Source organism: Physella acuta, unplaced genomic scaffold, assembly GCF_028476545.2.
Source record: "Physella acuta isolate Inbredline_101_S28 unplaced genomic scaffold, ASM2847654v3 ptg000258l, whole genome shotgun sequence".
Taxonomy (NCBI): Eukaryota; Metazoa; Mollusca; class Gastropoda; family Physidae; genus Physella; species Physella acuta.
In genome coordinates, this window is record NW_026731777.1 from 736,581 (window position 1) to 796,368 (window position 59,788).

The 59,788-nt window shown below is 37.0% G+C and overlaps 3 protein-coding genes across 3 annotated transcripts; all 3 read left to right on the forward strand.

The window, feature by feature from the left end:
* Positions 1–1,869: 1,869 nt before the first annotated feature.
* Positions 1,870–11,062, forward strand: LOC131938880 (F-box only protein 39-like). The gene is made up of 8 exons (XM_059297102.1): positions 1,870–2,016; positions 3,441–3,693; positions 4,026–4,301; positions 5,523–5,678; positions 7,916–8,115; positions 8,711–8,845; positions 8,980–9,053; positions 9,797–11,062. Exons 1-8 carry the CDS (start codon positions 1,951–1,953, stop codon positions 9,981–9,983), a joined length of 1,347 nt encoding a protein of 448 aa, XP_059153085.1. The 5' UTR covers positions 1,870–1,950; the 3' UTR covers positions 9,984–11,062.
* A 14,261-nt stretch (positions 11,063–25,323) lies between these two features.
* LOC131938857 (F-box only protein 39-like) lies at positions 25,324–31,976 on the forward strand. The gene is made up of 8 exons (XM_059297080.1): positions 25,324–25,551; positions 25,692–25,944; positions 26,202–26,474; positions 27,330–27,485; positions 28,073–28,269; positions 28,770–28,904; positions 29,037–29,110; positions 30,814–31,976. Exons 1-8 carry the CDS (start codon positions 25,324–25,326, stop codon positions 30,998–31,000), a joined length of 1,503 nt encoding a protein of 500 aa, XP_059153063.1. The 3' UTR covers positions 31,001–31,976.
* Positions 31,977–46,851: 14,875 nt separating this feature from the next.
* LOC131938881 (F-box only protein 39-like) lies at positions 46,852–55,343 on the forward strand. Its single transcript, XM_059297103.1, has 8 exons — positions 46,852–46,995; positions 49,646–49,898; positions 50,156–50,428; positions 51,283–51,438; positions 52,026–52,222; positions 52,722–52,856; positions 52,989–53,062; positions 54,765–55,343. Exons 1-8 carry the CDS (start codon positions 46,930–46,932, stop codon positions 54,949–54,951), a joined length of 1,341 nt encoding a protein of 446 aa, XP_059153086.1. The 5' UTR covers positions 46,852–46,929; the 3' UTR covers positions 54,952–55,343.
* Positions 55,344–59,788: the final 4,445 nt, after the last annotated feature.

Here is a 59,788-nt window from a genome sequence, read left to right on the forward strand (position 1 = left end):
CTTGATATCACGACACATTAGGTTATATTGCCGTCATCCAAGGCTTGATCTCACGACACATTAGGTTATATTCCCGTCTTGATCTCACGACACATTATGTTATATTGCCGTCGTGCAAGTCTTGATCTCACGACACATTAGGTTATATTGCCGTCTTAAAGTCTTGATCTCACGACACATTAGGTTATACTGCCGTCTTAAAAGTCTTGATTTCACGACACATTAGGTTATACTGCCGTCGTGCAAGTCTTGATATCACGACACATTAGGTTATATTGCCGTCATCCAAGGCTTGATCTCACGACACATTAGGTTATACTGCCGTCGTGCAAGTCTTGATATCACGACACATTAGGTTATATTGCCGTCATCCAAGGCTTGATCTCACGACACATTAGGTTATATTCCCGTCTTGATCTCACGACACATTAGGTTATATTGCCGTCTTGCTAGTCTTGATCTCACGACACAATAGGTTATACTGCCGTCTTGATCTCACGACACATTAGGTTATACTGCCTTTGTGCAAGTCAAAATTCCCCTACATAGATCTCCCAGAGGTCACATGACATGGAAAGACCGGTAATAATTAAAGGAAAACAGAATATAAAAACTTGCGGACCCACATCACGTGCAACCAAATTAGATCCTGATAAATGCACGTTAGCAGGTAACACTAGTATTGGTTACAAAATTCAATAATTAAAGATTTCTACTAGACTAGAACTGCATGAATAAAGATAGTCACACAAACGCACAGTTATTCGTTTTTGTTTTAATACTAATGATAGCGCGATAAACATCATTACTTCAAAAGGAAATATTATTTTAATCTATAACAATTAATTAATTAATCCTGTTCAAACACATTTAATTTGCATTGTCAACAAGTCTTGACCCGCTGATTGAATGCAATCGTTCTGGTAGAAGTGGTCAAAATATCGCTCGTCAACTCCGACCCAAAGAAATAAACAGATTAAAGAAGTTAATTATATTGTGAAGGAAATAAATGCAGGAATCATTATCAAACACCTAAAAATTTCGTAAAAATGTAATAAAATAGACAGATGTATTTATCCTAATCTATATACCTCCAAAATCATTAGAGAATTCAAATGGGGGGGGGGGGGGGGGACTGAGTTGTCGAAAAACCTTCCATCATATTGTTGACATGGAATAAAAACGAGCTTTTTTTAAGATTTTGTAATCAAAGCGACCATAAAAATAATAAAACATAAAAACTTAAGCCTAAAAATTATTCAGATAGTTAAAGGCTTTAGAATCAATGTTATAAAAGTTGTAAATCCAGAGAACTTGAAAGTAATTGTCTGAGTTTAAGGCTACATTTCTAATTATTTTCACTTTCGTAAGACTCCGTGATTGATTTCTGACAGCCTCAAATCAGTTTTTTTTTTAATTTCCTAAACTTTGCAGATACAGTTTTTAATTAACGATGCAAATTTAAACCATATGACTTAGGTCTCGTTTTTTCGCTTACAATTTGCATAATAAAATGTATGCTAGCCTATCGAATAGCAGGATGCCGTTGTTTATGTCGCCATTACACGTGAAAACCAAATTGTCTTTAATTTTCTTTTACTTTTTATTTAGTTACAGAAAATATTTTTAAAAAAAATACATCCAATCTTTAGTAAAGTCCGAAAAAACAGACATGATTTTAAAACCATTTTAGTTCTAACTAAACCGGGCATGATTTTAAAAATATTAAATGGGCCTCTCGAATACCTTTGAGACTTTTCTCGCTCGGGTCCATTGAAGTTTGAGATGTCAAAGTGCTTTCATTGAAATCATTCAATAAACGTCATCAAAACTTGTGTAGCGCAACAATTTCAACATCCTGTAAACAAAATGGCGCGACTGTAAATATTTATAAAAATTCACCTTCAATTAAACCAGATAAAAAAAACTGCACCAACCCTCTAGGTTACCATGGCATTTTATTTAAGCAGTCTCAAACAGGCAGCTGTAGATTTTGTCATGGGTGGAACTACACAGGTAAAGTCACGGGTAAAACATTAGTGTAGCGTCGTGAATTCGGCCAAAACAAGTAGTGTGGGGGAGAGTGAATTAATGAATGTGTCTATATGAGTATATTTTCGTATATTTTAATAAAATGTTATAGATAATTAATAATAGATCATCATTGATGAGAGATAGTAACTTTGCTATAAAAAACAGCAGCCATCTCGAGAAAATATCATTTAGAGTAGCTTCCCTTCCATTTCTATTCGTATGGAAATGTATTTAAATATGATTGTCTTGTATTTGTATAAGCCTACAAAGCATTTTTAAAAAATTCTTTTATTTAAAAACTGAAATTACTAACAAACAACACCATCAATTCTAGAACATGGATTTCAACATGGATTTCAACATGATTTCAACATGATTTCAACATGATTTCAAAATGATTTCAACATGATTTCAACATGATTTCAACACGATTTTAACATGATTTCAACATGATTTCAACACGATTTCAACACGATTTCAACATGATTTCAACATGATTTCAACATGATTTCAACATAATTTTAACATGATTTCAACGCGATTTCAACATGATTTCAACATGATTTCAACATGATTTCAACATAATTTTAACATGATTTCAACATGATTTCAACATAATTTTAACATGATTTCAGCATGATTTCAACATGATTTCAACATGATTTCAACATGATTTCAACATGATTTCAACATAATTTCAACATGATTTTAACATGATTTCAACATGACCAGAACAAAGTACTGGAAAAGCAACCACACTGTTGTGGCATAGCTGAAGACAAGGGGCTTACTATCAGTTAGCTATTATGGTGCTACACAAAACACATATAAGCAAACACAATATGCTTTTTTGTTTCCAACAAGTACCAATTAGGAAGTATTTGCGCATAATGGGAAATGTATGAATATTTTAGATAACTGGAATCTGCCAATCTTCTGTTTTATTTTAATACAGGAATTTATCCGCCCAACTGTTGAATAAAAATTCTATAAAATAAAGTTTTAACAATTTAAAAAAAAAAATACATCTGAACTTTATATACTAGATTTATTTCAAAAACATGGTAGGACTACATAATTTTAAAGTTTTAATATAATAGGAGAGAGGGTGGGTTAGTCGTCCGAGGTGCCGACTTTAGGGGGTGCCGACCTTAGGGGGCGACAAACTTAGGGGGCGCCGACTTTGGTGGGCGCCGAACAGGGGGAAAATTAAATGCGTTTTCAGCTGTGTTTCTAAGTAATAAAAATTATTTCAAACTCTTTTCTGCATCAATTCAGTGAAACCAATATACAAACCGTGAATAAGTGACTTGTAAAAACGCTCTAGGCCTTTCTACCTAAGCTAATAGATCTCCCGGGTCGCTACCAGGTGTCTACCTGGCAACTATTGTTTAATACAATTTCAGCCTGACTGGAGCCAGCTGCCGAACGAGATTTTGCTGCACGTCTTCAGTTACCTTAGCAACAGCGACAAGTACCACGCCGCCCTCACCTGCAAGTCCTGGCTCCGTCCACTCTCAGTGCCGACTCTGTGGCAGTCCGGAGATTTTGTTTTTGACGACAAGAGCGACGAGAAGGCCATTAGGTTTGTTGAAATCGCCGGCAAAACATTACGTCATATTAAGGCAGAATGTAAAAAACTTGAAAATCTTCAATTGGGTAAGTCACACAACAGAGTATAGTAAAAATGTATGTGTATGTGTCAGCCTGTCTGAAACTTAATTACATGAGTAAATTACATGTGTACTTTTTAAGAGTATATTACATGTGTAATTTCATGCGTAAATTACATGTGTACTTTTTAAGAGTATATTACATGTGTAATTTCATGCGTAAATTACATGTGTACTTTAATGCGTAAATTAATTGTGTAATTTCATTAGTAAATTACATATCTAATTTCATGAGTAAATTACTTGTATAGATTCATGAGTAAATTACTAGTGCAGTTTCATGAGTAAATCACATGTAAATTTTCTTGCTTTGAATAGTATTGGAATACCGCCCTTCTTCTTCGGAGAAGATGTATCTGTTTTTAGCCAGCCTTTTGAATTCAGAGAATCACCAGCTGTTGACCTTCAGACTGAAAAATATGAACAGTTTGGAAACGTATTGCGGTGGGGCGGAAAGAATGCCGTTGTCTGAGGTCACTAAACTCCTGAAGAGATTCTTGAAAGCCCAGCGACAGCTTCGTGTCCTTGACCTTAGCAATAGCGAAAAGTCTGTGAGGTTCTGTTTCGAGGATGATTCTATTACCGTGAGGCAAGGTTAGTTAAGACAGTCTAACATCGGGCCTGTAGTGGTGGGCTTACAGAGAAGTATGGTCCGTTTATGTTGGGCTTAGAGAGATGTGTCAATAGAAACAACACGAGGGGCGGGATAGACGGCGAGACGTTGGGTGTCTACAAGACAGTTCAATTACGTAAATGCAGAGGCGTAGCAAAATATATAGAGAAAAACTTGAGGGAGGGGGTGCAAATTGAAAGTTGGAGGGGGGGGTGCAAATCGAAAATATGAGGGGGGGGGGGGGTGACACCATTAAGTGCCGCACCGGGTGACACCCGACCTCGCTACGCCACTGCATAAATGTAACAAGGTTTGTCTTAAAGTTGACCTAATTGTGGCTCAGTGGGGTAGATTATTTTTGGACATTTTATACTGCTAATGTATCAGATAATCTAAACAAAAACATGCTCATGTATCAGATAATCTAAACAAAAACATGCTCATGTATCAGATAATCTAAACAAAAACATGCTCATGTATCAGATAATCAAAACAAGTACATGCTAATGTATCAGATAATCTAAACAAATACATGCTCATGTATCAGATAATCTAAACAAAAACATGCTCATGTATCAGATAATCTAAACAAAAACATGCTCATGTATCAGATAATCAAAACAAGTACATGCTAATGTATCAGATAATCAAAACAAATACATGCTCATGTATCAGATAATCTAAACAAAAACATGCTCATGTATCAGATAATCAAAACAAAAACATGCTAATGTATCAGATAATCTAAACAAAAACATGCTAATGTATCAGATAATCTAAACAAAAACATGCTCATGTATCAGATAATCAAAACAAATACATGCTCATGTATCAGATAATCAAAACAAAAGCATGCTCATGTATCAAATAATCAAAACAAATACATGTTCATGTATCAGATAATCAAAACAAATACATGCTCATGTATCAGATAATCAAAACAAAAACATGCTCATGTATCAGATAATCAAAACAAATACATGCTCATGTATCAGATAATCAAAACAAAAACATGCTCATGTATCAGATAATTAAAACAAATACATGCTCATGTATCAGATAATCAAAACAAAAACATGCTCATGTATCAGATAATCAAAACAAAAACATGCTCATGTATCAGATAATCTAAACAAAAACATGCTCATGTATCGCCTAACATAATTAAACAATAAGTAGAAAGTTTATTTATATATCCCAAGGCATGAAATTGCTGATAGCAGCTGGCAAACACTGCGCCACCACGCTACATACCCTTGCTATCGCCAGGCTCGTTAGCTTGAAAAGTAGTTTCCATAATAGCATGAGTTATCTTCCGCAATTTCGAAACGCCATCTCTGGTTTCAGCAAGTTATCAGGTGGGATGAATTACGTCATTTTTATAGTTACATGAATTAATATTTTTTTCTAGTCTTGCACATTTTAAGTAAATAACTATTATTATTAATGTAATGAATAATCAATCATTTATTTGCCTATGTAGAAGTGTGATGGCTTATGATGGTGCTTATAAATGTACATGGAAGTAAACTCTGATTATCTCTCGTGTTCATTAATTGCTATTTAGTCTGGAGAGTAGACAAACACTTCTCAATGTAGCAGTTCATTCCGTTTTAAAAGTACCTTGACCATCCAACTCTAACAATACCACCCAATGCTGATAAGATCTTGACTCACTAACTCAGACCAGACTCTTACAACGCAACTCTAACAAGACCTTAACAACACACATCTTAACTCTGAACAGATTTTAACCACTAAGCTCTGATTCGATCTTGACCATCTATATCTTGCAAGACCTTGACCACCTAACTCTAACAAGACATTGACCACTTAACTCTAACAAGACCTTGACCACCTAACTCTAACAAGATTTTGACCACCTAACTCTAGCAAGACCTTGACCACCTAACTCTAGCAAGACCTTGACCACCTACCTCTAGCAAGACCTTGACCACCTAACTCTAACAAGACCTTGACCACCTAACTCTAGCAAGACCTTGACCACCTAACTCTAACAAGAACTTGACCACCTAACTCTAACAAGACCTTGACCACCTAACTCTAGCAAGACCTTGACCACCTAACTCTTACAAGACCTTGACCACCTAACTCTTACAAGACCTTGACCACCTAACTCTTACAAGACCTTGACCACCTAACTCTAACAAGACCTTGACCACCTAACTCTTACAAGACCTTGACCACCTAACTCTAACAAGACCTTGACCACGTAACTCTAGCAAGACCTTGACCACCTAACTCTAACAAGACCTTGTACACCCAACTCTAACAAGACCTTGACCACCTAACTCTAGCAAGACCTTGACCACCTAACTCTTACAAGACCTTGACCACCTAACTCTTAAAAGACCTTGACCACCTAACTCTAACAAGACCTTGACCTCACAACTCTAACAAGACCTTGACCACCTAACTCTTACAAGACCTTGACCACCTAACTCTAGCAAGACCTTGACCACCTAACTCTAACAAGACCTTGACCACCTAACTCTAACAAGACCTTGACCACCTAACTCTAACAAAACCTTGACCACCTAACTCTAGCAAGACCTTGACCACCTAACTCTAGCAAGACCTTGACCACCTAACTCTAACAAGACCTTGACCACCTAACTCTAACAAGACCTTGACCACCTAACTCTAACAAGACCTTGACCACCTAACTCTAACAAGACCTTGACCACCTAACTCTTACAAGACCTTGACCACCTAACTCTTACAAGACCTTGACCACCTAACTCTAACAAGACCTTGACCACCTAACTCTTACAAGACCTTGACCACCTAACGCTAACAAGACCTTGACCACCTAACTCTAACAAGACCTTGACCACCTAACTCTAGCAAGACCTTGACCACCTAACTCTAACAAGACCTTGACCACCTAACTCTAACAAGACCTTGACCACCTAACTCTAGCAAGACCTTGACCACCTAACTCTTACAAGACCTTGACCACCTAACTCTAACAAGACCTTGACCACCTAACTCTAACAAAACCTTGACCACCTAACTCTAGCAAGACCTTGACCACCTAACTCTAGCAAGACCTTGACCACCTAACTCTAACAAGACCTTGACCACCTAACTCTAACAAGACCTTGACCACCTAACTCTAACAAGACCTTGACCACCTAACTCTAACAAGACCTTGACCACCTAACTCTTACAAGACCTTGACCACCTAACTCTTACAAGACCTTGACCACCTAACTCTAACAAGACCTTGACCACCTAACTCTTACAAGACCTTGACCACCTAACGCTAACAAGACCTTGACCACCTAACTCTAACAAGACCTTGACCACCTAACTCTAGCAAGACCTTGACCACCTAACTCTAACAAGACCTTGACCACCTAACTCTAACAAGACCTTGACCACCTAACTCTAGCAAGACCTTGACCACCTAACTCTTACAAGACCTTGACCACCTAACTCTAACAAGACCTTGACCACACAGCGCCCAATTCTCAAAAGACTGACGCTATATATCCGTAATATTTAGTTTCGTATGTTCTTCTCGTGTGTTTACCATATTCCACATAACGAGAGGCCTTGTGACTTTCAGAACTTGACCTCAGCTATGGTTATCTGGAAGATGACCTGCTGCTCAGCTTGGCAGCCAATACAAATACCAGCCTCAAGGTGATCACAGTTCGTGCTGACGAAATCCCAAAGTTAGAAAGTCGAATAACCCCTCTAGCATGGGAGAAGCTTACAGCGGCCTGTCCTGAGCTAAAAGCGATTTTTCACATCAAGCACAAATATGTGAGCCGATGTTTTAAAAATGCATAAAAACCTTCAGTATAAAAAGATTTTACAAACCTTCAGTATAACAATTTTTAATAAACACCAAAAAAAAAAGAAAGGCAGGAAATATTAACATCAGTTTACTTTTGATATTAACCTAAAAGTTGTGTCTGTCTGCTAACAGTTTTAACACACATACAGAGGCGTAGCGACCCTTCCCGGCGGCCGGGGACAAACTTTCGATTTGCACCCCCCCCCCTCAAACTTTCGATCCGCACCCCTCAAAATTCCGATTTGCACCCCCTCCCCCATCAAACTTTCCATTTGCACCCCCCTCAAACTTTTGATTTACACCCCCCCCCCTAACGTTTGATTTACCAACACCCCCTCAAACTTTTCAATTTGTTTTTCCAACCCAACACATATGTCTCCCCGCTCCCCCCAGCTACGCCTCTGCACACATCCGCTTTTACTGCAGTAGCTCAACAAACTGCTCACGTTGAATTTATTATTTTATTTATTTATTACACTGAGTAACATTGTATTATTTCCAAGAGGATCAGACATAATTCTATACAGAATTGCAAAGTAATTTGAACCTTATTCCATGCAGGAGTCGTACTCCCAAGACCCAACATTGATACTCACACCATCCATGCCGCTCTATCAAGTCAAGTGGAAAGCTGGTGACGCCATCGCTATAGAGAACTTAGAGAAGTTCTTTCAACATGTGGCACAGAACTTTCAGGTGAGGGGGATCAGAGGGACCCAGTAGTATGCAAAAAGTAGATACATAACTTTCAGGTGGGCTAATTGACGCTTATGAATCTTGAATATAAAAACTCTCAGGATTATAATCATATAATTGGTCTGTGTTTACAGAATACCTTACACCACCTTCATGTAAAATCGGGTGTCCGCCCTGACACAGAACGCTTTGAGCTTGTGTTCAAAAGGTAGGTGAACTCTGATTTGCTCTTCTGTGTTTTGAGGCTTTTTAAATAGGTATTTTGTCTAAACCACATTAGTTGTTTGAGTTGTAAGCAGTGCCGGCGCCAGGTTATTAAGCGCCATAGGGAAAACTTATTATAAGCGCACCCCCCCTCCCCCTCAATTTTTTTCGTGTCCCCGGTGACAAACTTTCGATTTGCACCCCACCCCCCCTAAACTTTCGACTTGCACCCCCCCCTTCAAACTTTCAATTAGTTTTTCCAACCCATTTTGGCGCCCTCTTACGGCCAGCGCCCAAGGCGACCGCCTAGTTCGCCTTATAGGTAGTGCCGGCCTTGTTTGTAAATAGTTAAACACATCGCCTAAGCTGTAGCAAGATGTTATGCCTACATTATAATCATTATATATCTTTTTGGATATTTGATGTTTTCTAAATCAATAAAACCAATTTTCTATTTCTATATTTTTTTTCCACTGATCAGTGGCGGGAGAGTTGGTATGTTGTAACTCACAGATAAAGTTGTAAAGTTCTCCTTCTAGATCTAACGAACTATAGGGTCGATGAACTACAGTTTGTATGTTTCTTGAGCCCGTCGAAATGGTGTAGTCAGCACAATGCTCAAATGTTAGATAAGGTGTGCGTTTGTGATGTGTATCACCAATGGATATAATGCTGTTATTTCTACCCTACCTGTGTATAATCAATGGATGTAATGCTGATATTCCTACCCTACCTGTGTGTCCATAGTTTGCAGGCGTGCAAAAATCTGGAAACCTTGTCCCTGTGTTTGAAAAGCTGCAAGAGTGGTGACGTAGAGATGTACATGCTGGCAATAAAAGATGTCATGACGCGATGTCCAGTGTCATGTGACGTCACACTGAACGGTCAAGTTGTGAAGGTGGGGTCAGGAGAGTTCACCGGGTTGACCAGTTGACGAATGTTTTTTTTTAGATCGGTGGTAAAACAAGGTAGTACACATTAGCATCTGTGTTTTTCATTTATCCTTTAAAAAATGGGTCCATTTAACTATTTGTTTTAAGTTTTGACTTGCAATCAATTTATCAATGTCAAGATGAGCTAGATGAAGAGACAACTATTGAAAGCTGATTAGCGATGGTTTGTTGAGATCTTAGACATAGGGTTAGCGCAGGAGCCATAGTATGGAGGTAAACAGTTCTAGAACAATAACATGGAGGCCAGCAGTTCTAGAACAATAACAATGATGAAAACAATACTAAAAAGCTGATAATTGCACCCCTCCTACTCGGTGATTTTAAGTTACCAACCGGAGAAAAATGTCAGAAAAACTCTTGATTTGTATAATAATATTTACTGATAATAACATAAAAAGTAGTTCCAAATGCATTTAGAGTTAATTATTTCCCATATTTGATTGTATACTTGATCAAGGGAATCAATTGCAATGAAATCTCTGTATTAAAACAATTTAGAAATCATTGTAGATAGGGAAAAAAACCCAGTAATGATATTTTATTTAAACGTCAATTAGACCACTGCATAACAATTTATAGTTAGAGATTTCAAACATTAAAAACTTGTATACTTTTTTCAGCTACTTAGGTTAACAACGTTTATCGTTTTGCGTCTGTAATTTTTTAAAACTGTAAACACTTTATTTAATACAGGCTGTACTATTTAAGTTTCTTTCTTTACCTTTAGATCCCATTTCAAAGAAGGGTCTATATTAAAATAAATTCACTGTGCAGGTTACATTTTAATATGATCAACACAAAAATGATCAACTAGCTGTCCTTCACAGAAAATCAATATTTTATCATAGGTTCGTGTGTTGCATGGTACCCAGAATTTAACCATTCGATTAACCGCATTCAATGATGATATTGATCTAACGTATCATGCAGTAGACAGAAGTTAAGCATGTAAAGAAAATACTATGCAATTGATTAGAGCATATTAGCTTCATGCATCGAATAGGTGCTAAAACATATTTAGCAGAAGACGAATTATGTAGCTATTGCTAGTTTATCTACAGAAAATGCATGTTAATTTTAAAAAAAAAATTAAGTAGTACAGTTAGTGTATTTTCTATAACATTTACATTCGTATTCGAAATTATTTTATTGTAATTAATATATATATATATATATATATATATATATATATATATATATATATATATATATATATATATATACATTTTTCAGTTGTTTATATACCATTCAATTTAAAAAAAACAGTTATTTTTTTTTTAAATCTCTGTTCAACACAATAGCCTGAAAAATGAAATACGTACTCTTTAAACAATTATATAGTCTACATTCTCGTCGCCATTTGTTTATATAAATAATAAGATGTAAAAAAAAAGAAATAAATCTATCTAATACTACTAAAACTCAACTTTGTTTACATGTTTGAATATTTATTTGTTTGTCTGATTTCTTACTGTAAGGAAACTGCTTTATATGGGGGGCTGTAAAATAGTATGTAGGTAGAGAATAATTTTTTATTGCAGACAGACACATTTATTTAAAGACGTTAATTAATTTATTGATTTATTCATACGTAGATTAACCACATTTGTTTTAAAGTTTTAGAACAATAGCTTAACTTTGACTGAATAGTGATGTTTGATAACTCATTTTTTGTTTGTTTGTTTTTCTGATTTGTTAAATGGTATTTTGAGTGGTAAATATTGTTCCTTCTTAAACACACTGTTAATTACAAACTAATTTAAAGCCGTTAATTAATTTTTAGATATATTCATGGGTAGATTAACCACAATTTATATAAAAGTTTAGAACTATGACTTTAGTATTAGTTAAATAATATATTTTCTTTATACAACGTTTTCAATTATTTTTCCTAAGGCCTACATGTGAATGACAAGGTTCACTATCAGCACCTCGCGGGGCACAGGGCAGGTGAAGTAGAGTGCACCTGTTTGTTTGTCCTAAGCATATGAAGGGATAGTGTGGTCAGAGACATGCTCGGCTGGAATGGTTTTTTTAAACGATAAAAACATGTTGTCTGAGACTTGGTGGGACACTGGGCAGGTGAAGTAGGGTTGAGTAAGTCACCTGTGACGTCAGCATATGAAGGGATAGTCCGAAATCGTTGTTTTCGGTGTTTTTATATGATAAAAAACATGTTTGAATGTGGGGTCTGTTTTTTTGTGACGATAAGTGACACTGCAGTAGCGTAGCGAGGGGGGTGGGGGCGAAGGGTACATATGTCCCCGGGCACCGACCTTAGGGGGCGCCAAAATGGGTTGGAAAAATAAATTGAAATGTTGAGGGGGGGTGCAAATCGAAAGTTTGAGGGGGGGGGGGGTGCAAATCGAAACCTTGAGGGGGTGGGGGGGGGTGCACATCGAAAGTTTGAGGGGGGTGCATATCGAAATCTTGCCGGGGAGGGGGCGGGGGGCGGGGGGTTCAAATCGAAAATTTTGTCCCCGGGCGCAGAAAAGGGTCGCTACGCCTTTGAGTGACAGACGTGATGTCATTTATGGATGACCTCCCCCCCCCCCCGAAACCCACAGTTATCTAACTACATAACGGGTAGTCTAGTATACTACTACAACTCAAGTTTGTTTACTAGTTTGTATATTTATTTTTTTGTTTGTCTATTTGGTTACATGAGAGAATCTGCACTATGAAGAGAGCAGTAAAATACGTATTTAGGTAGAAAATGATGTTCTTTTTTACCAAGCTGTTAATCACAAATTCATTTAAAGACGTTAATTAATGTATCGATATATTCATTGGTAGAAATACCACTTGAATTATAGAATTTAAAACAAGCAGATTTTTTCTCAAAAACTTTAACTTTCACCGGCTTTGTGACGTCATTTGATGTTAAGGCCAAACCAAAAATAGTTTTACAGAAAAATACAGGGACTTAATAGTAGTCCCTTAAAACGTACAGGAATAATCGCAACTTATACCGAAAAACGAATTTTAAGGCCAAAACAAAAAATAATCAGCTAAAAAGAAAAACATACAACAATAAGCAATACACAACAAAAATACAATCCATATTGAACCTCTTTATTGAACTATTTTAGTCCGTAACTCAAGTTTCTTACGCGGACTCTCTAAGTAAACTACCCAACTAATTTTACACGTAATCGAAAGCACCCAGATAGCTGAGTTGATAGTGTAATAGTTACCATGCCGGTGGTATGGGTTTGAGAGACAGCATGTCAATGTTACATTTTTTTCAGTATTTTTTTAAATATATAAATGATAAAGATTCCTATCCCAACTTGGGCAGGTAAAGTAGAGTTTACCACTTTCTGTATTATCAGCATGTAAAAAGTAGGGTGTTTAGACCCATGCTTAGCCGAAACAGGTATTTTTAAAAAACAATAACATGTTACCTGAGGTGTGGCCACTTTTTGAATGTGGGGTCTGACTTTTTGTTAAGATAAGTGACAGTGGGAAGGGAAAGATAAAAATCGTCAAATAAACATGACGTCATTTATTGATGACCCTCGAAACACACTGTTATTCAAGAATAACGTGTAGTCTAGTACAGGGGCGTAGCGAGGGGGGGGGGGGGCGGGGGTGCGGAATGCACCGGGTGACACCATTTAGGGGGGTGACACCAAGGCAAAAAATAGCAAAATATATAGAGAAAAACTTGAGGGGGGGGGGCGCAAATGGAAAGTTTGAGGGGGGGTGCAAATCGAAAACTTGAGGGGGTAGGGGTGCAAATCGAAAGTTTGACGGGGGTGCAAATCGAAAACTTGAAAGTTTGTCCCCAGGAAGGATCGCTACGCCTCTGGGGGGGGGGGTGACACCATTAAGTGCCGCACTGGGTGACACCCGATCTCGCGACGCCACTGGTCTAGTAATATCAAACATATAAAATAAGTGTTACATTTGTTCACAAAAGTAGTTGTAAAATCATGATTGCAAATAGTTTAAATCTACAATAATTTACTGATTACCTGTGCTATGTTAACATTATGTGCAAGTGGCTATTTACATAGAATTTTGATATCACTTATCAACAGAGTACATCCAATTAAAAATGTGAGATTAGTTATGAGATAATTAATTAAAACGTGAGCCACTTATCCAGAAGAAGATGTCTGATAAAACGCAGCTACCCAGGCTTGTTTAGAAAATCTTGCCAATGATGTCTTCATAAAACTTGTTGATCTTCTTATCCTGAAATGGAGAGCTAAAATTTAAAAATAGCCATTATGATTCGGTAAACAGAAAAGAGTATAATAAAAAAAATTAAAATATTTTTGTCAGTTTCTAGTTTTGTTTCGATTAATTTTAATGACCGATACACTGTTCGTTTTTAAAGAACTGACTAAAAAACTACTAAACTAACCATTGGATTAAAGAACATTTACCTTAACATGTGAAATAAACCAAGTGACTGACAACTTAACATGGGATAAAATTGAATAACTGACAACTTACCCTGGGATAAATAATTTTAGGATAATCTCTTCCATCAGCTCTCAATTTAAACATATATTGAAATGTATTATGATTCTAAAATCGTTGGACTAATACACGGAAAACGTTGGTTGCATACTATAGATTATTAATTTTTAATATAATCATTGACAATTTTCTAAATATGCATAATATAAAGCTGTTAAAGCATTAAAGTGCATATATACGATGCTCGTATCAATAGTCACATGGAACGAATGGCACAGCGATTGACTGACAATAAGTAAGTCTCGAGTTCGTATCCTGGGCTCAAGTAGGTAGGATGTCCCAGAGTCTACTCAGCTCTGATGGGTACTTGGCTGACGTTGGGGAAGGTAACTGCTGATATGCATCGTACTGACCGCACATCCCTTCAGGTGAACTCTACTTTAACTGGACCATGGACAGTATGAATTAGTGCTCTGTAAGTACCAGTATAAAACGGTTGCGGTGTCATATAATGGTACAATGTGACAAGAAAAGTGTATCAATATACACATGTGTCACCACAGTGTATCAATATACCCATGTGTCACCACAGTGTATCAATATACCCACTATTGAGTCATTACAAAATATCAATATAACCACTCATGTGTCACAACCTACTGTATCACTATACCCACCAATATGTCACCACACTGCTTTAATATACCCGCCAAAATATCACAGACCACTCTATCGAAATACCTACTAAAGTGTCACCACATTGTATCAAATAGATCTAGTATCAAACCAATTGAAATGCCGATTCTGGATAAATATCCGTTTTCAATGACATTGTTCGTTTCCGGTAAAATTTAAAGTTGAGGTGGTGATTTGGTTTTGGTTTCGATTTAGAAACAAAGACAACACTATCAAGAGTAAGGTACCCATTAGAGCTGGGTGGACTAGAGTCAGGTACCATCATAGCTGGGTGGACTAGAGTCAGGTACCATCATAGCTGGGTGGACTAGAGTCAGGTACCCATCAGAGAGCTGGATGGACTAGAGTCAGGTACCATCAGAGCTGGGTGGACAAGAGTCAGGTACCCGTCAGGTACCCATCAGAGCTGGGTGGACAAGAGTCAGGTACCATCATCGTTGCATGGGTTGGAGTTAGGTTAATTTGAGTCAGGTACCCATCAGACTTGGGTGGACTAGAGTCAGGTACCCATGAGACTTGGGTGGACTAGAGTCAGGTACCCATTAGAGCTGGGTGGAGTAGAGTCAGGTACCCATGAGACTTGGGTGGACTAGAGTCAGGTACCCATTAGAGCTGGGTGGAGTAGAGTCAAGTACCCATCAGATCTGGGTGGACTAGAGTCAGGTACCCATTAGAGCTGGGTGGAGTAGAGTCAAGTACCCATTAGAGCTGGGTGGACTAGAGTCAGGTACCCATTAGAGCTGGGTGGAGTAGAGTCAGGTACCATTGCGTGGGTTGGAGTCAGGTACCTTTGAGTCAGGTACCTTTGAGTCAGGTACCTTTGAGTCAGGTACCCATCAGTGCGGGGTGGGCTCAGCGACATCCTAGAGTCCCTACTCTGGACACAAGTACAATTTGTGTGCTACAGCATGCTTGGCATTTGAGCTGCTTCTGTATATTTAATACTTAGGATGGCTAAGTTACTGACCCAAAGGGCATATCTACAACTTGTTTCATAACATCATCATAATCGAGAGACTTGGGGCGTCAAACTGTATAATACTTCCGATGCGGCTGAAGGACACCACTTATTTTCTTTAGCTATTGATTATAGTAGCCCTCCGTATCCCTAGGGCATGGCGCTCATTAAAACAAGCGTATGTGCCGTAGTGCTTACGGGGGGTTGGGAGAGCCCGGTGCGCTGGCTGATGCACCTCTCCAGTTTGACCGTTGAATTAAGCAGTAAACCTGGCTCCAATTAACTGACCCGGGTGCTAAGAAAGCCGCTGGAAAACTCTGGGTGGCAAACTGAACCGCCTTACTGTCAAGGGGCCACTCCTCGAACGAAAAAAAATAAATAAATTTACTGGCAGAAAACTTTACAGGAGTTTCTTTCTGGTTTATATTCGAGGGAGAAGGCACTGCTCCTCATGTGTGGAGTTGTGGTAGGAAATTTCACGGTCAGTTGAGGTTTGTCTGAATTATTCTAAACGACTTCCCAGTGTTTCTTGGGGAATGGATCATTTTTGTATTAATGCATAAAGGACACGGAGACAGACAAACAAAAATCTTTAAGTATCGGAATATTGATTAGAGATAAATTAGATCAACAAACACATTGTGATTAAGGTTAAAACTAGGAAAACATTGACACTTTTTCCACTTAGCTTGTTGTGAAAACACTGTCCACGGCCATTATTAACAAAGAAATGGCTCAGTTGTAATCATGGATTGAAGGAATTTCGGTGCGGAAAGAGAGTTGAGAGGGTAGGGGTGCAGGTTTGTGGCGGTGGGGTAGAGTGTTTTTAGCGATGCTAAAAACAATGCAACAATGCCTATAGTGTTATTAATATCGATGAACAGAAAGAAACATTGGCTATAGGGTTATTGATACCGATGGGCCTTGTACACCCCCCCCCCTTCACTCCACAGTAAGAAAGGTTTGGGGCCTTTTTAAAAAAATTTATTACTTCTACAGTAGAAAAGAAACTGGATTTCCGTTTTCTTTCTAAAATTATTTTTATAATACAAATATAAAAATGTAAAAGTTTTAAAATTTTAAAGAGGGAAAAAGGGCCTCTATTTGCCTTGGTCCCCTATGCCTTGCTTACGCTAGCTTTACGATAGCTACGCCACTGGCTTGGCGAGTCAGATACGATATGAGTTTCTGTCAGACATGTACGTAGTGCTATTTCTGCCCTACCTGTGTGTCCACAGTTTACAGCCGTGGACAAATCTGGACACCTTGTCGCTAGGTTTGACCTGTGACATGAGTGATGACGTAGAGATGTACACGACAGCCATCAGAGATGTCATGACGCGATGTCCGGTCTCATGTGACGTCACACTGAACTGTCAAGCAGTCAAATAAAACTGGTCAGTCTGATACGGTTGGTGGGGTCAGGAGAGTTCACCAGGTTGGACCAGTTCACGAATGTTTTTAGACCGTTATTAAAACAATGTTCTACACACTCGTTTCTGATTTTGTTTTTATTTCTTAATCAAACAAATATAAACAATTCTTTACTGTAAGAAGCTTTAAATGAAATGAAACTAAAACAAACTTGTTTTCTCTAATAAAAGCTTGCGTCGCTCATATTGCTTCTTACAAATTTTAACCACCAAAGCTTTCATAAAGCTTCCACCCCTCACCATGTTTATAAAAGAAAACAAGTTTTCTTGCCTCCCCCCCCCCCCACTCCACCATACTCGGAAATTTTAAGTGCACCCCCAAAACTTGCCGCATTTCATCATGTTTTTACAAAATGTAGCCCTAGACAGGTGATTATAGGTACAGATGAGAATCGTGTATATGAATTTATATAGTGACTAATTGATACATAAAGTTAATAGGGTGTGATACAAATATGTTTAAATGAGAACGATCGGCCTGGAATAAAAAAAAAGTTAAAATTTAAGTGTTAGTTTACGTTAATTGCATTAATTTTTCTAATTTTTCTAATTACGAAATGTGGTAACACATATCTTACATTTTAGTAGAAGTATTTTACACATATCATAGCGATACGCGCTTTTGTATAGTTTTTACAAGCTTTTATTTAACTCACTTCCTCGTCAGTCGTCAGTCGTCAGTCGTCAGTCTGTCTAGACGGAAACGCAGGAGTGAAAATTCGGACAGTTCTACTTGACCGACACGATTCACAGTTGGCACGTGGGTCAAGACATGAAGACAATGCAATCTGAAACTAAATTTGACTTAATTGGATGCCTAATTGATTTTTTATGAATTAATTAAAATTTGTACCGAATTAGTAGGCATGTCTAGCCAACCACACCACACGCGTCATCAATAGCTGCGCCATCACGACCACGTAATGGCTGCGTTCAAAAACCATTGCGCGCCTACTGAACGTGATATTCAGTAGGCGCGCAACGGTTTTTAGTCATGTAACTCTATTGTAGATAAAACATGTAAAGTACTGGAAAAAAAATTCATAAAAAACGTTTTAATAACAAGCTTTTATGTAATGATGCACTAAAAAGTAGAAAATAAATTATAGACTACTATTTAAATAACTATAAAGAAAAGCGTGGGTGTCTTCCTTAACATTAGTAAAGGTATCCAATAGATATTAAAGTGACCCACGCTTTTCTTTATAGTTATTTAAATAGTAGTCTATAATTTTCTACTTTAATTACAAGCTTTTATTTAACTCACTTCCTCTGTCGTCAGTCTAGACGGAAACGCAGGAGTGAAAATTCGGAAACTTCTACTTAACCGATACGATTCACATTTGGCACGTGGGTCAAGACATGAAGACAATGCAATCTGAAACTAAATTTGACTTAATTGGATGCCTAATTGATTTTTAATGAATTAATTAAAATTTGGACCGAATTAGTAGGCATGTCTAGCCAACCACACCACACGCGTCATCACCTTCAATAGCTGCGCCATCACGTAATGGCTGCGTTCAAAAACCATTGCGCGCCTACTGAACGTGATGTTCAGTAGGCGCGCAATGGTTTTTAGTCATGTAACTCTATTGTAAATAAAACATGTAAAGTACTGAAAAAAAAATTCATAAAAAACGTTTTAATAACAAGCTTTTATGTAATGATGCACTAAAAAGTAGAAAATAAATTATAGACTACTATTTAAATAACTATAAAGAAAAGCGTGGGTGTCTTCCTTAACATTAGTAAAGGTATCCAATAGATACTAAAGTGACCCACGCTTTTCTTTATAGTTATTTAAATAGTAGTCTATAATTTATTTTCTACTTTTTAGTGCATCATTACATAAAAGCTTGTTATTAAAACGTTTTTTATGAATTTTTTTTACAAGCTTTTATTTAACTCACTTCCTCTGTCGTCAGTCGTCAGTCGTCAGTCGTCAGTCTAGACGGAAACGCAGGAGTGAAAATTCGGACAGTTCTACTTGACCGATACGATTCAAAGTTAGCACGTGGGTCAAGACATGAAGACAATGCAATCTGAAACTAAATTTGACTTAATTGGATGCCTAATTAATTTTTTATGAATTAATTAAAATTTGGACCGAATTAGTAGGCATGTCTAGCCAACCACACCACACGCGTCATCACCTTCAATAGCTGCGCCATCACGTAATGGCTGCGTTCAAAAACCATTGCGCGCCTACTGAACGTGATGTTCAGTAGGTGCGCAATGGTTTTTAGTCATGTAACTCTATTGTAAATAAAACATGTAAAGTACTTAAAAAAAATTCATAAAAAACGTTTTAATAACAAGCTTTTATGTAATGATGCACTAAAAAGTAGAAAATAAATTATAGACTACTATTTAAATAACTATAAAGAAAAGCGTGGGTGTCTTCCTTAACATTAGTAAAGGTATCCAATAGATACTAAAGTGACCCACGCTTTTCTTTATAGTTATTTAAATAGTAGTCTATAATTTATTTTCTACTTTTTAGTGCATCATTACATAAAAGCTTGTTATTAAAACGTTTTTTATGATTTTTTTTTACAAGCTTTTATTTAACTCACTTCCTCTGTCGTCAGTCGTCAGTCGTCAGTCTAGACGGAAACGCAGGAGTGAAAATTCGGACAGTTCTACTTGACCGATACAATTCACAGTTGGCACGTGGGTCAAGACATGAAGACAATGCAATCTGAAACTAAATTTGACTTAATCGGATGCCTAATTAATTTTTTATGAATTAATTAAAATTTGGACCGAATTAGTAGGCATGTCTAGCCAACCACACCACACGCGTCATCACCTTCAATAGCTGCGCCATCACGTAATGGCTGCGTTCAAAAACCATTGCGCGCCTACTGAACGTGATGTTTAGTAGGCGCGCAATGGTTTTTAGTCATGTAACTCTATTGTAAATAAAACATGTAAAGTACTGAAAAAAAAATTCATAAAAAACGTTTTAATAACAAGCTTTTATGTAATGATGCACTAAAAAGTAGAAAATAAATTATAGACTACTATTTAAATAACTATAAAGAAAAGCGTGGGTGTCTTCCTTAACATTAGTAAAGGTATCCAATAAATACTAAAGTGACCCACGCTTTTCTTTATAGTTATTTAAATAGTAGTCTATAATTTATTTTCTACTTTTTAGTGCATCATTACATAAAAGCTTGTTATTAAAACGTTTTTTATGAATTTTTTTTAAATAGTGGATTACTTCATTTAAAGAAAACCATTTGTTTTTATTCTTTTAATGCACGATTATATAAAAGTTAGTTATTAAATCTTTTTTTTTTATTTTGTAATACGGCTCAGTCCTGACCATCAGGATGTAATGATCACACACTGAGGTTTGGTGTATTCAGGGCCTGACCCAGAGAGACAACACACTATTGTGTGTATAACTCATGAACTGTGTTGAACGCAGCCAAGTCATCACGTGTTATTATTACAAAGGTCGAGGTACAGGTAAATAATTGTTAGAAAGTAGATATTTATGATGTAGATAACGTCTTGATCTCACGACACATTAGGTTATACTGCCGTCGTGCAAGTCTTGATCTCACGACACATTAGGTTATATTGCCGTCTTGCAAGTTTTGATCTCACGACACATTAGGTTATATTGCCGTCTTACAAGTCTTGATCTCACGACACATTAGGTTTTATTGCCGTCTTGAACGTTTTGATCTCACGACACATTAGGTTATATTGCCGTCTTACAAGTCTTGATCTCAAGACACATTAGATTATATTGCTGTTTTGATCTCACGACACATTAGGTTATATTGCCAACTTACAAGTCTTGATCTCACGACACATTAGGTTTTATTGCCGTCTTGAACGTTTTGATCTCACGACACATTAGGTTATATTGCCGTCGTGCAAGTCTTGATCTCACTACACATTAGGTTATACTGCCGTCTTGCAAGTCTTGATCTCACGACACATTAGGTTATACTGCCGTCGTGCAAGTCTTGATCTCACGACACATTAGGTTATACTGCCGTCGTGCAAGTCTTGATCTCACGACACATTAGGTTATACTGCCTTTGTGCAAGTCAAAATTCCCCTACATAGATCTCCCAGAGGTCACATGAAATGGAAAAAAAACGGTAATAATTAAGGGAAAACAGAATATAAAAACTTGCGGACCCACATCACGTGCAACCAAATTAGATCCTGCTAACTGAACGTTGGCAGGTAACACTAGTATTGGTTACAAAACTCAATAATTAAAGATTTCTACTAGACTAGAACTGCATGACTAAATATAGTCACACAAACGCAAAGTAATTCGTTTTTGTTTTAAAAGTAATGATAGCGCGATAAACATCATTACTTCAGAAGGAAATATTATTTTAATCTATAAAAATTAATTAATTAATCTTATTCAAACCCACTGATTGAATGCAATCGTTCTGGTAGTCGTGGTCAAAATATCGCTTATCAACTCCGACCCAAAGAAATAAACAGATTAAAGAGATTAATTATATTGTGAAGGAAATAAATGCAGGAATCATTATCAAACACCTAAAAATTTCGTAAAAATGTAATACAATAGACAGATGTATTTATCCTAATCTAATTACCTCCAAAATCATTAGAGAATTTAAATCGGGGGACTAAGTTGTCGAGAAACCTTCCATCATATTGTTGACATGTAATAAAAACAAGCTTTTTTTTAAGATTTCACAATCAAAGCGATCATAAAAATAATAAAACATAAAAACTTAAGCCTATAAATTATTCGGAAAGTTAAAGTTTTTAGAATCAATGTTATAACAGTTGTAAATCAAGAGAACTTGAAAGTAATTTCTAATTATTTTCATCAAGCCTAAGTTATAACCGGATGTTTCACTTTCAAAAGACATATATTGATTGGTCCCAAATCATTTTTTTTTATTTACTAAACTTTGCAGATATAGATATAGTTACTAATTAACGATGCTAATTTAAACCTAATGACACAGGTCTCCTTTTTTCGCTTTCAATTTGCACAATAAAATGTATGCTAGCCTATCGAATAGCAGGATGCCATTGTTTATGTCGCCATTACACGTGAAAACCAAATTGTCTTTAATTTTCTTTTACTTTTTATTTAGTTACATAAAATATTTTAAAAAATACATACAATCTTTAGTAAAGTCCGAAAATAAACAGACATGATTTTAAAACCATTTTAATTATAACTAAGCCGCGCATGATTTTAAAAATATTTAATGGGCCTCTGGTATACATTTGAGACTTTTTTCGCTCGAGTTCATTGAAGTTTAAGATGTCAAAGTGCTTTCATTGAAATCATTCAATAAACGTCATCAAAAATTGTGTAGCGCAACAATTTCAACATCATGTAAACAAAATGGCGCGACTGTAAATATTTATAAAAATTCATCTTCAACTAAACCAGATTAAAAAAACTGCACCAACCCTCTAGTTTACCATGGCATTATATTTAAGCAGTCTCAAACAGGCAGCTGTAGATTTTGTCATGGATCGGACTACACAGGTATAGCCACGGGTAAAACTTTAGTGTAGCGTCGTGAATTCGGCTAAAACAACATAAGTAATGTGGGAGAGAGTTAATTATTTAGAAATAATGAATCTGGCTTTAAATTCGAGTTTATTTTTGTATATTTTAATAAAATATTATAGATAATTAATAATAGATCATCATTGATGGTTAAATCAATTTAAATATCCTGAAATTAATTTTTATCAACCCTGTTCGAGATAGTAACTTATAGTAAAATATTTAGAGTAGCTTCCCTTCCATTTCTATTCGTATGGAAATGGATTTTAAATATGATTGTCTTGTATTTGTATAAGCCTACAAAGCATTTTGTTTAAAATTCTGCCATTTAAAAACTGAAATTACTAACAAACAACACCATCAATTCTAGAACTATTGTGAGATGCAACTTGTATCTATGTATAAAATCACTTTTGTGCTAGATATAATGTTTATTTGTTCATTACTTGATCTATAGGCTTACAGTTTGAGTTTTTAAAATTATTGTTTGAGTGTTCGCTATTTTCATTTTAGGTTGTTTTTTTCCCTTTAGTGATTCTATCTTAAATTATGACAGTTTTTTTTTTACTTCTCTTTACGTTAATTAAACCCCAACCTCCATCATATTTCGTTATCAATGTCACGACAAGTCATAATCCGGTGCGTTAGGAATACGGCCATCAGCATGGGGCCGCGTTAGAGCACCAGTAGGCTATCGCACTCTGTGAGATGACGTACGTTAATTCAATAGCGCGAAATTGCCCAAAAATTTAGTAATGTTACTTCTTTTGAGGACAGTTTTTTGGACTTAAATTTAAATATCATGTTGACTGTCTGGCCTAATACACAGCTCTTATTTTCGAATATCACCTCTAATGTATCAAGATTTAGATCAATAATTTACTTAAAATAAGTGTCTTCTTATCGTCCATTGTGCTTTAATAAAGCGCAGAGCAGCTCCAAAATCGGACGGCCATCCTGTTTTCACCAAGCTTCTTTTGGAGCTTAATATGGGTAGTCTAGTTCTATACGGTGAGAGCTTAAAAGATTTTTAAAGGGCCGAAAGTCTCAAGACAGCAAGCTTGCAGAAATAACCACGTATGTTTAAATGGACGAGGGATAGATGTGTGAGGGGCTGTTTAATTGAACACCAACATAAGTAATCAAATTAAACGTCGCATAAGTGTCAAAACGGCAGTGCTTGTTTTTTCCCATATAATTAGCCAAACAGTCGGCTGTACCGGTACATGCGTCACGCGCGAGCGTTAACTCGGTGACCATGTGCTAAGTGGGGGATAAAACGGTTGGTTTCAAGAAATGCGACTCAGCATGCTAATTACATTTCTTGACCCGTCTCAAAATCACATCGCATGAATTCTACCCAACCTCTCCCCACCACAAATCACAATTTCTATATGAAACAATAGGTTCATCACTATATTTGTTCTGTAATAGTGCCCGCTGTCATAACTATATTAACCCAGTAAGATCGACATCATTTATTTGCGATCTAATGTTGATTTGATTACTGCATAAAAAAAAGTGTTCAAAAGTTCGACCTCCACTCAATTGTTGTGGTCTTGGATGCAAACTATTAAGTCTGAAAATGTCTATTAGTCATTCATTTCAACCATATTTAAAAAAAAAAAATTACAATACAGGCATATATTATAAAAATAAAAATTCATGTTAAACCATAAAATCAACACAACAGATATGCGAATAGACAATTTTTCAAGGGAAACTACTCTATTATTGTTTTTAAACATGGCCGCTGCTTGTATTTACTTATTGTTGTCTCGAACATGGTAGTTTAAAGCTTATTCCAGGATGTTTTTGACTGGTTTGGTCATGGATTGTGATTTATTAATCAATTATCTGTTATATTATGTAAAATATGTCATACATATGGCCAAATGAAAGAAATATTCATTAGTTACCTCTACCGCATATAACTAGTTTCGTTTGAATTTAAGACGCTAAACTAAGGTCTTACCAAGACACGTCCCATAGTGTCCTATACTCACGTCCTATAGTGTCCTATACTCACGTCCTATAGTGTCCTATGACAACCTAAGTTCAGTCTGAAGACCTAAACTGTGCAGTCTCGGCAAGGTTATATTATTGGATGTTTAAAGTCCTCTAAGATGAGTTACTTGCTTACAACATTATCATCTAAAAAGAAGAAGTTGACAAAGTCATACGTAAAACTAAAGATGTGGTTCAGGTATAGAGATTTGTGAGACACACAGATGCTAGCTGTTTACAACTATATGACATTCTCTCAAAAAACTGCAGATGACTTGGCTAACATAGCAGAAATATGCTTAGTGGAAGTGGATAAAGTGGCCATCTACACACAGTACTTTGATATATTCCTCATAACTTCCACAATCTTTTTTTTCAACGGTCAACATATTAAGGTTGATTGGGGAACACCTGATCACACCAAATTTATTGGTAGTTTCAAGCACAAGCAAGATTTCATTGGTGTTGTTGAAGTAATATATAGAGGTGCAATGAAAGGGAGAGTAAAGGTTGGGAGTCTGTTATACCCACAAGATGTTCTAAAATATCACTTGATTTACAAGGTCGCTACGCCTCTGGTGTCTACCAGGCAACTTGTTTAATACAATTTCAGCCTGACTGGAGCCAGCTGCCGAACGAGATTCTGCTGCAAGTCTTCAGTTACCTTAGCAACAGCGACAAGTACCACGCCGCCCTCACCTGCAAGTCCTGGCTCCGCCCACTCTCAGTGCCGTCCCTGTGGCAGTCCGGAGATTTTGTTTTTGACTGTAAAAGCGACGAAAAGGCCATCCGGTTTGTTGACATCACCGGCAAAACATTACGTCATATTAAGGTAGAATGTAAAAAACTTGAAAATCTTCAATTGGGTAAGTCACACAGAGTATAGTAAAAATGTATGTGTATGTATATTAAGAGTATATTACATGTGTAATTTCATGCGTAAATTACACATGTACTTTAATGCGTAAATTAATTGTGTAATTTCATGAGTAAATTACGTTTGTAATTTCATGAGTAAATTACATATCTAATTTCATGTGTAAATTACTTGTGTACATTCATGAGTAAATTACTAGTGTAGTTTCATGAGTAAATCACATGTAAATTTTCTTGCTTTGAATAGTATTGGAATACCACCCATCTTGTTCAGAGAAGATGTATCTGTTTTTAGCCAGCCTTTTGAATTCAGAGAATCACCAGCTGTTGACCTTCAGACTGAAAAATCTGAGCAGTTTGGAAACGTATTGCGGTGGGGAAAGGTCAACGCCGTTGTCTGAGGTCGCTAAACTCCTGAAGAGATTCTTGAAAGTCCAGCGACAGCTTCGTGTCCTTGACCTTAGCAATAGCGAAAAGTCTGTGAGGTTCTGTTTCAAGGAAATTCTTACCGTGAGGCAAGGTTAGTTAGGACAGTCTAACATCGGGCCTTGAGTGGTGGGCTTACAGGAATTTATAGACCGTTTATGTTGGGCTTAGAGAGATGTGTCAATAGAAACAACACGAGGGGCGGGATAGACGGCGAGACGTTGGGTGTCTACAAGACAGTTCAATTACATAAATGCAGAGGCGTAGCGAGGGGGGGGGGGCGTGTGGTGCGGACCGCACCGGGTGACACCATTTAGGGGGGTGACACCAATGCAAAAAATAGCAAAATATAGAGAAAAACTTGAGGGGGGGGGGGTGCAAATTGAAAGTTTGAGGGGGGGGGGGGGGTGCAAATCGAAAATATGAGGGGGGGGGGGTGACACCATTAAGTGCCGCACCGGGTGACACCCGACCTCGCTACGCCACTGCATAAATGTAACAAGGTTTGTCTTTAAGTTGACCCGATTGTGGCTCAGTGGGGTCAATTACTTGTGAAATTTTTATACTGCTAATGTATCAGATAATCAAAACAAATACATGCTAATGTTTCAGATAATCAAAACAAATACATGCTAATGTATCAGATAATCAAAACAAAAACATGCTAATGTTTCAGATAATCAAAACAAATACATGCTAATGTATCAGATAATCAAAACAAAAACATGCTAATGTTTCAGATAATCAAAAAACAAATACATGCTAATGTATCAGATAATCAAAACAAATACATGCTAATGTATCAGATAATCTAAACAAATACATGCTAATGTTTCAGATAATCAAAACAAATACATGCTAATGTATCAGATAATCAAAACAAAAACATGCTCATGTATCGTCTAACATAAATAAACAATAAGTAGAAACTTTATTTATATATCCCAAGGCATGAAATTGCTGATAGCAGCTGGCAAATACTGCGGCACCACGCTACATACCCTTGCTATCGCCAGGCTCGTTAGCTTGAAAAGTAGTTTCCATAATAGCATGAGCTATCTTCCGCAATTTCGAAACGCCATCTCTGGTTTCAGCAAGTTATCAGGTGGGATGAATTACGTCATTTTTATAGTTACATGAATTAATATTTTTTTCTAGTCTTGCACATTTTAAGTAAATAACTATTATTATTAGTGTAATGAATAATCAATCTTTTATTCTCCTATGAATAAGTGTGATGGCTTATGATGGTGCTTATAAATGTACATGGAAGTAAACTCCGATTATATCTCGTGTTCATTAATCGCTATTTAGTCTGGAGAGTAGACAAACACTTCTCAATGTAGCAGTTCATTCCGTTTTAAAAGTACCTTGACCATCCAACTCTAACAATACCACCCAATGCTGATAAGATCTTGACTCACTAACTCAGACCAGACTCTTACAACGCAACTCTAACAAGACCTTAACAATACACATCTTAACTCTGAACAGATTTTAACCACTAAGCTCTGATTCGATCTTGACCATCTATATCTTGCAAGACCTTGACCACCTAACTCTAACAAGACCTTGACAACACAGCGCCTAGTTCTCAAAAGACTGACTCTATATAACCGTAATATTTAGTTTCGTATGTTCTTCTCGTGTGTTTACCATATGCCACATAACGAGAGGCCTTGTGACTTTCAGACCTTGACCTCAGCTATGGTTATCTGGAAGATGACCTGCTACTCAGCCTGGCTAATACAACAACCAGCCTCAAGTTGATCACAGTTCGAGCTGATGAAATCCCAGAGTTAGAAAGTCAAATTACCGCTCTAGCATGGGAGAAGCTTACAGCGGCATGTCCTGAGCTAAAAGCGATTTTTCACATCAAGCACAAATTTGTGAGCTGATGTTTTAAAAATGCATAAAATCCTTCAGTATAACAAGATTTTACAAACCTTCAGTATAACAATTTTTAATAAACACTAAAAAAAAAAGAAAGACAGGAAATATTAACATCAGTTTACTTTTGATATTAACCTAAAAGTTGTGTCTGTCTGCTAACAGTTTTAACACACATACAGAGGCGTAGCGACCCTTCCCGGCGGCCGGGGACAAACGTTCGATTTGCACCCCCTCCCCCTAACTTTTGATTTACAAACACCCCCTCAAACTTTTCAATTTGTTTTTCCAACCCAACACATATGTCCCCCCCCCCCCCCCGCCCCCCTAGCTACGCCTCTGCACACATCCGCTTTTACTGCAGTAGCTCAACAAACTGCTCACGTTGAATTTATTATTTTATTTATTTATTACACTGAGTAACAATGTATTATTTCCAAGAGGATCAGACATAATTCTATATAGAATTGCAAATTAATTTGAACCTTATTCCATGCAGGAGTCGTACTCCCAAGACCCAACATTGATACTCACACCATCCATGCCGCTCTATCAAGTCAAGTGGAAAGCTGGTGCCGCCATCGCTAAAGAGAACTTAGAGAAGTTCTTTCAACATGTGGCACAGAACTTTCAGGTGAGAGGGATGAGAGGGACCCGGTAGTATGCAAAAAGTAGATACAGAACTTTCAGGTAGGCTAGTTGACGCTTATGAATCTTGAATACAAAAACTCATGATTATAATCATATAATTGGTCTGTGTTTACAGAATACCATACACCACCTTCATCTACAGACGGGTGTCCGCCCTGACACGGAACGCTTTGAGCTTGTGTTCAAAAGGTAGGTGAGCTTTGCTCTTCTGTGTTTTGAGGCTTTTAAAATAGATTTTTTTGGCTAAACCACATTAGTTGTTTGAGTTGTAAGTAGTGCCGGAGACAAAACTTATTAAAAGCGCACCCCCCCCACGCATTTTTTTGTGTCCCCGGGGACAAACTTTCGATTTGCAACCCCCCCCCCCCCCCTTCAAACTTTCAATTTGTTTTTCCAACCCATTTTAGCGCCCCCTTACGGCCAGCGCCCAAGGCGACCGCCTAGTTCGCCTTATAGGTAGCGCCGGCCCTGTTTGTAAGGAGTTAAACACATCGCCTAAGCTGTAGCAAGATGATATGCTTACATTCTAGTCATTGTATGTCTTTTTGTATATTTGATGTTTTCTAAATCAATGAAACCAATTTTATATTTCTTTATTTCTTATCACTGATAAGTGGCGGGAGAGTTGGTATGTTGCAACTCACAGATAAAGTTGTAAAGCCCCCCTTTTAGACCTAACGAACTATAGGGTCGATGAACTACAGTTTGTATGTATCTTGAGCCCGGCATATGGTGTAGTCAGCACAATGCTCAACTGTTAAGTACGGTGTGCCTTTATGATGTGTGTCATCAATGGATGTAATGCTGTTATTTCTACCCTACCTGTGTATCATCAATGGATGTAATGCTGTTATTTCTACCCTACCTGTGTATCATCAATGGATGTAATGCTGTTATTTCTACCCTACCTGTGTATCATCAATGGATGTAATGCTGTTATTTCTACCCTACCTGTGTGATGTAATGCTGTTAATTCTACCCTACCTGTGTATCATAAATGGATGTAATGCTGGTATTTCTACCCTACCTGTGTATCATTAATGGATGTAATGCTGTTATTTCTACCCTACCTGTGTATCATTAATGGATGTAATGTTGTTATTTCTACCCTACCTGTGTATCATCAATGGATGTAATGCTGTTATTTCTACCCTACCTGTGTATCATCAATGGATGTAATGCTGTTATTTCTACCCTACCTGTGTATCATCAATGGATGTAGTGCTGTTATTTCTACCCTACCTGTGTATCATCAATGGATGTAATGCTGTTATTTCTAAACTACCTGCGTGTCATCAATGGATGTAATGTTGATATTTCTACCCTACCTGTGTATCATAAAATGATGTAATGCTGTTATTTCTACCCTACCTGTGTATCATAAATGGATGTAGTGCTGGTATTTCTACCCTACCTGTGTATCATTAATGTATGTAATGCTGTTATTTCTACCCTACCTGTGTGTCATCAATGGATGTAATGTTGTGATTTCTACCCTACCTGTGTATCATCAATGGATGTAATGCTGTTATTTCTACCCTACCTGTGTATCATCAATGGATGTAATGCTGTTATTTCTACCCTACCTGTTTGATGTAATGCTGTTATTGCTACCCTACCTGTGTATCATCAATGGATGTAATGCTGTTATTTCTACCCTACCTGTGTATCATAAATTGATGTAATGCTGTTATTTCTACCCTACCTGTGTATCATAAATTGATGTAATGCTGTTATTTCTACCCTACCTGTGTATCATCAATGGATGTAATGCTGTTATTTCTACCCTACCTGTGTATCATAAATTGATGTAATGTTTACGATTTCTACCCTACCTGTGTACCATCAATGGATGTAATGCTGTTATTCCTACCCTACCTGTGTGTCCACAGTTTGCAGGCGTGCAAAAATCTGGACACCCTGTCCCTGTGTTTGAAAAGCTACAAGAGTGGTGACGTAGAGATGTACATGCTGGCAATAAAAGATGTCATGACGCGATGTCCAGTGTCATGTGACGTCACACTGAACGGTCAAGTTGTGAAGGTGGGGTCAGGAGAGTTCACCGGGTTGACCAGTTGACGAATGTTTTTTTTTTTAGATCGGTGGTAAAACAAGGTAGTACACATTAGCATCTGTGTTTTTTATTTATCCTAAAAAAAATGGGTCCATTTAACTATTTGTTTTAAGTTCTAGAACAATAACAATGATGAAAACAATACTAAAAAGCGGATACTTGCACCCCTCCCACTCGGTGATTTTAAGTTACCAACCGGAGAAAAATGTCAGAAAAACTCTTGATTTGTATAATAATATTTACTGATAATAACATAAAAAGTAGTTCCAAATGCATTTAGAGTTAATTATTTCCCATATTTGATTGTATACTTGATCAAGGGAATCAATTGCAATGAAATCTCTGTATTAAAACAATTTAGAAATCATTGTAGATAGGGAAAAAAACCCAGTAATGATATTTTATTTAAACGTCAATTAGACCACTGCATAACAATTTATAGTTAGAGATTTCAAACATTAAAAACTTGTATACTTTTTTCAGCTACTTAGGTTAACAACGTTTATCGTTTTGCGTCTGTAATTTTTTTTAAACTGTAAACACTTTATTTAATACAGGCTGTACTATTTAAGTTTCTTTCTTTACCTTTAGATCCCATTTCAAAGAAGGGTCTATATTAAAATAAATTCACTGTGCAGGTTACATTTTAATATGATCAACACAAAAATGATCAACTAGCTGTCCTTCACAGAAAATCAATATTTTATCATAGGTTCGTGTGTTGCATGGTACCCAGAATTTAACCATTCGATTAACCGCATTCAATGATGATATTGATCTAACGTATCATGCAGTAGACAGAAGTTAAGCATGTAAAGAAAATACTATGCAATTGATTAGAGCATATTAGCTTCATGCATCGAATAGGTGCTAAAACATATTTAGCAGAAGACGAATTATGTAGCTATTGCTAGTTTATCTACAGAAAATGCATGTTAATTTAAAAAAAAAATTAAGTAGTACAGTTAGTGTATTTTCTATAACATTTACATTCGTATTCGAAATTATTTTATTGTAATTAATATATATATATATATATATATATATATATACATTTTTCAGTTGTTTATATACCATTCAATTTAAAAAAAACAGTTATTTTTTTTTTAATCTCTGTTCAACACAATAGCCTGAAAAATGAAATACGTACTCTTTAAACAATTATATAGTCTACATTCTCGTCGCCATTTGTTTATATAAATAATAAGATGTAAAAAAAAAAGAAATAAATCTATCTAATACTACTAAAACTCAACTTTGTTTACATGTTTGAATATTTATTTGTTTGTCTGATTTCTTACTGTAAGGAAACTGCTTTATATGGGGGGCTGTAAAATAGTATGTAGGTAGAGAATAATTTTTTATTGCAGACAGACACATTTATTTAAAGACGTTAATTAATTTATTGATTTATTCATACGTAGATTAACCACATTTGTTTTAAAGTTTTAGAACAATAGCTTAACTTTGACTGAATAGTGATGTTTGATAACTCATTTTTTGTTTGTTTGTTTTTCTGATTTGTTAAATGGTATTTTGAGTGGTAAATATTGTTCCTTCTTAAACACACTGTTAATTACAAACTAATTTAAAGCCGTTAATTAATTTTTAGATATATTCATGGGTAGATTAACCACAATTTATATAAAAGTTTAGAACTATGACTTTAGTATTAGTTAAATAATATATTTTCTTTATACAACGTTTTCAATTATTTTTCCTAAGGCCTACATGTGAATGACAAGGTTCACTATCAGCACCTCGCGGGGCACAGGGCAGGTGAAGTAGAGTGCACCTGTTTGTTTGTCCTAAGCATATGAAGGGATAGTGTGGTCAGAGACATGCTCGGCTGGAATGGGTTTTTTAAACGATAAAAACATGTTGTCTGAGACTTGGTGGGACACTGGGCAGGTGAAGTAGGGTTGAGTAAGTCACCTGTGACGTCAGCATATGAAGGGATAGTCCGAAATCGTTGTTTTCGGTGTTTTTATATGATAAAAAACATGTTTGAATGTGGGGTCTGTTTTTTTGTGACGATAAGTGACACTGCAGTAGCGTAGCGAGGGGGGTGGGGGCGAAGGGGACATAATGTCCCCGGGCACCGACCTTAGGGGGCGCCAAAATGGGTTGGAAAAATAAATTGAAATGTTGAGGGGGGGGGGGGGTGCAAATCGAAAGTTTGAGGGGGGGGGGGGTGCAAATCGAAACCTTGAGGGGGTGGGGGGGTGCACATCGAAAGTTTGAGGGGGGTGCATATCGAAATCTTGCCGGGGTTCAAATCGAAAATTTTGTCCCCGGGCGCAGAAAAGGGTCGCTACGCCTCTGAGTGACAGACGTGATGTCATTTATGGATGACCTCCCCCCCCCCCCCCGAAACCCACAGTTATCTAACTACAAAACGGGTAGTCTAGTATACTACTACAACTCAAGTTTGTTTACTAGTTTGTATATTTATTTTTTTGTTTGTCTATTTGGTTACATGAGAGAATCTGCACTATGAAGAGAGCAGTAAAATACGTATTTAGGTAGAAAATGATGTTCTTTTTTACCAAACTGTTAATCACAAATTCATTTAAAGACGTTAATTAATGTATCGATATATTCATTGGTAGAAATACCACTTGAATTATAGAATTTAAAACAAGCAGATTTTTTCTCAAAAACTTTAACTTTCACCGGCTTTGTGACGTCATTTGATGTTAAGGCCAAACCAAAAATAGTTTTACAGAAAAATACAGGGACTTAATAGTAGTCCCTTAAAACGTACAGGAATAATCGCAACTTATACCGAAAAACGAATTTTAAGGCCAAAACAAAAATAATCAGCTAAAAAGAAAAACATACAACAATAAGCAATACACAACAAAAATACAATCCATATTGAACCTCTTTATTGAACTATTTTAGTCCGTAACTCAAGTTTCTTACGCGGACTCTCTAAGTAAACTACCCAACTAATTTTACACGTAATCGAAAGTACCCAGATAGCTGAGTTGATAGTGTAATAGTTACCATGCGGGTGGTATGGGTTTGAGAGACAGCATGTCAATGTTACATTTTTTTTTCAGTATTTTTTTAAATATATAAATGATAAAGATTCCTATCCCAACTTGGGCAGGTAAAGTAGAGTTTACCACTTTCTGTATTATCAGCATGTAAAAAGTAGGGTGTTTAGACCCATACTTAGCCGAAACAGGTATTTTTAAAAAACAATAACATGTTACCTGAGGTGTGGCCACTTTTTGAATGTGGGGTCTGACTTTTTGTTAAGATAAGTGACAGTGGGAAGGGAAAGATAAAAATCGTCAAATAAACATGACGTCATTTATTGATGACCCTCGAAACACACTGTTATTCAAGAGTAACGTGTAGTCTAGTACAGGGGCGTAGCGAGGGGGGGGGCGGGGGTACGGAATGCACCGGGTGACACCATTTAGGGGGGTGACACCAAGGCAAAAAATAGCAAAATATATAGAGAAAAACTTGAGGGGGGGGGGGCGCAAATGGAAAGTTTGAGGGGGGGGGGGGTGCAAATCGAAAACTTGAGGGGGTAGGGGTGCAAATCGAAAGTTTGACGGGGGTGCAAATCGAAAACTTGAAAGTTTGTCCCCGGGAAGGATCGCTACGCCTCTGGGGGGGGGGGGGGTGACACCATTAAGTGCCGCACTGGGTGACACCCGATCTCGCGACGCCACTGGTCTAGTAATATCAAACATATAAAATAAGTGTTACATTTGTTCACAAAAGTAGTTGTAAAATCATGATTGCAAATAGTTTAAATCTACAATAATTTACTGATTACCTGTGCTATGTTAACATTATGTGCAAGTGGCTATTTACATAGAGTTTGGATATCACTTATCAACAGAGTACATCCAATTAAAAATGTGAGATTAGTTATGAGATAATTAATTAAAACGTGAGCCACTTATCCAGAAGAAGATGTGTGATAAAACGCAGCTACCCAGGCTTGTTTAGAAAATCTTGCCAATGATGTCTTCATAAAACTTGTTGATCTTCTTATCCTGAAATGGAGAGCTAAAATTTAAAAATAGCCATTATGATTCGGTAAACAGAAAAGAGTATAATAAAAAAAATTAAAATATTTTTGTCACTGTTTCTAGTTTTGTTTCGATTAATTTTAATGACCGATACACTGTTCGTTTTTAAAGAACTGACTAAAAAACTACTAAACTAACCATTGGATTAAAGAACATTTACCTTAACATGTGAAATAAACCAAGTGACTGACAACTTAACATGGGATAAAATTGAATAACTGACAACTTACCCTGGGATAAATAATTTTAGGATAATCTCTTCCATCAGCTCTCAATTTAAACATATATTGAAATGTATTATGATTCTAAAATCGTTGGACTAATACACGGAAAACGTTGGTTGCATACTATAGATTATTAATTTTTAATATAATCATTGACAATTTTCTAAATATGCATAATATAAAGCTGTTAAAGCATTAAAGTGCATATATACGATGCTCGTATCGATAGTCACATGGAACGAATGGCACAGCGATTGACTGACAATAAGTAAGTCTCGAGTTCGTATCCTGGGCTCAAGTAGGTAGGATGTCCCAGAGTCTACTCAGCTCTGATGGGTACTTGGCTGACGTTGGGGAAGGTAACTGCTGATATGCATCGTACTGACCACACATCCCTTCAGGTGAACTCTACTTTATCTGGACCATGGACAGTATGAATTAGTGCTCTGTAAGTACCAGTATAAAACGGTTGCGGTGTCATATAATGGTACAATGTGACAAGAAAAGTGTATCAATATACACATGTGTCACCACAGTGTATCAATATACCCATGTGTCACCACAGTGTATCAATATACCCACTATTGTGTCATTAGAAAATATCAATATACCAACTCATGTGTCACAACCTACTGTATCACTTAACCCACCAATATGTCACCACACTGCTTTAATATACCCGCCAAAATATCACAGACCACTCTATCGAAATACCTACTAAAGTGTCACCACATTGTATCAAATAGATCTAGTATCAAACCAATTGAAATGCCGATTCTGGATAAATATCCGTTTTCAATGACATTGTTCGTTTCCGGTAAAATTTAAAGTTGAGGTGGTGATTTGGTTTTGGTTTCGATTTAGAAACAAAGACAACACTATCAAGAGTAAGGTACCCATTAGAGCTGGGTGGACTAGAGTCAGGTACCATCATAGCTGGGTGGACTAGAGTCAGGTACCCATCAGAGCTGGGTGGACAAGAGTCAGGTACCCATCAGAGCTGGGTGGACTAGAGTCAGGTACCAACAAAGCTGGGTGGACTAGAGTCAGGTACCCATCAGAGCTGGGTGGACAAGAGTCAGGTACCATCATCGTTGCATGGGTTGGAGTTAGGTACCTTTGAGTCAGGTACCTTTGAGTCAGGTACCCATCAGTGCAGGGTGGGCTCAGCGACATCCTAGAGTCCCTACTCTGGACACAAGTACAATTTGTGTGCTACAGCATGCTTGGCATTTGAGCTGCTTCTGTATATTTAATACTTAGGATGGCTAAGTTATTGACCCAAAGGGCATATCTACAACTTGTTTTATAACATCATCATAATCGAGAGACTTGGGGCGTCAAACTGTATAATACTTCCGATGCGGCTGAAGGACACCACTTATTTTCTTTAGCTATTGATTATAGTAGCCCTCCGTATCCTTAGGGCATGGCGCTCATTAAAACAAGCGTATGTGCCGTAGTGCTTACGGGGGGTTGGGAGAGCCCGGGGCGCTGGCTGATGCACCTCTCCAGTTTGACCGTTGAATTAAGCAGTAAACCTGGCTCCAATTAACTGACCCGGGTGCTAAGAAAGCCGCTGGAAAACTCTGGGTGGCAAACTGAACCGCCTTACTGTCAAGGGGCCGCTCCTCGAACGAAAAAAATAAATAAATTTACTGGCAGAAAACTTTACAGGAGTTTCTTTCTGGTTTATATTCGAGGGAGAAGGCACTGCTCCTCAAGTGTGGAGTTGTGGTAGGAAATGTCACGGTCAGTTGAGGTTTGTCTGAATTATTCTAAACGACTTCCCAGTGTTTCTTGGGGAATGGATCATTTTTGTATTAATGCATAAAGGACACGGAGACAGACAAACAAAAATCTTTAAGTATCGGAATATTGATTAGAGATAAATTAGATCAACAAACACATTGTGATTAAGGTTAAAACTAGGAAAACATTGACTTTTTTTCCACTTAGCTTGTTGTGAAAACACTGTCCACGGCCATTATTAACAAAGAAATGGCTCAATTGTAATTATGGATTGAAGGAATTTCGGTGCGGAAAGAGAGTTGAGAGGGTAGGGGTGCAGGTTTGTGGCGGTGGGGTAGAGTGTTTTTAGCGATGCTAAAAACAATGCAACAATGCCTATAGTGTTATTAATATCGATGAACAGAAAGAAACATTGGCTATAGGGTTATTGATACCGATGGGCCTTGTACACCCCCCCCCTTCACTCCACAGTAAGAAAGGTTTGGGGCCTTTTTAAAAAATTTTGTTACTTCTACAGTAGAAAAGAAACTGGATTTCCGTTTTCTTTCTAAAATTATTTTTATAATACAAATATAAAAATGTAAAAGTTTTAAAATTTTAAAGAGGGAAAAGGGGCCTCTATTTGCCTTGGTCCCCTATGCCTTGCTTACGCTAGCTTTACGATAGCTACGCCACTGGCTTGGCGAGTCAGATACGATATGAGTTTCTGATGTGTGTCAGACATGTACGTAGTGCTATTTCTGCCCTGCCTGTGTGTCCACAGTTTACTGCCGTGCACAAATCTGGACACCTTGTCGCTAGGTTTGACCTGTGACATGAGTGATGACGTAGAGATGTACACGACAGCCATCAGAGATGTCATGACGCGATGTCCGCTCTCATGTGACGTCACACTGAACGGTCAAGCAGTCAAATAAAACTGGTCAGTCTGACACGGTTGGTGGGGTCAGGAGAGTTCACCATGTTGGACCAGTTCACGAATGTTTTTAGACCGTTATTAAAGCAATGTTCTACACATTCGTTTCTGATTTTGTTTTTATTTCTTAATCAAACAAATATAAACAATTCTTTACTGTAAGAAGCTTTAAATGAAATGAAACTAAAACAAACTTGTTTTCTCTAATAAAAGCTTGCGTCGCTCATATTGCTTCTTACAAATTTTAACCACCAAAGCTTTCATAAAGCTTCCACCCCTCACCATGTTTATAAAAGAAAACAAGTTTTCTTGCCTCCCCCCCCCCACTCCACCATACTCGGAAATTTTAAGTGCACCCCCAAAACTTGCCGCATTTCATCATGTTTTTACAAAATGTAGCCCTAGACAGGTGATTATAGGTACAGATGAGAATCGTGTATATGAATTTATATAGTGACTAATTGATACATAAAGTTAATAGGGTGTGAAACAAATATGTTTAAATGAGAACGATCGGCCTGGAATAAAAAAAAAGTTAAAATTTAAGTGTTAGTTTACGTTAATTGCATTAATTTTTCTAATTTTTCTAATTACGAAATGTGGTAACACATATCTTACATTTTAGTAGAAGTATTTTACACATATCATAGCGATACGCGCTTTTGTGTAGTTTTTACAAGCTTTTATTTAACTCACTTCCTCGTCAGTCTGTCTGTCGTCAGTCGTCAGTCTAGACGGAAACGCAGGAGTGAAAATTCGGACAGTTCTACTTGACCGACACGATTCACAGTTGGCACGTGGGTCAAGACATGAAGACTATGCAATCTGAAACTAAATTTGACTTAATTGGATGCCTAATTGATTTTTTATGAATTAATTAAAATTTGGACCGAATTAGTAGGCATGTCTAGCCAACCACACCACACGCGTCATCAATAGCTGCGCCATCACGACCACGTAATGGCTGCGTTCAAAAACCATTGCGCGCCTACTGAACGTGATATTCAGTAGGCGCGCAATGGTTTTTAGTCATGTAACTCTATTGTAGATAAAACATGTAAAGTACTGAAAAAAAAATTCATAAAAAACGTTTTAATAACAAGCTTTTATGTAATGATGCACTAAAAAGTAGAAAATAAATTATAGACTACTATTTAAATAACTATAAAGAAAAGCGTGGGTGTCTTCCTTAACATTAGTAAAGGTATCCAATAGATACTAAAGTGACCCACGCTTTTCTTTATTGTTATTTAAATAGTAGTCTATAAATTTATTTTCTACTTTTTAGTGCATCATTACATAAAAGCTTGTTATTAAAACTTTTTTTATGAATTTTTTTTTTACAAGCTTTTATTTAACTCACTTCCTCTGTCGTCAGTCGTCAGTCGTCAGTCTAGACGGAAACGCAGGAGTGAAAATTCGGACAGTTCTACTTGACCGATACAATTCACAGTTGGCACGTGGGTCAAGACATGAAGACAATGCAATCTGAAACTAAATTTGACTTAATCGGATGCCTAATTAATTTTTTATGAATTAATTAAAATTTGGACCGAATTAGTAGGCATGTCTAGCCAACCACACCACACACGTCATCACCTTCAATAGCTGCGCCATCACGTAATGGCTGCGTTCAAAAACCATTGCGCGCCTACTGAACGTGATGTTTAGTAGGCGCGCAATGGTTTTTAGTCATGTAACTCTATTGTAAATAAAACATGTAAAGTACTGAAAAAAAATTCATAAAAAACGTTTTAATAACAAGCGTGGGTGTCTTCCTTAACATTAGTAAAGGTATCCAATAAATACTAAAATGACCCACGCTTTTCTTTATAGTTATTTAAATAGTAGTCTATAATATATTTTCTACTTTTTAGTGCATCATTACATAAAAGCTTGTTATTAAAACGTTTTTTATGAATTTTTTTTAAATAGTGGATTACTTCATTTAAAGAAAACCATTTGTTTTTATTCTTTTAATGCACGATTATATAAAAGTTAGTTATTAAATCGTTTTTTTTATTTTGTAATACGGCTCAGTCCTGACCATCAGGATGTAATGATCACACACTGAGGTTTGGTGTATTCAGGGCCTGACCCAGAGAGACAACACACTATTGTGTGTATAACTCATGAACTGTGTTGAACGCAGCCAAGTCATCACGTGTTATTATTACAAAGGTCGAGGTACAGGTAAATAATTGTTAGAAAGTAGATATTTATGATGTAGATAACGTCTTGATCTCACGACACATTAGGTTATACTGCCGTCGTGCAAGTCTTGATCTCACGACACATAATGTTAAATTGCCGTCTTGCAAGTTTTGATCTCACGACACATTAGGTTATATTGCCGTCTTACAAGTCTTGATCTCACGACACATTAGGTTTTATTGCCGTCTTGAACGTTTTGATCTCACGACACATTAGGTTATATTGCCGTCTTACAAGTCTTGATCTCACGACACATTAGGTTATATTGCCGTCTTACAAGTCTTAATCTCACGACACATTAGGTTATATTGCCGTCTTGAAAGTCTTGATCTCACTACACATTAGGTTATACTGCCGTCTTGCAAGTCTTGATCTCACGACACATTAGGTTATACTGCCGTCGTGCAAGTCTTGATCTCACGACACATTAGGTTATACTGCCGTCTTGCAAGTCTTGATCTCACGACACATTAGGTTATATTGCCGTCTTGCAAGTCTTGATCTCACGACACATTAGGTTATATTGCCGTCTTAAAAGTCTTGATCTCACGACACATTAGGTTATATTGCCGTCTGGCAAATCTTGATTTCACGACACATTAGGTTATATTGCCGTCGTGCAAGTCTTGATCTCACGACACATTAGGTTATATTGCCGTCTAAAAAGTCTTGATCTCACGACACATTAGGTTATACTGCCGTTGTGCAAGTCTTGATCTCACGAAACATTAGGTTATACTGCCGTCTTGCAAGTCTTGATCTCACGACACATTAGGTTATACTGCCGTCTTAAAAGTCTTGATCTCACGACACATTAGGTTATATTGCCGTCGTGCAAGTCTTGATCTCACGACACATTAGGTTATATTGCCGTCGTGCAAGTCTTGATCTCACGACACATTAAGTTATACTGCCGTCATGCAAGTCTTGATCTCAAGACACATTAGGTTATATTGCCGTCTTAAAAGTCTTGATATCAAGACGCATTAGGTTATACTACCGTCTTAAAAGTCTTGATTTCACGACACATTAGGTTATACTGCCGTCTTAAAAGTCTTGATCTCACGACACATTAGGTTATATTGCCGTCTCGCAAGTCTTGATTTCACGACACATAAGGTTATACTAGAATACCCGTCATCCGTTGGATAACTGTGGGTTTCGGGGGTCATCAATCAAAAAACATCACGTCTGTCACTCAGAGGCAGAGCGACCCTTCCCGGCGCCCGGGGACAAAGTTTTCGATTTGAACCCCCACCCCCGCAAGATTTCGATTTGAACCCCCCCCTCAAACTTTTGATGTGCACCCCCCCCCCCCCACTCAAACTTTCGATTTGAACCCCCCTCAACCTTTCAATTTATTTTTCCAAACCATTTATGCGCCCCAACAAATTTCCCCCACCGCCCCGCCTTCCCCCATCCACCTCCCCCCTTCCCCCCCGCCTCCCCCCCCCTCCGCCTCCCCTCCGCTACCGTCCCCCCCCCCCTCCTCGCTACGCTACTGCAGTGTCACTTATCGTCACAAAAAACAGACCCCACATTCAAAAATAGTTTTTTATCTTTTAAAAACACCGAAAACACCGATTTCGGACTATTACTTCTTATACTGACGTCACATGTGACCTACTCAACTCTACTTCACCTGCCCAGTGTCCCGCCAAGTCTCAGACAACATGTATTTATCGTTTAAAAAACGATTCCAGCCGAGCATGTCTCTGACCACACTATCCTTTCATGTGCTTAGGACAAAGAAACAGATGAACTCTACTTCACCTGCCCTGTATCTTGCCAAGTTCAGATAGGCAACTTTATCATTCACATCTAAAAAAAAAAAAAAATTGAAAAAAAAAATTTCATCGACATATTGGTCTAGAACCCGTGCCACCTGCATGAGAGCCGACTATGCTACCAGCTTAGCTATTTACTCGTGACGTCACAAGTGAATTTTTATACTATACTTTTGAGTCTCCGCGCATAGATCTAGATCTAAGTCTAGTAGTAGTAACTTTCAAATTAAATTTTATCTTAAATTAGCCAAACAAAGATTTATATAAAATAATTAAGGCCTGAAATAGATTCTAGATGTAGAATTTACATTAAGTCTAGATCTAGAATTTACATTGAGTCTAGTTACCTACATCTAGGCTAGATCTAGATAGATCTAGATCTAGGCTAGCTTCATAACTTTCCTTCGGCAGCTGATCTTTAGATCTAGAGAAATTTATCGTAAAACTAAATGAAAAAGACAGTTGAAAATTGATATAAGTGTTGGAACGTAATAAATACAGCAAACGGACGTATTGTTTAAGTTATAGCCGGCAGAAAATTAGCTTTGTAACGCGTTAAACTTTTGAATGGGCCACAAAGTCTATGATGGAGTCCGCCATTTTTATTGTACCAAAAAAGTAAACACATCAAGGGACGTCACTATCCCCACAAAGTTTATTCAAAGTATTAACATTTTTAAAAAAATACGGTTAATTTAACAATGAATAAATCAATAAATCAATTAACGTCTTTAAATAAATTTGTGATTAACAGTCTGTCTTAAAACAAAATTTTTTCTCTACCTACATACTATTTTACAGCTTTCCACGATGAGTGCAACCATGAGCAATAGTCAATCAGGCAAACAAAAAAACAAACAAATAAATATTCAAACATGTAAACAAACTTGACTTTTAGTAGTATACTAGAATACCCGTCATCCGTTGGATAACTGAGGGTTTCGGGGGTCATCCATCAAAAAACATCACGTCTGTCACTCAGAGGCATAGCGACCCTTCCCGGCGCCCGGGGACAAACTTTTCGATTTTAACCCCCCCCCCCAAGATTTCGATTTTCAACCCCCCACCCCCCCCCCCGCCCCCTCAAACCTTTGATGTGCACCCCCCCCCACTCAAACTTTCGATTTGAACCCCCCTCAACCTTTCAATTTATTTTTCCAAACCATTTTGGCGCCCCAACATATGTCCCCCCCGCCCCCCCCCCCTTCCCCCCTCCACCTCCCCCCGCCTCCCCTTCCCCCCCCCCCCCCGCCTCCCCTCCCCTCCCGCCCCCCCCCCCTCCTCGCTACGCTACTGCAGTGTTACTTATCGTCACAAAAACAGACAACGCATTCAAAAATATGTTTCTGATCTTTTAAAAACACCGAAAACACCGATTTCGGACTATTACTTCTTATACTGACGTCACATGTGACCTACTCAACTCTACTTCACCTGCCCAGTGTCCCGCCAAGTCTCAGACAACATGTTTTTATCGTTTAAAAAACGATTCCAGCCGAGCATGTCTCTGACCACACTATCCTTTCATATGCTTAGGACAAAGAAACAGATGAACTCTACTTCACCTGCCCTGTATCCTGCCAAGTTCAGATAGGCAACTTTATCATTCACATCTATAAAAAAAAAAAAATTGAAAAAAAATATCATTGACATATTGGTCTAGAACCTGTACCACCCGCATGGGAGCGGACTACGCTACAAACTTATCTATTTACTCGTGACGTCACAATAGAATTTTTATACTATACTTTTGAGTCTCCGCGCATAGATCTAGATCTAAGTCTAGTAGTAGAATCTAGTAACTTTCAAATTAAATTTTATCTTAAATTAGCCAAACAAAGATTTATATAAAATAATTAAGGCCTGAAATAGATTCTAGATGTATTAAGGCCTGAAATAGATTCTAGATGTAGAATTTACATTAAGCCTAGATCTAGAATTTACATTGAGTCTAGTGACCTACATCTAGGCTAGATCTAGATCTAGGCTAGATTCATAACTTTCCTTCGACAGCTGATCTTTAGATCTAGAGAAATTTAATTGTAAAACTAAATGAAAAAAGACAGTTTAAAATTGATATAAGTGTTGGAACGTAATAAATACAGCAAACGGACGTATTGTTAAAGTTATGACCAACAGAAAATTAGATTTAGAACGCGTTAAACTTTGGAATGGGAACACAATTTTCTTCGATAGACGCCGCCATTTTATTGTACTAAAGAGTAAACAAAAAACTGTGACGTCACGGTCCCGCCGAGTGTAGTGGTCGTTCTAAACTTTTAAAAAAAATGGGTTACTCTGCGTATGAATAAATCAATAAATTAATTAACATCTTTAAATAAATTTGTGATTAACAGTCTGTCTTAAAACAAAAAATTTTCTCTACCAACATACTATTTTACAGCTTTCCACGATGAGTGCAACCATGAGCAATAGTCAATCAGGCAAACAAACAAACAAACAAAAAAAAATATTCAAACATGTAAACAAACTTGACTTTTAGTAGTATATAGATTGCCGTCGTGCAAGTCTTGATCTCACGACACATTAGGTTATACTGCCGTCTTGCAAGTCTTGATCTCACGACATATTAGGTTATACTGCAGTCTTAAAAGTCTTCATCTTACGACACATTAGGTTATACAGCCGTCTTACAAGTCTTGATTTCACGGCACATTAGGTTATATTGCCGTCTTGCAAGTCTTGATATCAAGACGCATTAGGTTATACTGCCGTCTTAAAAGTCTTGATTTCACGACACATTAGGTTATACTGCCGTCTTAAAAATCTTGATTTCACGACACATTAGGTTATACTGCCGTCGTGCAAGTCTTGATCTCACGACACATTAGGTTATACTGCCGTCTTGCAAGTCTTGATCTCACGACTCATTAGGTTATACTGCCGTCTTGCAAGTCTTGATCTCACGACACATTAGGTTATACTGCCGTCGTGCAAGTCTTGATCTCACGACACATTAGGTTATATTGCCGTCTTGCAAGTCTTGATCTCACAACACATTAGGTTATACTGCCGTCTTAAAAGTCTTGATTTCACGACACATTAGGTTATATTGCCGTCTTACAAGTCTTGATCTCACGACACATTAGGTTATACTGCCGTCTTAAAAGTCTTGATTTCACGACACATTAGGTTATATTGCCGTCGTGCAAGACTTGATCTCACGACACATTAGGTTATACTGCCGTCGTGCAAGTCTTGATCTCACGACACATTAGGTTATACTGCCGTCTTACAAGTCTTGATCTCACGACACATTAGGTTATACTGCAGTCGTGCAAGTCTTGATCTCACGACACATTAGGTTATATTGCCGTCATGCAAGTCTTGATCTCACGACACATTAGGTTATACTGCCGTGCCGTCTTGCTAGTCTTAAAACTCACGACACATTAGCTTATATTGCCGTCGTGCAAGTCTTTATCTCACGACACATTAGGTTAAATTGCCGTCGTGCAAGTCTTGATCTCACGACACATTAGGTTATATTGCCGTCTTGCTAGTCTTGATCTCACGACACAATAGGTTATACTGCCTTTGTGCAAGTCAAAATTCCCCTACATAGATCTCCCAGAGGTCACATGACATGGAAAGACCGGTAATAATTAAAGGAAAACAGAATATAAAAACTTGCGGACCCACATCACGTGCAACCAAATTAGATCCTGATAAATGCACGTTGGCAGGTAACACTAGTATTGGTTACAAAACTCAATAATTCAAGATTTCTACTAGACTAGAACTGCATGACTAAATATAGTCACATAAACGCACAGTTATTCGTTTTTGTTTTAAAAGTAATGATAGCGCGATAAACATCATTACTTCAGAAGGAAATATTATTTTAATCTATCTATAAAAATTAATTAATTAATCCTATTCAAACAATTGCATTGTCGCCAAGTCCTGACCCACTGATTGAATGCAATCGTTCTGGTAGAAGTGGTCAAAATATCGCTCGTCAACTCCGACCCAAAGAAATAAACAGATTAAAGAAGTTAATTATATTGTGAAGGAAATAAATGCAGGAATCATTATCAAACACCTAAAAATTTCGTAAAAATGTAATAAAATAGACAGATGTAATTATCCTAATCTAATAACCTCCAAAATCATTAGAGAATTCAAATGGGGGGACTGAGTTGTCGAGAAACCTTCCATCATATTGTTGACATGTAATAAAAACGAGCTTTTTTTTAAGATTTTGCAATCAAAGCGATCATAAAAATAATAAAACATAAAAACTTAAGCCTATAAATTATTCGGAAAGTTAAAGTTTTTAGAATCAATGTTATAACAGTTGTAAATCAAGAGAACTTGAAAGTAATTTCTAATTATTTTCATCAAGCCTAAATTATAACCGGATGTTTCACTTTCGTAAGACATATATTGATTGGTCCCAAATCAATTTTTTTTTTTATTTACTAAACTTTGCAGATATAGATATAGTTTCTAATTAACGATGCTAATTTAAACCTAATGACACAGGTCTCCTTTTTTCGCTTTCAATTTGCACAATAAAATGTATGCTAGCCTATCGAATAGCAGGATGCCATTGTTTATGTCGCCATTACACGTGAAAACCAAATTGTCTTTAATTTTCTTTTACTTTTTATTTAGTTACATAAAATATTTTTTAAAAAATACATCCAATCTTTAGTAAAGTCCGAAAAAAACAGACATGATTTTAAAACCATTTTAATTATAACTAAGCCGCGCATGATTTTAAAAATATTTAATGGGCCTCTGGTATACATTTGAGACTTTTTTCGCTCGAGTTCATTGAAGTTTAAGATGTCAAAGTGCTTTCATTGAAATCATTCAATAAACGTCATCAAAACTTGTGTAGCGCAACAATTTCAACATCCTGTAAACAAAATGGCGCGACTGTAAATATTTATAAAAATTCATCTTTAACTAAACCAGATAAAGAAAACTGCACCAACCCTCTAGATTACCATGGCATTTTATTTAAGCAGTCTCAAACAGGCAGCTGTAGATTTTGTCATGGGTGGGACTACACAGGTAAAGCCACGGGTAAAACCTTAGTGTAGCGTCGTGAATTCGGCTAAAACAACTTAAGTAATGTGGGAGAGAGTTAATTATTTAGAATTAATGAATCTGGCTTTAAATATGAGTTTATTTTTGTATATTTTAATAAAATATTATAGATAATTAATAATAGATCATCATTGATGGTTAAATCAATTTAAATATCCTGAAATGAATTTTTATCAACCCTGTTCGAGATAGTAACTTATAGTAAATATTATTTAGAGTAGCTTCCCTTCCATTTCTATTCGTATGGAAATGGATTTTAAATATGATTGTCTTGTATTTGTATAAGCCTACAAAGCATTTTGTTTAAAATTCTGCCATTTAAAAACTGAAATTACTAACAAACAACACCATCAATTCTAGAACTATTGTGAGATGCAACTTGTATCTATGTATAAAATCACTTTTGTGCTAGATATAATGTTTATTTGTTCATTACTTGATCTATAGGCTTACAGTTTGAGTTTTTTAAATTATTGTTTGAGTGTTCGCTATTTTCATTTTAGGTTGTTTTTTTCCCTTTAGTGATTCTATCTTAAATTATGACAGTTTTTTTTACTTCTCTTTACCTTAATTAAACCCCAACCTCCATCATATTTCGTTGTCAATGTCACGACAAGTCATAATCCGGTGCGTTAGGAATACGGCCATAAGCATGGGGCCGCGTTAGAGCACCAGTAGGCTATCGCACTCTGTGAGATGACGTACTTTAATTCAATAGCGCGAAACTGCCCAAAAATTTAGTAATGTTACATCTTTTGAGGACAGTTTTTTGGACTTAAATTTAAATATCATGTTGACTGTCTGGCCTAATACACAGCTCTTAATTTTCGAATATCACTTTTAATGTATCAAGATTTAGATCAATAATTTACTTAAAATAAGTGTCTTCTTATCGTCCATTGTGCTTTAATAAAGCGCAGAGCAGCTTCAAAATCGGACGGCCATCCTGTTTTCACCAAATTTCTTTTGGAGCTTAATATGGGTAGTCTAGTTCTATACGGTGAGAGCTTAAAAGTTTTTAAAGGGCCGAAAGTCTCAAGACAGCAAGCTTGCAGAAATAACCACGTATGTTTAAATGGACGAGGGATAGATGTGTGAGGGGCTGTTTAATTGAACACCAACATAAGTAATCAAATTAAACGTCGCATAAGTGTCAAAACGGCAGTGCTTGTTTTTTCCCATATAATTAGCCAAACAGTCGGCGGTACCGGTACATGCGTCACGCGCGAGCGTTAACTCGGTGACCATGTGCTAAGTGGGGGATAAAACGGTTGGTTTCAAGAAATGCGACTCAGCATGCTAATTACATTTCTTGACCCGTCTCAAAATCACATCGCATGAATTCTACCCAACCTGTCCCCACCACAAATCACAATTTCTATCTGAAACAATAGGTTCATCACTATATTTGTTCTGTAATAGTGCCCGCTGTCATAACTATATTAACCCAGTAAGATCGACATCATTTATTTGCGATCTAATGTTGATTAATATTTTGATTACTGCATAAAAAAAAGTGTTCAAAAGTTCGACCTCCACTCAATTGTTGTGGTCTTGGATGCACACTATTAAGTCTGAAAAGGTCTATTAGTCATTCATTTCAACCATATTAAAAAAAGAAAAATTACAATACAGGCATATATAATAAAAATAAAAATTCATGTTAAACCATAAAATCAACACAACAGATATGCGAATAGACAATTTTTCAAGGGAAACTACTCTATTATTGTTTTTAAACATGGCCGCTGCTTGTATTTACTTATTGTTGTCTCGAACATGGTAGTTTAAAGCTTATTCCAGGATGTTTTTGACTGGTTTGGTCATGGATTGTGATTTATTAATCAATTATCTGTTATATTATGTAAAATATGTCATACATATGGCCAAATGAAAGAAATATTCATTAGTTACCTCTACCGCATATAACTAGTTTCGTTTGAATTTAAGACGCTAAACTAAGGTCTTACCAAGACACGTCCCATAGTGTCCTATACTCACGTCCTATAGTGTCCTATACTCACGTCCTATAGTGTCCTATGACAACCTAAGTTCAGTCTGAAGACCTAAACTGTGCAGTCTCAACAAGGTTATATTATTGGATGTTTAAAGTCCTCTAAGATGAGTTACTTGCTTACAACATTATCATCTAAAAAGAAGAAGTTGACAAAGTCATACGTAAAACTAAAGATGTGGTTCAGGTATAGAGATTTGTGAGACACACAGATGCTAGCTGTTTACAACTATATGACATTCTCTCAAAAACTGCAGATGACTTGGCTAACATAGCAGAAATATGCTAAGTGGAAGTGGATAAAGTGGCCATCTACACACAGTACTTTGATATATTCCTCATAACTTCCACAATCTTTTTTTTCAACAGTCAACATATTAAGGTTGATTGGGGAACACCTGATCACACCAAATTTATTGGTAGTTTCAAGCACAAGCAAGATTTCATTGGTGTTGTTGAAGTAATATATAGAGGTGCAATGAAAGGGAGAGTAAAGGTTGGGAGTCTATTATACCCACAAGATGTTCTAAAATATCACTTGATTTACAAGGTCGCTACGCCTCTGGTGTCTACCAGGCAACTTGTTTAATACAATTTCAGCCTGACTGGAGCCAGCTGCCGAACGAGATTCTGCTGCAAGTCTTCAGTTACCTTAGCAACAGCGACAAGTACCACGCCGCCCTCACCTGCAAGTCCTGGCTCCGCCCACTCTCAGTGCCGTCCCTGTGGCAGTCCGGAGATTTTGTTTTTGACTGTAAAAGCGACGAAAAGGCCATCCGGTTTGTTGACATCACCGGCAAAACATTACGTCATATTAAGGTAGAATGTAAAAAACTTGAAAATCTTCAATTGGGTAAGTCACACAGAGTATAGTAAAAATGTATGTGTATGTATATTAAGAGTATATTACATGTGTAATTTCATGCGTAAATTACACGTGTACTTTTATGCGTAAATTAATTGTGTAATTTCATGAGTAAATTACGTTTGTAATTTCATGAGTAAATTACATATCTAATTTCATGAGTAAATTACTTGTGTACATTCATGAGTAAATTACTAGTGTAGTTTCATGAGTAAATCACATGTAAATTTTCTTGCTTTGAATAGTATTGGAATACCACCCATCTTGTTCAGAGAAGATGTATCTGTTTTTAGCCAGCCTTTTGAATTCAGAGAATCACCAGCTGTTGACCTTCAGACTGAAAAATCTGAGCAGTTTGGAAACGTATTGCGGTGGGGAAAGGTCAACGCCGTTGTCTGAGGTCGCTAAACTCCTGAAGAGATTCTTGAAAGTCCAGCGACAGCTTCGTGTCCTTGACCTTAGCAATAGCGAAAAGTCTGTGAGGTTCTGTTTCAAGGAAATTCTTACCGTGAGGCAAGGTTAGTTAGGACAGTCTAACATCGGGCCTTGAGTGGTGGGCTTACAGGAATTTATAGACCGTTTATGTTGGGCTTAGAGAGATGTGTCAATAGAAACAACACGAGGGGCGGGATAGACGGCGAGACGTTGGGTGTCTACAAGACAGTTCAATTACATAAATGCAGAGGCGTAGCGAGGGGGGGGGGGCGTGTGGTGCGGACCGCACCGGGTGACACCATTTAGGGGGGTGACACCAATGCAAAAAATAGCAAAATATAGAGAAAAACTTGAGGGGGGGGGGGTGCAAATTGAAAGTTTGAGGGGGGGGGGGGTGCAAATCGAAAATATGAGGGGGGGGGGGGTGACACCATTAAGTGCCGCACCGGGTGACACCCGACCTCGCTACGCCACTGCATAAATGTAACAAGGTTTGTCTTTAAGTTGACCCGATTGTGGCTCAGTGGGGTCAATTACTTGTGAAATTTTTATACTGCTAATGTATCAGATAATCAAAACAAATACATGCTAATGTTTCAGATAATCAAAACAAATACATGCTAATGTATCAGATAATCAAAACAAAAACATGCTAATGTTTCAGATAATCAAAACAAATACATGCTAATGTATCAGATAATCAAAACAAAAACATGCTAATGTTTCAGATAATCAAAAAACAAATACATGCTAATGTATCAGATAATCAAAACAAATACATGCTAATGTATCAGATAATCTAAACAAATACATGCTAATGTTTCAGATAATCAAAACAAATACATGCTAATGTATCAGATAATCAAAACAAAAACATGCTCATGTATCGTCTAACATAAATAAACAATAAGTAGAAACTTTATTTATATATCCCAAGGCATGAAATTGCTGATAGCAGCTGGCAAATACTGCGGCACCACGCTACATACCCTTGCTATCGCCAGGCTCGTTAGCTTGAAAAGTAGTTTCCATAATAGCATGAGCTATCTTCCGCAATTTCGAAACGCCATCTCTGGTTTCAGCAAGTTATCAGGTGGGATGAATTACGTCATTTTTATAGTTACATGAATTAATATTTTTTTCTAGTCTTGCACATTTTAAGTAAATAACTATTATTATTAGTGTAATGAATAATCAATCTTTTATTCTCCTATGAATAAGTGTGATGGCTTATGATGGTGCTTATAAATGTACATGGAAGTAAACTCCGATTATATCTCGTGTTCATTAATCGCTATTTAGTCTGGAGAGTAGACAAACACTTCTCAATGTAGCAGTTCATTCCGTTTTAAAAGTACCTTGACCATCCAACTCTAACAATACCACCCAATGCTGATAAGATCTTGACTCACTAACTCAGACCAGACTCTTACAACGCAACTCTAACAAGACCTTAACAATACACATCTTAACTCTGAACAGATTTTAACCACTAAGCTCTGATTCGATCTTGACCATCTATATCTTGCAAGACCTTGACCACCTAACTCTAACAAGACCTTGACAACACAGCGCCTAGTTCTCAAAAGACTGACTCTATATAACCGTAATATTTAGTTTCGTATGTTCTTCTCGTGTGTTTACCATATGCCACATAACGAGAGGCCTTGTGACTTTCAGACCTTGACCTCAGCTATGGTTATCTGGAAGATGACCTGCTACTCAGCCTGGCTAATACAACAACCAGCCTCAAGTTGATCACAGTTCGAGCTGATGAAATCCCAGAGTTAGAAAGTCAAATTACCGCTCTAGCATGGGAGAAGCTTACAGCGGCATGTCCTGAGCTAAAAGCGATTTTTCACATCAAGCACAAATTTGTGAGCTGATGTTTTAAAAATGCATAAAATCCTTCAGTATAACAAGATTTTACAAACCTTCAGTATAACAATTTTTAATAAACACTAAAAAAAAAAGAAAGACAGGAAATATTAACATCAGTTTACTTTTGATATTAACCTAAAAGTTGTGTCTGTCTGCTAACAGTTTTAACACACATACAGAGGCGTAGCGACCCTTCCCGGCGGCCGGGGACAAACGTTCGATTTGCACCCCCTCCCCCTAACTTTTGATTTACAAACACCCCCTCAAACTTTTCAATTTGTTTTTCCAACCCAACACATATGTCCCCCCCCCCCCCCGCCCCCCTAGCTACGCCTCTGCACACATCCGCTTTTACTGCAGTAGCTCAACAAACTGCTCACGTTGAATTTATTATTTTATTTATTTATTACACTGAGTAACAATGTATTATTTCCAAGAGGATCAGACATAATTCTATATAGAATTGCAAATTAATTTGAACCTTATTCCATGCAGGAGTCGTACTCCCAAGACCCAACATTGATACTCACACCATCCATGCCGCTCTATCAAGTCAAGTGGAAAGCTGGTGCCGCCATCGCTAAAGAGAACTTAGAGAAGTTCTTTCAACATGTGGCACAGAACTTTCAGGTGAGAGGGATGAGAGGGACCCGGTAGTATGCAAAAAGTAGATACAGAACTTTCAGGTAGGCTAGTTGACGCTTATGAATCTTGAATACAAAAACTCATGATTATAATCATATAATTGGTCTGTGTTTACAGAATACCATACACCACCTTCATCTACAGACGGGTGTCCGCCCTGACACGGAACGCTTTGAGCTTGTGTTCAAAAGGTAGGTGAGCTTTGCTCTTCTGTGTTTTGAGGCTTTTAAAATAGATTTTTTTGGCTAAACCACATTAGTTGTTTGAGTTGTAAGTAGTGCCGGAGACAAAACTTATTAAAAGCGCACCCCCCCCACGCATTTTTTTGTGTCCCCGGGGACAAACTTTCGATTTGCAACCCCCCCCCCCCCCTTCAAACTTTCAATTTGTTTTTCCAACCCATTTTAGCGCCCCCTTACGGCCAGCGCCCAAGGCGACCGCCTAGTTCGCCTTATAGGTAGCGCCGGCCCTGTTTGTAAGGAGTTAAACACATCGCCTAAGCTGTAGCAAGATGATATGCTTACATTCTAGTCATTGTATGTCTTTTTGTATATTTGATGTTTTCTAAATCAATGAAACCAATTTTATATTTCTTTATTTCTTATCACTGATAAGTGGCGGGAGAGTTGGTATGTTGCAACTCACAGATAAAGTTGTAAAGCCCCCCTTTTAGACCTAACGAACTATAGGGTCGATGAACTACAGTTTGTATGTATCTTGAGCCCGGCATATGGTGTAGTCAGCACAATGCTCAACTGTTAAGTACGGTGTGCCTTTATGATGTGTGTCATCAATGGATGTAATGCTGTTATTTCTACCCTACCTGTGTATCATCAATGGATGTAATGCTGTTATTTCTACCCTACCTGTGTATCATCAATGGATGTAATGCTGTTATTTCTACCCTACCTGTGTATCATCAATGGATGTAATGCTGTTATTTCTACCCTACCTGTGTGATGTAATGCTGTTAATTCTACCCTACCTGTGTATCATAAATGGATGTAATGCTGGTATTTCTACCCTACCTGTGTATCATTAATGGATGTAATGCTGTTATTTCTACCCTACCTGTGTATCATTAATGGATGTAATGTTGTTATTTCTACCCTACCTGTGTATCATCAATGGATGTAATGCTGTTATTTCTACCCTACCTGTGTATCATCAATGGATGTAATGCTGTTATTTCTACCCTACCTGTGTATCATCAATGGATGTAGTGCTGTTATTTCTACCCTACCTGTGTATCATCAATGGATGTAATGCTGTTATTTCTAAACTACCTGCGTGTCATCAATGGATGTAATGTTGATATTTCTACCCTACCTGTGTATCATAAAATGATGTAATGCTGTTATTTCTACCCTACCTGTGTATCATAAATGGATGTAGTGCTGGTATTTCTACCCTACCTGTGTATCATTAATGTATGTAATGCTGTTATTTCTACCCTACCTGTGTGTCATCAATGGATGTAATGTTGTGATTTCTACCCTACCTGTGTATCATCAATGGATGTAATGCTGTTATTTCTACCCTACCTGTGTATCATCAATGGATGTAATGCTGTTATTTCTACCCTACCTGTTTGATGTAATGCTGTTATTGCTACCCTACCTGTGTATCATCAATGGATGTAATGCTGTTATTTCTACCCTACCTGTGTATCATAAATTGATGTAATGCTGTTATTTCTACCCTACCTGTGTATCATAAATTGATGTAATGCTGTTATTTCTACCCTACCTGTGTATCATCAATGGATGTAATGCTGTTATTTCTACCCTACCTGTGTATCATAAATTGATGTAATGTTTACGATTTCTACCCTACCTGTGTACCATCAATGGATGTAATGCTGTTATTCCTACCCTACCTGTGTGTCCACAGTTTGCAGGCGTGCAAAAATCTGGACACCCTGTCCCTGTGTTTGAAAAGCTACAAGAGTGGTGACGTAGAGATGTACATGCTGGCAATAAAAGATGTCATGACGCGATGTCCAGTGTCATGTGACGTCACACTGAACGGTCAAGTTGTGAAGGTGGGGTCAGGAGAGTTCACCGGGTTGACCAGTTGACGAATGTTTTTTTTTTAGATCGGTGGTAAAACAAGGTAGTACACATTAGCATCTGTGTTTTTTATTTATCCTAAAAAAATGGGTCCATTTAACTATTTGTTTTAAGTTTTGACTTGCAATCAATTTATCAATGTCAAGATGAGCTAGATGAAGAGACAACTATTGAAAGCTGATTAGGGATGGTTTGGTGAGATCTTAAACAGAGGGTTAGCGCAGGAGCCATAGTATGGAGGTAAACAGTTCTAGAACAATAACATGGAGGCCAGCAGTTATAGAACAATAAAAATGATGAAAACAATACTAAAAAGCTGATAATTGCACCCCTTCTACTCGGTGATTTTAAGTTACCAACCGGAGAAAAATGTCAGAAAAACTCTTGATTTGTATAATAATATTTACTAATAATAACAATAAGTAGTTTCAAATGCATTTAGAGTGAATTATTTCCCATATTTGATTGTATACTTGATCAAGGGAATCAATTGCAATGAAATCTCTGTATTAAAACAATTTAGAAATCATTGTAGATAGGGAAAAAAAACCCAGTAATGATATTTTATTTAAACGTCAATTAGACCACTGCATAACAATTTATAGTTAGAGATTTCAAACATTAAAAACTTGTATACTTTTTTCAGCTACTTAGGTTAACAACGTTTATCGTTTTGCGTCTGTAATTTTTTTTAAACTGTAAACACTTTATTTAATACAGGCTGTACTATTTAAGTTTCTTTCTTTACCTTTAGATCCCATTTCAAAGAAGGGTCTATATTAAAATAAATTCACTGTGCAGGTTACATTTTAATATGATCAACACAAAAATGATCAACTAGCTGTCCTTCACAGAAAATCAATATTTTATCATAGGTTCGTGTGTTGCATGGTACCCAGAATTTAACCATTCGATTAACCGCATTCAATGATGATATTGATCTAACGTATCATGCAGTAGACAGAAGTTAAGCATGTAAAGAAAATACTATGCAATTGATTAGAGCATATTAGCTTCATGCATCGAATAGGTGCTAAAACATATTTAGCAGAAGACGAATTATGTAGCTATTGCTAGTTTATCTACAGAAAATGCATGTTAATTTAAAAAAAAAATTAAGTAGTACAGTTAGTGTATTTTCTATAACATTTACATTCGTATTCGAAATTATTTTATTGTAATTAATATATATATATATATATATATATATATATATATATATATATATATATATATATATATATATATATATACATTTTTCAGTTGTTTATATACCATTCAATTTAAAAAAAACAGTTATTTTTTTTTTAAATCTCTGTTCAACACAATAGCCTGAAAAATGAAATACGTACTCTTTAAACAATTATATAGTCTACATTCTCGTCGCCATTTGTTTATATAAATAATAAGATGTAAAAAAAAAAGAAATAAATCTATCTAATACTACTAAAACTCAACTTTGTTTACATGTTTGAATATTTATTTGTTTGTCTGATTTCTTACTGTAAGGAAACTGCTTTATATGGGGGGCTGTAAAATAGTATGTAGGTAGAGAATAATTTTTTATTGCAGACAGACACATTTATTTAAAGACGTTAATTAATTTATTGATTTATTCATACGTAGATTAACCACATTTGTTTTAAAGTTTTAGAACAATAGCTTAACTTTGACTGAATAGTGATGTTTGATAACTCATTTTTTGTTTGTTTGTTTTTCTGATTTGTTAAATGGTATTTTGAGTGGTAAATATTGTTCCTTCTTAAACACACTGTTAATTACAAACTAATTTAAAGCCGTTAATTAATTTTTAGATATATTCATGGGTAGATTAACCACAATTTATATAAAAGTTTAGAACTATGACTTTAGTATTAGTTAAATAATATATTTTCTTTATACAACGTTTTCAATTATTTTTCCTAAGGCCTACATGTGAATGACAAGGTTCACTATCAGCACCTCGCGGGGCACAGGGCAGGTGAAGTAGAGTGCACCTGTTTGTTTGTCCTAAGCATATGAAGGGATAGTGTGGTCAGAGACATGCTCGGCTGGAATGGGTTTTTTAAACGATAAAAACATGTTGTCTGAGACTTGGTGGGACACTGGGCAGGTGAAGTAGGGTTGAGTAAGTCACCTGTGACGTCAGCATATGAAGGGATAGTCCGAAATCGTTGTTTTCGGTGTTTTTATATGATAAAAAACATGTTTGAATGTGGGGTCTGTTTTTTTGTGACGATAAGTGACACTGCAGTAGCGTAGCGAGGGGGGTGGGGGCGAAGGGGACATATGTCCCCGGGCACCGACCTTAGGGGGCGCCAAAATGGGTTGGAAAAATAAATTGAAATGTTGAGGGGGGGGGGGTGCAAATCGAAAGTTTGAGGGGGGGGGGGTGCAAATCGAAACCTTGAGGGGGTGGGGGGTGCACATCGAAAGTTTGATGGGGGTGCATATCGAAATCTTGCCGGGGAGGGGGCGGGGGGCGGGGGGTTCAAATCGAAAATTTTGTCCCCGGGCGCAGAAAAGGGTCGCTACGCCTCTGTGTGACAGACGTGATGTCATTTATGGATGACCTCCTCCCCCCCCCCCCCCCCCGAAACCCACAGTTATCTAACTACAAAACGGGTAGTCTAGTATACTACTACAACTCAAGTTTGTTTACTAGTTTGTATATTTATTTTTTTGTTTGTCTATTTGGTTACTTGAGAGAATCTGCACTATGAAGAGAGCAGTAAAATACGTATTTAGGTAGAAAATGATGTTCTTTTTTACCAAACTGTTAATCACAAATTCATTTAATGACGTTAATTAATGTATCGATATATTCATTGGTAGAAATACCACTTGAATTATAGAATTTAAAACAAGCAGATTTTTTCTCAAAAACTTTAACTTTCACCGGCTTTGTGACGTCATTTGATGTTAAGGCCAAACCAAAAATAGTTTTACAGAAAAATACAGGGACTTAATAGTAGTCCCTTAAAACGTACAGGAATAATCGCAACTTATACCGAAAAACGAATTTTAAGGCCAAAACAAAAATAATCAGCTAAAAAGAAAAACATACAACAATAAGCAATACACAACAAAAATACAATCCATATTGAACCTCTTTATTGAACTATTTTAGTCCGTAACTCAAGTTTCTTACGCGGACTCTCTAAGTAAACTACCCAACTAATTTTACACGTAATCGAAAGTACCCAGATAGCTGAGTTGATAGTGTAATAGTTACCATGCGGGTGGTATGGGTTTGAGAGACAGCATGTCAATGTTACATTTTTTTTCAGTATTTTTTTAAATATATAAATGATAAAGATTCCTATCCCAACTTGGGCAGGTAAAGTAGAGTTTACCACTTTCTGTATTATCAGCATGTAAAAAGTAGGGTGTTTAGACCCATGCTTAGCCGAAACAGGTATTTTTAAAAAACAATAACATGTTACCTGAGGTGTGGCCACTTTTTGAATGTGGGGTCTGACTTTTTGTTAAGATAAGTGACAGTGGGAAGGGAAAGATAAAAATCGTCAAATAAACATGACGTCATTTATTGATGACCCTCGAAACACACTGTTATTCAAGAATAACGTGTAGTCTAGTACAGGGGCGTAGCGAGGGGGGGGGGGGGGCGGGGGTGCGGAATGCACCGGGTGACACCATTTAGGGGGGTCACACCAAGGCAAAAAATAGCAAAATATATAGAGAAAAACTTGAGGGGGGGGGGGGCGCAAATGGAAAGTTTGAGGGGGGGGTGTGCAAATCGAAAACTTGAGGGGGTAGGGGTGCAAATCGAAAGTTTGACGGGGGTGCAAATCGAAAACTTGAAAGTTTGTCCCCGGGAAGGATCGCTACGCCTCTGGGGGGGGGGGGGGGTGACACCATTAAGTGCCGCGCTGGGTGACACCCGATCTCGCGACGCCACTGGTCTAGTAATATCAAACTTATAAAATAAGTGTTACATTTGTTCACAAAAGTAGTTGTAAAATCATGATTGCAAATAGTTTAAATCTACAATAATTTACTGATTACCTGTGCTATGTTAACATTATGTGCAAGTGGCTATTTACATAGAATTTTGATATCACTTATCAACAGAGTACATCCAATTAAAAATGTGAGATTAGTTATGAGATAATTAATTAAAACGTGAGCCACTTATCCAGAAGAAGATGTGTGATAAAACGCAGCTACCCAGGCTTGTTTAGAAAATCTTGCCAATGATGTCTTCATAAAACTTGTTGATCTTCTTATCCTGAAATGGAGAGCTAAAATTTAAAAATAGCCATTATGATTCGGTAAACAGAAAAGAGTATAATAAAAAAAATTAAAATATTTTTGTCACTGTTTCTAGTTTTGTTTTGATTAATTTTAATGACCGATACACTGTTCGTTTTTAAAGAACTGACTAAAAAACTACTAAACTAACCATTGGATTAAAGAACATTTACTTTAACATGTGAAATAAACCAAGTGACTGACAGCTTAACATGGGATAAAATTGAATAACTGACAACTTACCCTGGGATAAATAATTTTAGGATAATCTCTTCCATCAGCTCTCAATTTAAACATATATTGAAATGTATTATGATTCTAAAATCGTTGGACTAATACACGGAAAACGTTGGTTGCATACTATAGATTATTAATTTTTAATATAATCATTGACAATTTTCTAAATATGCATAATATAAAGCTGTTAAAGCATTAAAGTGCATATATACGATGCTCGTATCGATAGTCACATGGAACGAATGGCACAGCGATTGACTGACAATAAGTAAGTCTCGAGTTCGTATCCTGGGCTCAAGTAGGTAGGATGTCCCAGAGTCTACTCAGCTCTGA

Coding starts and splice junctions, on each gene's coding strand:
- LOC131938880 (XM_059297102.1), top strand. CDS start 1,951: ATGGCATTTTATTTAAGCAGTCTCAAACAGGCAGCTGTAGATTTTGTC. Junction 4,302..5,522: donor TTCTATTACCGTGAGGCAAG/GTTAGTTAAGAC, acceptor ATATATCCCAAG/GCATGAAATTGCTGATAGCA. Junction 8,846..8,979: donor ATGTGGCACAGAACTTTCAG/GTGAGGGGGATC, acceptor CTGTGTTTACAG/AATACCTTACACCACCTTCA.
- LOC131938881 (XM_059297103.1), top strand. CDS start 46,930: ATGGCATTTTATTTAAGCAGTCTCAAACAGGCAGCTGTAGATTTTGTC. Junction 46,996..49,645: donor TCATGGGTGGGACTACACAG/GTAAAGCCACGG, acceptor ATACAATTTCAG/CCTGACTGGAGCCAGCTGCC. Junction 51,439..52,025: donor TGGTTTCAGCAAGTTATCAG/GTGGGATGAATT, acceptor TGTGACTTTCAG/ACCTTGACCTCAGCTATGGT.
- LOC131938857 (XM_059297080.1), top strand. CDS start 25,324: ATGACATTCTCTCAAAAAACTGCAGATGACTTGGCTAACATAGCAGAA. Junction 27,486..28,072: donor TGGTTTCAGCAAGTTATCAG/GTGGGATGAATT, acceptor TGTGACTTTCAG/ACCTTGACCTCAGCTATGGT. Junction 29,111..30,813: donor TTTGAGCTTGTGTTCAAAAG/GTAGGTGAGCTT, acceptor GTGTGTCCACAG/TTTGCAGGCGTGCAAAAATC.